Source organism: Marmota flaviventris, chromosome 8, assembly GCF_047511675.1.
Source record: "Marmota flaviventris isolate mMarFla1 chromosome 8, mMarFla1.hap1, whole genome shotgun sequence".
In the NCBI taxonomy this organism is placed as follows: domain Eukaryota; kingdom Metazoa; phylum Chordata; class Mammalia; order Rodentia; family Sciuridae; genus Marmota; species Marmota flaviventris.
In genome coordinates this window covers 14,375,867-14,447,388 of record NC_092505.1, presented here as the reverse complement: position 1 = coordinate 14,447,388, position 71,522 = coordinate 14,375,867, and the positions used below count along the sequence as shown (strand labels likewise).

Sequence of the window (71,522 nt, the reverse complement as noted above, 5' to 3'; positions counted from 1 at the left end):
GTACCATTATTTGACCCATCAGTGAATATATTTGGAGCATTCATGATAGGGTTTTTTTTTTTGTCATTTTTGGAAAAACTACAGGATGAGAAGACCAAAAAGACAACAAAGGATTAGATGGTAAGTGATTATCAAATGAAACATTAGATTTACACATGATTATTGCCCAAGTATTTAACTCATTAGCTAACTCATCAATTTGATCCATAGTATATGGAGTAATAATTTTATTGGGAGAAATCCCCAACACTCCCTTTGCTGCTCTTATTCCTTTGAGTATTAATTGTCCTACAGCCTCAGGATACCGAGTAAGAATAGTGTTAGGAGAATAAGATAAATGTATCCACAATAGTGGACCTTCTTGCCAATATACTCCTGTAGGAATATTTTTTGTTGGTAGTACAATAAATAATAAAGGCAAACTTATATCAATTCTATCCAAATGCATATTTTCCATATATGTTTCAATGATTTTTAATGCCTTTCTTGCTTCAGGCGTTAACATGCGGGGTGAATTTGGATCTGATGGACATTTTAGGATATCAAATAAAGGTCCCAACTCTCCTGTTGGTATGCCTAGATAAGGCCTTATCCAATTTATGTCTCCCAATAACTTTTGAAAGTTGTTAAGTGATTTGAGTTGATCTACTCGTATTTGAATTTTTGGTGGACGGACCGTGGTTGAGGATAATAGAACTCCTAAATAATTAATTGGAAGATTTAATTGTACTTTATCTATTGTTATCTCTAGATTATAATTTTTTAATAAATTTGTAAGTGTGGCATAACATTCTAGCAATGTGTTTTTATCTTTATGTGCCAATAATACATCATCCATATAGTGAAATATTTGTAGTTCAGGATTTTGATTTCTAAGTGGCTGGATTGCTTTGTTAACATAAATTTGACACATAGTTGGACTATTAGCCATCTCTTGAGGGAGTACTTTCCATTCATATCTCTGATCAGGACCTTCATGATTCAGTGCAGGGATAGTAAATGCAAAACGTAGACTATCCTCAGGATGAATTGGAATTGAAAAAAAACAATCTTTAATATCTATAGCTAAAACATACCAGGTTTTTGGCAAAGCAGACAATTGGGGAATCCCTGATTGAGCAGGTCCCATAATAACCATCTCATTATTAATGGCTCTTAAATCTTGCAATAATCTCCATTTATCAGATTTCTTTTTAAAGACAAAAATGGGAGTATTATGGGGAGATATGGAAGGTTGTATATGTCCCTCCGCTAATTGTTGTTTGACCAGGTCATGGGCTACTTGTATCTTTTCTTTAGTCAGGGGCCACTGAGGAACCCACACTGGTCTTTTTGATTTCCAAGTAATTTTGATTGTCTCAGTGGCCCTTTCTGAAAACCCAATCCATGTCTATTTATTTCTTGATCTATTTGAATTGGTGCTGTTATACCTCGGTCTTGTTCTCTTAATCTTTTTTCTTTCCTAAAGCCTTGTCTAGCCCTAGTAGTGGGTGCGTTAGGATTGATGTTATTCGTTAAAGTCAAATCTAATTGATCTAGGACATCTCGTCCCCATAAATTTATAGGAAGATGATCTAGTATATATGGCTGTATAGTTCCTTCACATCCTTCAGGATCCTTCCAATCTAATACCATTGCACTTCTATGGGGATTAGTTGCCACTCCTAGGCCTCGAAGCGTTTGAGTGGCTTGTTGTAATGGCCAATGTTTTGGCCATTCTTGACGAGATATGATGCTAAGGTCAGCACCTGTGTCCAGTAGCCCATTAAATTCATGTCCTTGAATATTTAGTTTTAGCATTGGGCGAGATTCTAAATTTAAAAACAGCATATCCCAATCTACACCTGTGGAGCCTAATCCCCTGGAACCTCTTTCTACAGTTCGACTGGAAAATTTATCATGCAGGCTGGGTATTATTAATAATTGTGCTATTCTATCTCCTGGTGAAATTACTGATATACCTGTTGGAGAACTAGCTATAATTTTTATTTCGCCTTCATAATCGGGATCAATTACCCCAGGACTTATCATAAGTTCTTTTAGTGTAGAAGAACTGCGTCCCAATAATAATCCTACTGTTCCTTGGGGAAGAGGTCCTTTTACTCCTGTGGGAATGATTTGAATTCCCATCTCTGGAGTTAGTACTGCTCTGGCGGAGGCGCAGATGTCCAACCCTGCGCTCCCTCTAGTTTGTCTGATGAGGGACTTAATGGATAATGTGTCCTGGGCACTACCCTGATGGTGTTGCTGGGTTCCTCCATTGCCCCGTATATTTGTGGTTGTGGGCCCCGGAGCATTGGGCCCCCCCTGTCCGTTTTTTGGCAATGGAGCCTGATGCCTTTCTCCACAATATCGTGGGTAAACACTTGGTCCTTGTCCATTTTTTGATAACGGAATACCCTCTATGGTGGTTTGAGAATGGCATTCATTAGCCCAATGTCTCCCTCTATGGCATCATGGGCAAATACCCGGTATTCTATTCCTTTGATACCTAGCTTTGTTAAACCCTCCTCCTATGGGGCAACTCCTTTTAAAATGTCCTGTTTGTTCACAATTGTAGCATGTTTTTGGCCTGGCATCTAAAGCCTATTGTACTGCAGCTGCCAAGACTTGCCCTTGTTCATTAATGTCTCTACATAATTTAATATATGTGTTTAAATCTTCATGTCTCCATGGTCTAATGACCTCTCTACAGTAACGATTTGCTTGGTCATAAGCCAGTTGTTTTATGAATGGCATTACTTGTTCTGTATCTCCAAAAATTCTGGAAGCTGTTTGAATAAGCCTATCTACAAATTCAGTGTAAGGTTTATTAGTTCCTTGTATTACCTTAGATAATTGTCCTTGTAAATCTCCATGCCCCTGTAAAGTTTTCCATGCCCTAACCGCATCTACAGCAATTTGTGCGTATACGCCAGGATCATATTCAATTTGTTGCCGTTGACCCTCATAAGGTCCTTTTCCTAACAACATATCTAGATTTCTTTGAGGGTAACCGGCTGCTGCATTTCGCCTAGCTGTCTCCATGCAAAATTCCTCATTGGCAACCTTCCATAACAAATTTTGTCCTCCATTTAGCACAGATTTACACTTGTTAGCCCAATCTGCTGGCGTCATGTCCAAGTTGGTAATGGATTCGACCATGCTTATGGTGAAGGGTGCTTGAGGACCATAGGTTGTTACAGCCTCCTTTAATTGCTTCACTGTTTTGAAATCTAAAGCATGGTGAATTCGTTGCCCTCCTGCCTGCTCAAGTACAGGGCATGCTAATCTTTGAGGTCCTGCATCAGGATTCCGTCTATCAACTACGGAGGTTGAAGGCCACTCAACTGTAGATGGAAATGTTGGTTGAATTACGCCCTCTGGTGATAGAATGGAGTTAGTAGCAACCTCCTGTTGTAGCTCCCCCCCTGATGGTTGTTTGTCCTTTAAGCTTTCTTCCTTTAAATTTTCCTCTGTCTGACTAGCTCGAGAGACCTTCTCTTTTGCTTGACCTAACATGTTTTCTACCATAGTCTGGACCTCTAACAATTTACTTAACAGTCTTTCAGTTTGTTTTTTACTAATTTCTAATCTACTATAAAGGTAACGCAACCCAATAAGATAACATAAAACAAAACCGAAACAGAATGAAACAAAAACGGAACAAAAAATCGTTGTATCAATTTTCTCTTTCTCAGGGCCGAACAACTTCAAACCTTGAGCCAACCATTTTTCCCAGTTTGCCTGAGAAGGTTCTAGGGATAGGCAGCTTGAAACAAAAACAAAATAAATCAAAACAAGAACACATTGTTTTTTGAAATGGTCACCCATTCTCTCGCCTTCCCTCAGGGACAAGCAATTTTGCTTACCTCCAAGCTTCAGGCGTCCCCTGCACGGGCCACCAATTGCCGCAGTCTGGCTGGGCACAAAATCATGAGCCACTCAAGCAGGAAAAAACTTTATTTTTGAAACTGCCACCAATGCCCGTATGCTCCCGGGGGGGGGGGGGGAAAAACTGCTGACCGACACACGCGGAGTTCTCCTGGACCCCAACAGGAAGTCCTTCCTCCGGAATTCCCTCCTACCGCACTTCCCCAACCAATGGGAACTCTCCAGGAGTCCCTTAGCAGGCTGAGGTGGACAGAAGGGGTCTAATATCCATAAGAATGCAGATCTTAACATAATCATATCATCTCAATGGCTTGCTGGAGTCACCATTCAACAAAAAATGCCATGCATCATACTACTTGGCTATGGCTCTTAGCAAATAGTGGGATTGCTGGAGCATATGATAGTTCTGTGTTTAGTGTTTTGAGGATGCCATATCATTCTTGGGTAGAGTTAAGATTCCTGGAGAGAGTTAAGATTACTTATAATACCTAATCCAATGTAAATGTTATATAAATAGTTGCCATACTGCATCTTTTATGGAATAATGACCCAAAAAGCTTGTACATGTTTAGTTGCAGATACAATCATATTGTAAATATTTTTGTTGTGTTAAAATAGTTGAATGCATAGATTTGAAGGCTGATTTAGTCAGGTTTGTGTTATGATCACAAAACCCTGAGGTAATCACTTTTAAAGAGATCAAGTCTATTTAGTTCACAGTTCATAGTAGGTTCCAGTTCAAGACTGAGAAGCCTCATTTGCTTTGGGCCTCTGGTGGGGGTCTTGGATGATAATGTCAGGAAGTACCTGTTGGAGCAAACTCCACTTATATTCAGAGCCAGAAAGCAGATAGAGAATGAGAGACTGAGGGGTTGGGGATATAGCTCAGCTGGTGGAACGCTTGTTTTGCATGCACAAGGCCCTGGGTTCAATCCCCAGCAACACACACACACACACGGGGGGGGGGGGGGGGAAGGAGAGAATGAGAAACTGAGGTCCCAAAATCCCCTTTGAGCAAACACCCCCAAATGACCTAAGGCCCACCCACTAGACTCTGCCTCTCGAGGTTCCATACCCATTGTAAGAGGACCAACCTGGGAATCAGGCCTTCACATGTCTACCTTTGGGGATGCTCATCAAAACTATAGCAGAAGTCACTAGTTTGTAATTATGTTAATATTTTGAGGTATAAAGGAAAGGAAATACAAATATAAAATCAAAGAGGTTTAAAAATTAACGTATACATTTTAAGTGGAAGTTTCAGCATGAACTCATTGTATACGTGGACACATATTGATCTTTAAAAATAGTACTTCCAAAATCTGTTTTTTGAATTGACCTAGAAATAATGAAAAACACAGTGGTAATGAGCACCCACAATACACAGATTGTTCTCTAAATACCATTTTAAAATAAGAGATCATTTAGTGAAACACTGTCTCTTATAAGAAAAATAAAGATGCTGGGTTGTAGATCAATTGTAGAACCATCCCAGCACCACCAAACAAACAAACAAACCAAAACCATGGTAAAGATAAATGAGAGTCCCTTAAAAGAATTTTGTATAAGGATAGAAAGCATTTAACGGATATTAGCTGTTAGTATTATGTCAGTTCAAATCAAAATACCCATAACTTTAATGTAAAACAAAGTCTTAATGAGCTTTGAAAAGATGATTTAAAAGTTTATCTGCAAGAATAAAAATAAGGGAGGGGGCTGTGGTTGTGGTTTACTGGTAGAGCATTTGCCTAGCACATGTGAGGCATTGGGTTCAATCCCTGGCTCCACATAAAAAATAAATGACTAAAAAAAGGGAGGATCAAATGAATATTTTTGTAAAAGACACTAAATTTGTCCAATTGGAAAACTCTATCTATATTTGAGGTTAATAAAACAGGTCTAAAATAAAAGATCTAAAGATAATTATTAAATACAAAGAACCTAAAAATTATAACAACATAGAAGGTACCTACAAGAAGAAGCCTACAAACATTTATTCTAACTTTGACTAAAGTGGCAAGGCTTGTGGTTAAAGGTCCCCCAAAAAAAAGAAAAAGAAAAAAAAAAGGTCACAATAGAGATAAAAGGTATGTACTTCCAACTGAATTCTCAGTAAATTTTGGTTTTTAGATACCACAAATCTATTCTGAAAAGTCATCTAAATAAATATGCATGAAAGAATAAGTAAAATACTTTGAATAGCAAGGGTAACAATGATTCATCCCACCAAGATTTAAAATGTGAAACAATGCCATAACTGTCCTAAAAGTTTGTCAAGGAATAAGGAATGAAATCATGTGACAAATCCAGAAATAAATCCATATCCAGCTTCTGAAAAAAGTGGTATCTTAAATCTCTGAAGAACTAGGATTATCCAGTAAACTTCACTGAAACAACGGTTTTCTTTTGAGAAAATAATTTAAATACCTATTTCATGTCACACTCTAAAATGACTATTAAAAGTGAAGCCACAGGGGCTGGGGATGTGGCTCAAGCGGTAGCGCGCTCACTTGGCATGCCCGTGGCCCGGGTTCAATCCTCAGCACCACATACAAAGAAAGATGTTGTGTCCGCCGAAAACTAAAAAATAAATATTAAAATTCTCTCTCTCTCTCTCTCTCTAAAAAAAAAAAAGTGAAGCCACAAATGCTGTGCAGAGATACATGTAATAAAAGTATACACAGATATTTATGGGAATGTTACACATTTATGGTAGGGGTTAGGACCACCAAGAAACAGGATTGCAAACAACAAAAGTACACAAATGGACTTCAACTACAATGTGAAGTTTCATTTTTTAAATGGATGGTAAGAATGTTGTTACTCATTGTTTTGCTTCTTAATTTTTTTTTACCTTTTTGTGCAAGGTGAATATATCATAGTAAAGTAAATAGGATGAATGTTACATATCTATTTCACAATAAGATATTTAAAATATTTTTAAATATTTATTTTTTAGGTTTTTTTTTAGATGGACACAATATCTTTATTTTTTATTTTTATGTGGTGTTGAGGATAGAACCCAGTGCCCCGCGCATGCCAGGCAAGCACGCTACCTCTTGAGCCACATCCCCAGCCCCACGATAAGTTATTTTAAAACAAAAATTAAAGTATTATAAGATTGTATAGGTACTTATTCAAATTGTTCTGGGGCAGGGAATTTTTTCCCAGCCAACGCTTCAAAGGCAGAAAACCATAAATATATGTATTTTAACTCGCGATCCTCCTGTCTCAGACTCCCGAGCCACTCGGATTACAGGTGTGCTTACTATTTTAATATTAGTATTAAACTACTAATATTTTAAGGATACTTTTACAATAAAAATAAGGCATAAACAGACAATTCATGGCAAAAAGAAATGTAATTGACCATTATACATATGAAAAAATTAAAACCACTTTAAAAGTTAAATGAAGACAACATAGGGACAATATGTACTTTTTCATCTGTTATATTAGCAAAATAACAACCCAATTTGATAATAATCTGGGAAAAAGAAAATTTCAGAAGCATTTTAATTTTAATTTCTCAAATTTTCACAAGGGGAACCTGGAGATTAAAATACAGACTTCACTGTGAATTTCCACTTCTACAAATGCAATCTGGAGAGACAATAATGAATGCTCACAGTTACTTTGCTGATGGGAAAAAAAAAAACAACCAAAACCCTGGAAAATGTTATGACTTCATAATCAAAACAGTGAACTGCTCAAACCAACTGCAAAACACTCAGACAAGTATTTTAACATGTTGTTGAAAAATATTTAATGTCATGAAACGTTTATAATTTGTTTAATCATAGAAGGCAAAACAAGGCAGCATGTACAGTATTTGAAAAAGAAAACATACGTGTATGCAAAAGGGTTATACACACACACACACACACACACACACACCTATATATATAGATAGATGATAGATTTATAGATGTATAGATAGAGAAAGATAGTTTTGGAAGTGGCAGGAGTAGGTTTACAAAATCCGAAAAGTCCCACCGGGGAAAAACTGAACCTCTATTTCAGAAATGCTATGGGTAAACTCGGGGATTTCGTAGACCTTGAAGGTGTCACCCGGGTCCCAAGGCACATCATTCCTCAAATTCTCTCTGTTGCAGTAACGTGTAGGAAATTTCCCAAGAACGTGGAACCCGGATCGAGGCTTCTTTTTCCAAAAGATAGTAAGCACCAACAAGCAAACAGCCAGCCATCTCAGTACCAGAGCAGCACCTGGGTGGCTGCGCGATGCCAGTACCCAGGGCGAAAGGATAAGTCTGCCCCTTAGGACTCAGCTTAGGTCACGAGCCGCAGCGCCTGCGGCAGGTGACGCAACTTCTCCAGAAGTCCCCGCGCTCAGGTGACTGGCAGCCCACCAGCTAGTGCTTCAGGGACACGCCTCACAGGATGGCCGCACGCGTGAAGGGTCGGTCTAGCGCATCCTCCCAGAGCGCTGAAGCTGCGCCTGGGCGCGCGGTGGTGGCCGGTAGGGGCTCAGAGACAGCTGCTGTGAGCTACCGCCCCAGAATACAAGGAGCCCGAAGGACCTGGCTCTTCGCTCGCCAGGCCCCGCCGCTCACGTTTTAGAGATAATGAAGAACATTAAAGCCTACAACCTTTCCCCGAATTTAGTGACATCAGATTGGCGTATCATCCCTAAAGCAAAGGGGGACAGATTATCATGTCCCTGAACGCTTCCTTTCTGTTTCCCCAAACCTAGCCCAGCTAAGGGAAATGGGAGCAGATCGAACTGGGAAGTCCAGCTAGATATTATCTTTAAGGACCCTTGTGCACTTTGGGAACTAGTAAAGGTTAGTGTTATTAGTAGAAAGCTACTCTCTTGCAGGTACGCCAGGACAGTTGCTCTGTCCAGTGCTCCGCGTATAAACAAGAGAACGCTGTTGATGTCACTGCTTCTGCAGCATAAGATAAAAAACCGCTATCTGAAAGGAGACTGGCTTGGAGCTGAAAGCACTGTGGAAAGGATGCCTGTCAGGGTTCCAGCCCTTGGCCAATGGACCGACCAAACACCATGAGGGGGAGGAGGGTGCTGTTTGGCTATGCACCTTGAGGGCTAGAGGTGCTACTGGTTCAGCACGTCGCCACTATACTTTTCTTGGAGCAATCACATATACACACGGAAGTTTTCTCCAGTAAATCATGTCTTCCATGCTATCTCCAGGCATCTGCTGTGGCTTTTCCTGCAATCTACCCACACTGCCCTGGCACAATTGGGCTGTGGACTTGTCAGCTGCCTTGCAGTTTTTATGGAATTTCCTCAATGATTTTTGTTGGGTTTCCCTGATAAACATCTTTATTTTAAAAAAAAGTTGCATAATAGTTGAGTGTGTAATAGTTTTTAAGTGCTGAAAAGCTGTAGTCCGGAACAGAAGCAAATGTGCTTAAAATTATGCAGTTGGAATCAGTGTGGCTTTGTTTCTCAATTAATTTAGATTTGTGGAACTAATCTTAGATTTCTGTTTTTGTTTCAGAGGACATAAGAGCTATTGCCTTTAACATTTAATTTCAGATTCTTATAGCTTTTATTTATTTATTTATTTATTTTTTTAAAGAGAGAATTTTTTAATATTTATTTTTTAGCTTTCGGGGGACACAACATCTCTGTTTGTATGTGGTGCTGAAGATTGAACCCGGGCCGCACACGTGCCACACACGCTACCGCTTGAGCCACATCCCCAGCCCTCTTATAGCTTTTATTGTGTCTCTTACAATGTATAAGATAGGCAGGATCACCTAACTTGCTTTTTTTTTTCTTTTGATGATTGCAATACTTTTTTTCTATTTTCAAAGGAATTTGTTATTCATGAGATTGCAAAATCTGTACTTCTCTTGTTGTTTATATCATAATATCTAAATTTGACAGGCGGTCTGTATTGGGGAAGAGAATTTACAAATCTTTTTCTTGTAGTCTATGTTTTTGTTACTTTCTTTAAAAATATTTTTAGTTATAGATGAACATAATACCTTTATTTATTTTTTATGTGGTGCTGAGGATTGAACTCCTTGCCTCACACATGCTAAGCAAGTGCTCTGCCACTGAGCCACAATCCCAGCCTGTTTTTATTACTTTTGATGTTTATTTGTACATAACATTGTATTTTTAAAGATAATATGCAGTGACTAATTCTGTTAAAAGTAATACATACATAATTTGGTCCCTTTGGTGGTCTCTAGGGATATCAAATTTTATCCAAATTTGGTAGTGGCTAGAAGAGTCAAAACTCTAGACACACAGATGGTTGGTATGGCTGTAAGAAATGGTATTTCTAGGGTGAATGACAGGGTTATCAGGAGGTGTGCAGCAAGGAGACAATAAGGAGGTACAGAAGAGTACAGAAGACATGAAAATGGGCACTATTTTTTTTTTTTTTTTTGGTGTGGGGGTACTAGGTATTGAACTCAGGGGCACTTACCCACTGAACCATATCCCTAGCCCTATTTTGTATTTATTTAGAGACAGGGTCTTACTGAGTTGCTCAGCGCCTCAATTTTGCTGAAGCTGGCTTTGAACTCACAATCCTCCTGTCTCAGCCTCCCAAGCTACTGGGATTACAGGTTGCACTACCGCGCCCAGCAGCACTGTGTTTTAATGCCATTCTGATTCCCATCTGTGTTTAGCCATCTTTACATTTAAGATATGTCCACATTGCCTTGATCTCTTATTCCTTCTAACTTTTACATATTAACATATTATATATATATTTTATCTACTGATTCACTCAGTGATGGACACATGTACTGCCTCCAACAAAGGTAAACAATGCTTTATATCTTACTCCAACCCTAACCAAGTCTGACTCTTCAAGGAATATTCAACATATGGTTACCAATTAGCAATTAACAAGTATTTAATAAATACTTCTGCAACTGATTTACAGAGGACTCAAACATCAGGCAGTGTGTTTATTTGACTCTAGGTCAATTTGCCAAAAATTAATTTCCAGAAAGTCACTTCTAGAATAAAAATATTTGTCAAAACTCAAATTGCCAAAATTCTCTAAATTACCAATTTGATACGATCCGTTGAAAAGTACAAGCTCTATTTACACCTCAGCCTTCTGTGAGGCAAGCCCAGGAGCAGGGGCAGACCATAAGTATACTAAACTGAAGACGAACTGCAAAACAACTAAGAAAAACTTCACAATCAGTATGTCAAGTGGTAGGGGTAGACACTGATCTAAAGCTTTGAAGAAATCAAAATCTATTCGCAAACTAGCTTTCAGCTGCTAGTAACAAGAAACAAAATCAATAGAAATTTAAATAAAACTGGTTTTATTTCATAATAAGATATCTACAGATAGTCAGAGGATGGTACTGGATCAGCAGACCGACATGATGAGCACTGGTATCTCTTTGGTTCCCATGATCTTTCCTTTCTCATTTGAAAGGACCATTCCAGCTTCTTCCATAACTTCAGTATTTGTTTCAAAAATAGGGAAAAAGATGGCTTAGCCACTTTTATCACTTCTATTTGAGAAGCAAATCTTTCCCAGAAATCCTGCAAATGTGTCCCAAAGCTACCTGTAGCTGCAACAGAGGCTGCGAAGGTGAGCAGTTAAGCTTTCCCAACTTCTTTATTGATAGCAGATAAAGGAAAAGGGGATGTTGGGAATGGCTGACAAGTTGGGCTACCAACTTGTAATAACTTGTCATTATATAAGTAATTTCTTTTTCAAAATCAGTAGTTTTTATGTCAAGAAATTTCTGTTGATAATTTAAAGATTAAAAATTGAAATGCAGTTCTTTAAATCATGACATTTTCATCAACTACACTTCCTTTTCTTGCTTTATTTTTACCCTAACATGCAAGTGCTCCAACAGAAAGCTACACCCCCAGCCCCTTTTTAGTTTTTAGCTTGGAACTTGTGATCCTCCTGCCTCAGCTTCCTTAGTCACTGGGAATATAGATGTGTGCCACTGCACTCAACTTAAAACTACTTCATCTCTCAAAAAAGAGTGGGAAAAAACAAAAAGTCAACAGTGACAAAATACAAAATACTCTTCTCCTTAGTTACTGTCCTTCTACACCAAAAAACATCTGGAAAACATCCCCACATCCTTTGGCATTTAAGAACTGATACAGCTGACCAAAATCCATGTGGTTTCCTCTGGCTCCATTAACACTGAATACTTTTTCTTCAAAAATGGAAAATCTCCTTTGTCTTTCCATTTCATCATTTGTACCATCAAAAGGAATGTCTTCTCTATGGCGAATTAAGATTCTCTTCCAGTTTAATTTTCTGAGTCTGAAAAGAAATTTTCAAAGTGGAAATTTTCAAAATTGTGTTGAATATTCTATAGCATTAAAAACAGAAGTTATAAAACAGTTTAGCAAATGTCCTATCTTATAAGCAAAGATATCTTTTTTTTTTCTTACTTAAGTTTACTTTTATCTCATTGGTGTTTATTTTAATCAGCTATGATTCTGGTTCTGATCCTAACCAAAACCTCATTTACTGCTGTTATTGACGTGATATATAAACTATGTGAAAGCAAACCTTGACCAGAATTCTTCACAGGCACTTTGTGGACCTTCCACACAAACAACACCAGGTTTTCCAGGCATACTAAATCCAGACAGGGAAAGCTCCTTGGCCCACTCTAGAATATTCTTTCTTTTGCATTTGTTATAGATGTGATGGCTGTAGATCCAAAGTCTTGTAAGAATGGGATCAACTGGCTGGACTGTACTTTCTGTGGTGGGGAAAGATGGGACATCTTTGCTGACATAGCCTGAGGCGTGTTCTCTAACCCATTCAGTGGCATTCAATATACAGACATCTCCTTGACAATTCTCCTGTAGGTATGCAGTCAGATCTGTGTTCAGCTGGGTCTGCTGGGATCTACTTAATAATACTGATCTGATGGAAAAGAAGGGGGAAAAATTAAATCAATTTTCTTGGAAGAGAAAACTCAAGAACTGCTTTTATTCTGATGACTTTTGACTTCTAAAATTAGTGTAACATACCTGACAGTAATTTCAGGCAGAACTTCAGGGTACTTAAAGGGAAGAATGCAGGCCAGAGAAAATATCTCCTGAGAAGAGCAAGAAGAAAGACAAAGGAAAAGAGGGAAAAGAATGCCGTAAGTGTTACTGTAAGTCTTGGCATGTTCTAATTCTTACCAAAACAAAGTTGAATTACCATTGATTTCTCAGATATGTCTAGGTTCATATTGATGGTATAGTAAACTTTTGAAGATCGCTCCTCCATAGTCTTCTTTTCAATACAATCTTTCAGTTCTGCTAAAGCCAGTTGGTCATTCACTATGAGCTCATTCTCCCCAGGAAACATACTGGCCAGCAGGTCTAACTCAGAGAGCTGGGCCTCTGCTTGCTCTATCTCAATCATTTTTGGACATCTGTAAGTTTCTAAGGAGGTAAGAATAAGAGAGACAATTTACATAAACAATCTTGAGAGAACTCAATAGATTAACATGGGTACTTACCAAAAGGTACTTGATTTTTCATAAAATATGAAATTTAATCAATCTTTCCCCTCCTTATTCTACTTTCAGATGTACTATGCTCAAGACCAAAAATGTGGGGGCAATCCAGTGAGAGACATACTATTCTAATAATAACTAAATTCCTTTGTTCTTCTTATTATCTATATAGTACATCTGATATTTTCAGCTACCACAATGACCAACTTCATTGAAGTAAACAAATTACAGTCAAAAAGCTATACCAATTATATATCCAGAAGAGAGGAAACCTAGGATGAATAAATGAGTAAGAGAATTTAGTTATGTGTATGGTTAACTTCTTTTTAGAAAATAAAGAAGAGCAAGTAATGGCTAATCATCCCACAGCTCAAGTAATCCCTGTTAACATTTTTAAAGTTAGGATAGAAGGTTCAGCAACTTAGCAGTGAGACCCTGTCTCAGAGTAAAAAAATCAAAAGCATGCCTGGCACAGTGGTACATGCCTATAATCTTAGTGGCTTGAGAGGCTGAGGCAGGAGGATCATGAGTTCAAAGCCATCCTCAGCAATGTTGAGGCGCTAACCAACTCAGTAAGACATTGTCTCTAAATAAAATATAAAATAGGGTTGGAGATGTGGCTCAGTGGGTAAGTGCCCCTGAGTTCAATCCCAGGTATCTCTCCCCAACCAAAAAAACAAAAACACAACAAAAAACCAGGGTTGGGATGTAGCTCAGTGGTAAAGTGCTCCTGGGTTAAACCCCCAGTATCTCCACCAACACAAAGTACAAAGTACAAATTCAAATGACAGAAGAAAATTAAAACACGAAGATAAAGCCTTCTGCAGGTGGCCTCTATCTTTCCCTAAGTCTACACCAAAGCAGAGTTTTGATGTTTCATATCAGAAAACTAAAGATGTTAATTAAATCATTGCATAGAATAAGAAAAATAATCAGAAATGACTCAAATGTTCAACAATAGGACACTAATTTAATAAATATACATGCAAACAAGAAAATATTATGAGGTCATTAAAAATGTCTATTGTCATTGATGTTCATGACATACGGTTACCTGAAAAAAAGTAGCTAGAACAATGTGTGTACATATATCTATATCTATATATATCCCACAGTATTCACATATATATTTTATATATATTATTATAGTCACATATTGTGTGTGTGTGTGTGTGTGTGTATACACACACACACACACATATATATTTTTTTCCTTTCATTGCTAGGGATCCAACCCAGGGCCTCATGCTATATTATTATTTCATAATTGTATATGCATGGAAAAGAGTTAGAAATGAATTCACCAATTAGTGTTGGTTGAAAGGGGTTGAAGGAAGAAGGAAATTTTGTCATTAGCATGTACTATCTCTAAATTGAGCAGAGAAAAAGAATGATTACTCTTTTGAAAAAACACCTCATTGCTACACAGGAAAACTTGGCTTACCTTCTTTAAAAGATTTTATTTTGTGAAATCAAACATCATTATTTAAATCAGTGGTGTCTTCACATCATTCTTGTTCATCTTTGGTAAAAGTTTATCAAGCAGCTATTATATGTAAAGCTTTGACCTTCATGTCTTCCTGGCATTACTTAGTTTGAAGATCAGGATACACATCTAATAGGATACAAAAGTAACAACAAAAAGGTTGCATTAAATGACACAGGTATTATCATAGGAATAACATGAGCACATAATCAATGAAATGGGCCAAAAAAAGGGTAAGATTTGAGGAAGAAGGCAGGATCTGAGCTGAACCTTCATGAAAGTGTAAGACACAGATAGGTGAAGAAGGCATATGGAGGAGAGCTTCTGGAAGTAAGTAATCAAGTAATCCCTGTTAACATTTTTAAAGTTAGGATCATAGGTTCAAGGCTAGTCTTTGAGGTGGGAAAGCAGCACAGCTAAGTGATGAAGGTTGTAGCCTCCCCAAGCACAAGTAAAACAGTACAGTTATCTTGGTACTCATGGGGGGTTGGTTCCAGGATGCCCTGCAGATACTATACTCTATACTCCAGGGATTCTTTTTTTTTTTAAATTTATATTTATTTACTTAACAAAAAAATTACCTAAAAATTCCCAATTTTGTTCACTAAGCTTTTGATATTTTATATAACTATTTTTGTTTTCCTTTTAAATATCTATTTACTTTTCATTTATTCCTGTTTATCAATAATTCCTTTGTCTAATAGCTTCACTCAGATATATTCAAAAGCCACTAATTATAATGTAGGCATTGATGTTTAAATATTACATTCCAGGGATTCTCAAGTATTGCAGCAGTCTGGCTGGGCACCAAATCACGAGCCACTCAAGCAGGAACAAACTTTATTTCTGAACTCCCACAGCATTCCACGCACACACTCCCCAGGAACTCTCCCTAACGCCACCCACGTGGCTCCTCCAGGAACACACCACACACCAAGCGGACCCACTCTCGCAACCGCAACCGGCGAGAACTCAAAGGGAACTCCAAAGTAGCGGGCGCCCGAGGCAGCAAGAGCCATCCTATTATCGGACAGTAAAGGTCTAATATACAATTGAATACACAACCTGTTTCAATCCAACATCATCTTAATGGCTGCCTCTCAACCATACTTCTGGTAAAATGCCAGGGACAATTCCGACTCTCAGCAAAGTATAAAATGGTATGGCACTTCCATATAACCTACACAATCCTCCTATATGCTCTAAATCATCTCTAGATCATTTATAACACTCCATACAATGCAAAGGCCGTGTGAATAGCTGTTGTTTAGGGAATAATGACAAAAAAGTCTAAAAGAATCTGTTCATACAGGCATAACTTTTTTTCCTGGATATTTTTAATCTATAATTGGTTTCAATCTATAACTGGTTGCATGGACATGGAACCCACAGATATGGAGGGATGACTGTACACACCTGAACTTATGCCTTCCTCACAATCCCAACTACCAAGATCTAATTCAGGGGCTCATTGTTATGATTATTTTCTTTTTGCTTGTCCTCTAAATCCATTCTTAGTCCTTATCTCTGCCCTGAACTCTACGCAGCTGACCTCCATAGCCTGAAAGCATCTTATCCCTCTGCCTTTTGTGGTTGGGTTCAGTCTATGTGCTCACAGGACATGGGAGAATGGGAAGAGAAAGAGGCCAGGGTATTTTTTCATTCTTCCTTCTTTGCTTTGGTAGGATTCTGACCATGGTTGAAGCTCTTGAAGACCACAGTTTCTTCAGGCATTCCTTTTGTCCCTGGCTCCAGCAGGCTTTTGCACTTGGGGAGTGTAATTGTTCCTTTGAACTTGGCCACACCTTTGGAAAAGGCCCCTTTATTAAAGAGTCTCTTCAAAGTGTCTATTTCCGGGGAGAATCTTGCACGTTGCCTCTAATGTCTATCAACTCACACTGCACACTGTTATTACGATGATGATGATCATATGCAGTTTCTAGGCAGGGCTCCAAGGAAGCAGGCAAGAAAGCATGGACTTTTAGGAAGAGATTCACATAGTGGTTGGCTGGGCACCAATAATGAGAACAAGGGGTGGGGCAGCTTAGAGGCCATGGAAGGCCAGCTGAACACTCTTAAAAAGTTACCTTGTGCAGTGAACTTATCCACTGTTCATGATAAGACTGTTTTATAGATCTGGTAGCACAAAATGCTAGCTCACTGAAAATGGATCCAATTCACAAAGGCTGCCTTGGATAAAGTATTATCAAGTTCTTTAGGAACATGTCTTTCTCTTTGTTCAAGTCTACTTTATTTCATCCAATATAGTTATATTCCTTTTTGAAAAATACTTTCTAGTTGTAGATGGCCACATATATTTATTTATTTATTTGTATGTGGTGCTGAGGATCAAACTCAGTGCCTCACGTGTGTGAGGCAGGAACTCTACCACTGAGCTACAGCCTCAACCCCTAGTTTTATTCTTCAATACCAGGAAATGGTATTTTTTCAATGATTTAGCTAACTTATTATATAGTACTTCTGAAGAGTAAAAAAAGTTCTACTTAAAAAAAATAAAATTATAGGTATGTCCTGCCAAAAACCCATTAAGCATTATGGGAATGACTAAAAGTGAAAGGTGGCAGGGTGCTGCATTCATTAGAGTTAACTCGACATAAATCAAGAAAATACGACGCACTCTTGAACACATTGGACTGTCTCCACAGATTAGAGTATAAATCAATGTCAACACCATATAATTCCCAATCCCAGTGAATCTTCAACTGATTTCCTTAAGACACTGATTACTACAGTGTCAATGCCATGCTGGGGGTGGGGGGAGAGGAATCACAGAAGGCATTTGGTGCTAGGAGAAGCTCTTGAGATAGAGTGAACAAAACAAAGTTCAACAGGGTGTTTTAGGGTGACCTTGGGTACTGATTAGCCTGTACACATTTTATATGTGCTTTTTCAGAATCCTTATTGGTAGATTCCAACAGTGCAATGACTTTTTAAGAGGTCAATTTAGTATGCTGTCTACCCCAAACCTATCTTACTTTAGGACATTCTTTTCCTGGCTAATTGATTTAGCTCTTTTTACCACAGAAGAGCAGAAGATGCCACCTAGTCATCCAGACTTCTGTAGTTTAAATATTATCATGATTACTCACCACCTTTGAGTCTTTTTCAAATAACCATTAGAGGCTGGGTACAGTAGCACATGCAACTGTAATCCCAGCAACTCAGAGGCTGAGGCAGGAGGATTGCAAGTTCTAGGCCAACTTCTGCACCTAGCAAGACCCTGTCTTAAAATAAAAAATAAAAAGGGCTGGAGATGTAGCCCAGTGTACAGTGCCCCTGGGTTCAATTCCTAGTATAAAAATAAATAGAACAATTGTTAGCCATACATGTGTTCTTCCATCCTTCAATCACAATGCTTTCTTTAGTAACCAAACTTCATATAATTTTATATCCTACTATTTTCACTTAACATAGTTTAAGCATTTGCTATTATTTAAAATTTTCTCATAACTATTTAAAATTCCCAGATTTATTGTAATTCCATAAACATCTTCTCTAGTCTTTTTTGAAGTTGAATAATGCTAGAAAACAATTCACTTGGTAATTATTAGAGAAAATGAATTTACCTTTTTTTTAATCTTTATTTCATTTTTATGTGGTTCTGAGGATCCAATCTAGTGCCTCACATGTGCTAGGCGAGCACTCTACCCGAGCCACAACCCCAGCCCCGAATTTACCTTTTTTAAAAAAAAAAATTGTGATAGTTTATAGTACAGACTCTTTTTTGGGAGGTGGGTACCAGAGATTGAACTCAGGGGCACTCAGCCACTAAGCCACATCCCAAGCCCTATTTTGAATTTTATTTAGAGACAGAGTCTCACTGAGTTGCGTAGTGCCTTGCTTTTTGCTGAGGCTGGGTTTGAACTCTCAATCCTCCTGTCTTAGCTTCCCGAGCAGCTGGGATTACAGGTGTAAGCCACCACAACTGGCTAAAGTATGGACTCTTTATCAGATTTCAGTTGTACAAGGTACAACTCCCAGCTTTGCCACTAACTGTGTGACTTTGGGCAAGTCGTTTGATGTACCTGAGTCTCAGTTTCCCCATCTCCAAAACAGGAATGATAATGGTGCTGTGAAGATTAAGCAAGTGTGTGAAAAGTGCTTAAAGGAATGACTCGTAACAGAGTAGAGTTATATGACTTCTTGCTATAATGATTATCTGTCATTCTTTCAACAAATGTTTCTCAAGTAGTTTTTATGTGTCAAACATTGTCATTGGCACTATAACAACGAATAAAAGGAACAAACATCTCAATTGTCATAGAGATTAAATCTAGTGAGAGACCATGACATGAAAAAACAAATATGTATGCCCAAGGGATAACTGTTATAAAGATTGAAAATGACAACAAGGACACAGAACAACAGGGAGACAAAAGTGTTTGTACACAGGGTTGTCAGGAAAAGTGATGGCAGGCAAGACAAAGGAATTGAAAAAGAAAGCCATGCACCTACCAACGAGAAGGAGCATATTCAAAAGTTAGAAGGCAGGAGGGTGCTAGACTAGCTTGCTAAAGTAGAGTGAACTGGGACCAGAGGGAAAGAAGAGGAGGTTAGTGGAGATAAACTGGGAAGTTTATGTTGGGACTTACAGGGCCATCCAGGACTTTGGATTTTATCCTGGCCATCCAGGACTTTGGATTTTATCCTCCCTGGTACAGAAGACCACCAGAGGGGCTTAACTTATGAAGAGGCTCACACGCGCTACAAGGTAGGAAGAGGTAAGCAGGAAGAGCAGATAAGCTCTGCAATAACCTGGGGAGAGATGATGGTGGTTTGAATTAGGGGAGGTGCTCAGGGAGGTGAGCAATGTACAGGGCATTGCGAGAGCGCCAACAGGATTTACTGATGAATTACATGAGCTACATAAAAATGACTCTGTGATTTAAGCTAATGGATGGTAAGATTTTCTGTTTACTTGGATGGGGAAGATTATGGAAACTGAAGCTTGGTTTTCAACAAATCAAGTAATAAGTCTATTAAGATTCCTTTAAATAGAGATGTCCAACAGGCAGGTAGATATATGATTTTGGAGTTTATTAGAGATTTAGCTGAGGTGTAATTTTGGAAGTCAAGGCTAATTTTTTAAAAAATCTTTTTTTTTTTTGGTACTGAGGATTTAACTCTGGGGTGCTCAATCCTCTGGTGACCTAAATCCTCAGCCCTTTTTATTTTTTTAAAGACAGGGGCTCGCTAAATTGCAGAGACTGGCTTCGAACTTGCAACCCTCCTGCCTCAGCCTCCTGAGTCGCTGGAATTACAGGAGTGCACCAACCACATCCAGCTACCTACACTTATTTCAAGCTATGTATTTGTTTAAAGTCAGCCAGGAGGGAGTGAAGTTTGGAGAGGATCTCATGAGTTTGGGGAAGACAAATTGAAATTAGCAAAGAAGCACACAACCACCCGTGGGTCAAGCAGGGGACTAAGGTCACAGGTTAAGACACTTATTTGACAACTTATTTTCTTTGACGAGAAAACCCCCCAAAGAACTCTCTTACCCAAGATTTCAGTAATTGCTGTTAAAATGTATAACGAAACACGAGCCTCCGGAGTGGAACCAGCTCTCCTAGCAGCTTAGCTTTTCAAAGCATAGACAGGGCTCTGATTGATCTAGTCGCGACGTTTCCCAGTAACTGCGCATCAGGCAGACGCCGTCGCTCCTGATTGGGTCTTCTGAGAGGCTATAGGCGGGACTAGGAAACGGCGATGTGGGTTTGGACCAATGAGTGGACTCGCAGAGCGAGGGAAGGCGGTCTTATCACGTACTAAGTTCCAGGAAGTTGGTGTGACCTCTCCGCTGGGAAGACTCTCAGTCCCCTTTACCAGTGCTCCTGCCGGGACACTCACCTAGAACCGTGGCTCCATCGCTGCTGTAAGCCCGGATTTCCTGGCTTACATATCCCCTCGGGAGACAAAGTTCCAGGGCTGGGCGACTGAAGCTTCAGCCGGTCCTGCGGGGCGGCCTGGGAAAAATGGGACAGCGCTCTCCGGACTAACGCCAACGCGCGCGAGGCTTCCAGTCCCGGAAGTCATAACTGTCCTGACCTTTTGGTCCGGAATGCGGCCGCGCGTTTTCTCCTCTGCACTTGGAACTGCATAGTTCTTTGACCCCGCAGGTGCTTCTGTGTCGCAGTTTTCAGTCTTGTATTTCTCCTCATTTAACCTCATTGTCATTTCCCAGTTGCTGTCACTGTCGGAGTGACCCGGGCAGCATTTAGTAGGGCCAGGATTGGTCCTTTAAAGTAAAGCTCCTCAAACGCGAACAACGTCAGGTCGGGATTAGGTAGGTGATATTGGGAAAGGAATCCCAGATTGTGCGTTTCTAATCTATTCCCTTGACCCTGAACCAGAGTAGCAAGACAATAGGGAGATTGGAGAGGGGATAGATGTTGGCGTGGCAACCTTAAGTGTTCTTGTCCAGTAATCAAGGTAGGAGGAACCATATCCATCCACAGATTTGTCCCTGTTAATGGAAGGACCGTTTGAAGGAGACTCCCAACACGAGAATAGTTAGAAACGTTTTTGTCTTCCCTGTCCAACTACGTGCACTACACTTTTATGATGTTTTATAATTTTATGAATGAAGATTTGAAAACATTCAATTTAGATATAACTGCTAACTTTTAACAACTTTTTAAAAAAATATGATAATACACAGGTATTCATAATTATATCTTTTTTTACTTGGTGTTTTGATTGGGCATTTTTCATGCCATTATATAATCTACTTCTAACTTTTATTATGAAAAATTTTAAGCATAAACAAAGAGAATTTTACAGTGAAAATTTTGCAGTGCAATTCTCAAGAAAGGATTCCCCTTGTTCACTTAGCAATTCTGAAGACATTTTGGGTTATCACAGCTGGAAAGATGCTACTGGAATCTCCTATGTAAAGACAATGAAAGTTAATCAACTTCTTGCCATTCAGATGATATTCTTTTAAAGCAAAGATAAGGTTGATAAGGTTGCCAGGCGCAGTGGCACACACCTGTAATCCCAGCTGCTGGGGAGGCTGAGATAGGAGGATCCTGAGTTCAAAGCCAGCCTCAGCATACTTATGTAACTCAACTCCTACTAAGATATAGCACATTACTACCACTTCAGAAAAGTTCCTTCAAGCTTTTTCCTAGTCAGTTCATGCTCAACTTCCCGCAAAGGCAACCACTGTTGTGATGTTTTGTCCCAGTCTCGATGGGCAAAAGGTGCTAAGTCAAGGAGAAATAAAGAATGTCCACATGGCTCTGCCATTTTCAATGCTTTTTTCACTCAAATCATTCAATACAATTTCACTCTATAGATTCTTAGTCAAGAAAAATGACAATCCTTAATGCTAGGCACTGCAATAGACAAAATCAATTCATAGCAAACAATTCTAGATAAATTCACAGCGAACAATTCTAGATTAATTAATTCTAAGCACTGAAAACACACTTAATCATGACAGGCTTATGACAGACATTCCCTCTGCGTGCTAAGTTCAAGTGTTAGATCAAAAGTCTCAAGCCTTAGGTTTTAAGTCCAGCAGATGCACACTCACTCAGACAGTGTTGATCAGGTCAGGAACCAAGACAGGCTTCTCCTTAGGTGAAGCTGACCGCCAGTTGAGGAGATGGCCCTAAGAAGAAGTTGAGGCTCTCACCAGGGTCAAGATGTGGCTGTAGAGTTTGAGAGCAGTGAGGAAGATGCAGAGGATCAGCAAACGATGAGAAGTGTGGGATGTCAGTGCAAGTCCTCATCAGACTCTCAGCGTAATGGCATCAGTTTTGGCTGGCTGAATTCATTTGCTCTTTTATACTAAATTTTGAGGCTTTTGACCCCCGCCCCCTTTCAGTCCTTAACAGCTGCCACTGGATTTCTCAATGACATTTACTGTGGGGTTGAAACAGCTGGTCTGGTGGTCCCCACCCTAATCTTTTCGCCTTTCCCTCTTATTGGGCACCTTTTCCTCTAAGAGGTGGAGGACAGCCTGCCTGAGGCTTCACTCTGAGCTAATCAGGGTGGTGAGAAATGACTTGTTTGTGCCTGAGGGCTACACAGGACCGTTCCAGTAGGCATGCCTGGTGAGACTGCAGGTTTCAAACAGGAGTTCTTAAAATGGAGTGGCTTAGGATCAAGCCCAAGGCCACGCTCATATTCCCCTACCATAATTAGTTTTGTCTGGTCTAGAACTTAAGCTAGTTCAATCATACAGTAGGTAATTTTGTGTATAATTTAAGTATCATAAAGATACATCCATGTTCTTGTGTGTACAGGTAGTTTCTTTTGGTTGTGGTTGTTTAGTTTTACAGGTACAAACACATGGGTTTTCCAGAAACCTCCGAGATGCAAGTGGTCCAGTTGAAACAGAGCTTCTGACTTTCCTCAGGCTGGAGAATGGAAACTAATCAACTACCTTCATGCCCAGACCTGTGACTCGGCCCAGAAACCCACAACCTGCGCTGTGCAACACGTTGATCCAACGGCATAAATTTCGTTTTTACCGTTCAGAAGGCTCCGAATCACAGACCACCACCAGTTACCCACGCTTTCAGAAAGATTTAATTTACTTCATAGATAACCCACCCAGGAAAGACTTCATTCGCAACATCTCCGCACTACTGTGCGCCAGCTTCCGGCGTGGATTAAACAGAGGCGCGTGTCAATCAGCGTCTGCGCTGCAGACCCTGGGCCGAGTGGCTTCCCATAATGCCGCGTCCCGGAAGTTCCGGCTTTCTAAGGGGCACGGTGGATTCGGCTCTGTTGCTCTCTATTCGTCACCGGGAGGAAGACGGAGCCGGCCGCCTAGCCCAAAGGCCCATTAGGGGATGCAGTTATGGGCGCTGTCACCGTGGGTAAGTTCTGCTTTCACCGACTTGCGATCACCACTCTTCTGAGCTCCTGCGCTCGTAGAGCACGAATTTTTCTGCCCCAACCGTGTTCTCCCTGGAAGGGCCCCTTCTAAGCGTGTTACTCTAACCTTTCCGGTGCCACGTTCTCATTGGCTTGATGTCCTGTCAGTCCCAGGAGCTGGCCAATGAATTCTCGGTGTTGGCGTCCTTCTCGACCCCGGACCCCAAGATTCCCGGTGGGTGCGGAACAGTTGGAAAGGGTGGGATGGGAAGGGAAGGAGGCGTGGCGGCCTCTGGGAATGTAGGTGGGCGGCTGACTAGCTACCGGGAGCGCCCGATGAGTGGGGTTGGGTTTGTAGCTGCGTCCTTGTGCTTAGTAAGAATAGGATCTGTCTCCAAACCAGATGCGTATTCCCAGGGCAGGACTAGTTTAGGCAAAACTTGAAAGCCACGTTTAAGAAAGATCTGCTGACAGGGGTTTCCACACACATTTGTAATGGAAGCGAGTAGGCAGGGGAAGACTGGGAGGGCAGAAGAAGGGAATTGGATCAATAAGATGTGGTAGAGCTAGTGCTGATTTAAAATTTTCATGCGGTTCTGTAAAGAGTAAGTTGACTAAGATGCTAACTCTTATCCTGAGACTCAACTGAAAACATCTAGTAGCTTTATTGTTGTTTTATAGCTGATGATACAGTACTTTTCATGTCTCTTTAGTTGCCTTTGTAGTTGTCAAAACTTTACTGGACCTCTTTAGTGACCTCCTATGTTCTTTACCTGCAGCAATTAGGATTCGCCTTTCAAGTGTTCCTTTGGAGTGTGAGCTACTGCAACCAGATTTACTAGTGCTGTCTTCACTACTGCAGACTTCTGACTTCTTCGTTCTTCTTCCTTTTCTTTTTCACCAGAACTTGTTCGCTCCATTCTTTTGTACCTACCTTTTGCACATTGTAACCATCCTTTATGCCTCAGGTACTCTTGTTTTTCCATTTTAACAAAAAGAAGTATTTTACGAGGAACTGCTGTATACTAGCACTGGTGGTAGATGCTACAGGCAACTCAGAAATAATGCCTAGAACCGTTTTTTCCTACAATTTCTTATTGCTGAGAGAAAAATGACATGTTCAGGTTAAAGATTTAAGAAACAGCCCATGATAAGTATCTGATAAAGGGACAAGATGAATAGTGCACACTAAAATAGTGGGGAAGTTTAGTGGAGAGGTTTATTTAAAGTGGAAGTGTTGACTAAGACTTTATTGAAAAGGAAAGCTTGGAGATTTTGGATGGATGGAGAAAACTCAGAAATCAAAGGCACAGAGGTCGGGACAAGGTATTTGGAGTAGAGGCTATTGAAGAGTTGGATTTGATTGGAAGGGAAAGAATGGTGATCTTAGAACCCAAACATCTGTGTTTTAGTTACATTTCTGTAACCCTGTGTTCTTTCACTATTTTGTTTCTGAGTTTCTTCCTTTAGTGAAACCCATTTAAAGGGTTGTGAAATCATATGTAAAAATATTTATGAAGTACTTTGAGACTTGGAAGATCAAAGGCACCATGTAATTATTACTTCAAGTAGTTTTTTATTTTATTTTTTTTTGGTGAAAGAGTAATGAGAGTCAGTATTGCCAAAGCATTTGGGCCAAACTATGAAGGACTGTGATGGTAAAGTTGAGGAATATGGACTTGGAAATTATTAAAGGCTTTCAGTGAAGAGAGTGATGTGATTAAAAATGGCATTATTGGAAAACGAATCTGGTACTGGAATGCAGCACAGATTAGAGGGAGTTGGATTGGAGGCCAGAACTTGGGTACTATTTTTTTCTAAGATCTACAATTAAATGTTTATCTTTAAGGTAAGGAAAAGTACATAAAATATTCCTCCTTTGTATGATCTTCGTATACTTTTGTGTTCCTTTGTTCATTTATTTATTTTCTAAGCATTTTAAGTTATACTTGGAAAAGATAATTATCAATTGTACTTTCAGTTTTTATATAAATCTCTTTGAATTACCTCCAGTTACACTAAGGCACCAAAAGCCAAAAAGGGGAATATTTCTAAGACACTAAGACAGAGCACCTGCTTTGCATGTATTAGACTCTGGGTTTTCACGCGCGCACACACACACACACACACACACACACACAGAGTAACAGTGTTTTCTCTAGGCCCTAATTTGCCCTAATCTCCACTTACACAATCAGAATTTTAATGAACATTTCACGTACAATACCTTATAATCATTTAAGGATTTGTCACTAACACATTATTCTAATGCACAAAAAATGGCTTTTCAAAATTATTAATAGTTTTAATGTTAGATATGTATTTTTTCAGCATTTTTCCTGTTTTCTAATTTTGAATTGTTGATTAAAATAGTGAAGATTTGATGTACAGTCATATTTGTATTCCAAAGTGATTTTGGCAATACTATAGTAATGTAAATAGTTGATAATGAAGTTGTAATCAATTTTTTGTTAGCTGATACTATTGGAAATTCTGGTGAAGAAAAATGCCATCACTTTTTATATGTAGGTTTGAAATTATTTTGTAAAATTTCTAACTATTTAGGAAGTTGCTTTCAGAATTATTTTTTAAGGAAATTTTTATATTTTTGCTGTACCAAGGATTGAACCGAGGACCTCCTGCATGCTAGGCAAGTGTTCTACCACTGAGCTCCATCCCAAACCCTTTTTATTTCTGAGTTATGGTCTCACTTAGCAGGCTGCCCTTGAACTTGTAATCCTCTTGTCTAAGCCTCCTGAGTGGTTGGGATTACAGGTGTGCACTATCATGCCCAGCTCAGAGTTTTTAATTGATGTGGTAAGGAGTTTGATTTCTCTTAGTGTCAAGTGTTGAGACTTTTCAAGATCTGTGTATGAAGACTGAGGCTCTCCCCTGATATTTAGATTTATTGAAAGCCTCTTACCTTTCTTTGCTAAGAATCATTTTCCCAAGGTATGAAGACAGGGAAGTACTATCCCATGTACCTCAAGTTCTTATTAAAAATTAGATGATTAAAAAAAAGCAATTAAAAAAATTAGATGATATATGTCAATAGTCTTTGTAAATTATAAAATGTGATAGACATGCAAGAAATTATATATGGCTTAGCTGTACTTCCTTTTCCTAGAGCAATATAAAACATTTTTTTTCTTGGTCAATCTAACTGTATCTTGTTTTCTAGATTGTTATTTTGTGTCAGTAAATAATCCGTAAAGTGCCAGCATGGGAAAGAAACGGACAAAGGGAAAAACTGTTCCAACTGATGATTCCTCTGAATCTTCAGGTATATTGCACTAATTGAATCTTTAACATTTATATTCCTAAAAGGATATTTGTTTTCCTAAAAGGATTTTAACATATAAAAATAGGATCAAATGTATATTATTGTTATGTAATCTGCATTTTAATGTTTACATTTGTATGTAATTTACTAGTCTTCTATGGCATTTTAGTAGTGTATAATTCCATTGATGTAAAGGGTCACAAGTGCGTATTTCATTAACTTAGCTAATTCTCTACTGTTACAGACTTAGGTAAATTTTCACTTTTTAGTGTTAAGAATGGGATAATAATGAACATCTTTGTTGTTAAATATCTGTGCACATCCAATTATTTTCTTAAGTAGAACTGTTTTGAATCAAAGGGTATAATGATTTTCAAGGCTCTTTTGATTGGGTTGCTAAATTGCTATTCAGAAATGTTTTACTAATTTATAGGCCCCCTAGCAGCATAATCAAGTGCCCATTTACTTGAACCTTCACCAGTGTTGGTTATGATTATTTGTATTTGCTGATTTGATAGTTCAAAAGGGTAGCTTTTTTTTTTTTTTTTAATTTGACTATTGGGATTCAGCAGTTGTCTTGCATGATCTCATTTGTTTTTACTTTTCTCTTGGTGCACATTCATTGAGCATAAAGCCAGTTGTGCTACTTAAGTAATTTCTAAAACTTCAGTGTTCCTGAAACAATGAAAACCCTTTAGAATGGCTTGTAAAGCCCTTTATTCACTTGACCCCAATATAGTTTTTAGTTTCAGGGTCCAGTTGCTTATTTTTGTACCTTCTGAGACCCTGCCATTCAGGGAGACAGCATGAACATTTGCAGGTTTTTATTCATAGGATTGTTCTCAGATTGCCCTTTACTCCCTGAGGTCATAGTTTGAAGTGTGAACTGTGAAGTCAGAAACTTTCTTCCAAGTTCTGGCATAGCCTGTCAGTAGTTATATGACCTTGGATTCTAAATATTAGTTTTTCATTTGTCATTGGAAATACTAATGTGCTCTTTCTGGGTGATTGTGAGGATTAAGGAAGTATTATATGTAAAACACTTAGCATATATTATTAACACAGCTTATAGGATGTGTTAATCAATATTGGAGATTTTTTTTATTACTATTAATATAGTCCAGGAATGTATATGTTATCTCCCTTGTGAAAAATTTGGAGTCTTTAGCTGCCTCCTCTTGTGATGCTATAGGATGTTTTAGAAATTCTTACAGATTAATTTATTTAGCTTCTGCTCCTACCAGAGTGTGAGCTATTCAAAAGAGAAGAGGTGTGGCTTGCTTGCTTTTAGGTTGCCTAGTATCTAGTGTAGTGCCTGGCCTGAAGTAGGTGTAGTGTTGACTGAATGAGGGACTTTCTCTCCAACTTCTTTAATATAAAGAAAACAAATATTTAAAGGACCTTCCTTTAAAAAAAATAGATAAATTGAAGTGAATTTTTAGGGATGGTAGTGATTATATTTAGAACTTTAAAAATGAAAATTTCAAATTTGAATAAGATCTCTTTCTTGGATGCTTGGGGGTAGAACACTTGTCTAGGCACGAGACCCTAAGTTCGCTTCCCAGCATGACCACCAAAAAGAAAAAAGGAAAAAAAAAGAAAAAGTCATGTAATTATCATAATAGCCAAATATCAAGCAAGATTTTAGGGTATTTGATTGTTTATAGGGTTAATTCAGTGTTGAAGTTTGAATGAAAAATTAAGTTTTGACATTAATAAAAATCTATTTTTGGCCTCATTTTTTAATTATTTGTTTTAATAGAACCTATATGTAGACACATTAGAAAAGGATTGGAACAAGGTAATTTGAAAAAGGCTTTAGTCAATGTGGAATGGAATATTTGTCAAGACTGTAAGACAGACAACAAAGTAAAAGATAAATCTGAAGAAGAAACAGAAGAAAATCCTTCAGTTTGGCTATGTCTTAAATGTGGCCATCAGGTAATGCTTAGATTTTATCAATTTGGGATTTTAGAAAACTCTTCAAACTTGTTTTAGAAGGTATCATCTAAAAGTACTGTTGTGGCTAACTAGGATAGATGCATACTCTCAGGGAAATGATTTTGAGAGTAAGATTTGTATGTTGGCAGTTTACTGGTTAGTATTCTCAAGTATCACACTATTAAAAGAGTTAGGAAGCAGGAATAAGCAGAGGGAAAAGTTAAATTAAACTGTTGCAACAGGTCCTCAGCTGATTATATAGTGAACTCTGGCCTTTGAGCAATATCCTAAATTAAGGCAAGGAGCCTTTATACCCATACAGAGACCTTTATTACTGGTGGCTTGTCCCTAGAGAGTATCATGGGCAGGTTCACTCCCTTTTGTTAAGGATAATCCTTGGGTTAGATGGACTTTGCTGTGAGTTCTCATCAGGCCACATTCCAGGCAGCTGGGGGGAATGAATACTTTGGTCTTGAAGGTGTGTATGTGACTGCCTGGTGCATGACTGTCTGTTACACCTGCTCACATCTGTTGTCGTGGTACTAAACATCTGGCTACCAGTCAGTCCTTAGTGATGGCAGGTTATGTGTATAGGAATTTGGACTACTAGGCAGACTTGTCAGGAAGGTAAAGATGGGGCAGAGAGCCAATTTGCTTTTCCATATTTTATAAGTTGAAAATTTCATTGAAATATTTACTGATTCACATATAATCATAAGAAATAATAGATATTATTAAGCATTTTGCCAATTTCTCCCACAGATAAATTTTATAAAACTACTGTGATTTTAGCTGATAGCTGATATGTAAACAGGAGATTGTGGGAATTAACATTGGAAAAATAGGTTGGGGTCAGAGGGTTATCAGTTATGAATAGGTTATGAATGGAGCTTTGTTTTAGGAACATTGAACTGAAAAAATTAAGTATGTTATGAGGGATACTAAAGTGAAGAGAATATTTGGGAGACTCTTAAGGGTCTAAACCAGATATGACGATTTGTGTTAGTGTGGTTTATTTGCAACAGGAAAGACAAATTAGAGAGGAAGAGTACTTTTAATGCATGGTTTTCTAGATACCATTTTCCGTAAATGTCCTAAGTTGCTTATGGACATTTAATTTTTAACAAAATTCAGATTTCTAGAGCTTAACATTTTATTTTCAAAATTGTAAAAATGATATAAGTTCTTGAGACACTTCTGTATTCATGATCAATTATGAATTCTTCTCTTTTCATGAATTTTTGTAACTTTGAGGTTTATGATTTTGTTTCTCTAGGGCTGTGGCAGAAATTCTCAGGAACAGCATGCTTTGAAGCACTATATGATACCAAGATCAGAGCCACACTGTCTGGTTCTCAGTTTGGACAACTGGAGTGTGTGGTGAGTGTTAGTTCCTATGCCTAGTATGTGAAATACTGGAAAATGAAATTGTTTGAAGATGTTTAAGGAGCATGAAAGGTAAACTTCTTGCAGTATTTACCATCACAGAAGGCTAGAGAAGGTGATGTGATGTTATGAGACGCTTTTGCTACTTTTGTATACACATAAAATTGCAGCATATAGAAAATATAGAGATCTTTGTTCTTTTGATTTCTTGCTCATGAGATTATAAAATATACGGTGGGTTGTCTTTAGTTTAAAGGTTACAGTGCTAAGAACAAATTTCAGATAAATGAGAATAAAGTAAAAGTTTGACCATGAGTTGTATGAAAATAAATGTCAGACTGGCATGTATTTTTCTGTGTTTTTACATCATTAAAACAGATTTTTACTTAAAACTATTTTCACAACAGTGTTCAGTGAGCATCATTTGTCAGTTGTAAAATTTATTTTGTTGGTGTAGGTCTGTAGTTTAAATTATGTGTATAAATTAAATTATGTGGGGCTAGGGTTGTGGTTCAGTTGTAGAGTGCTCACCTAACACGTGTAAGGCACTGGATTCTATCTTCCGCACCACATAAAAATAACTAAAATAGGGCTGGGATTGTGGCTCAGTGATAGATCAACTTGCCTCGCAAATGTGAGGCACTGGGTTTGATCCCAGCACCAAATTAAATAAATAAATAAATAGATAAATATCGTGTCCATCTACAATCAAAACTATAAATAAACACATAAATACATAAATAAAACAAAGGCATTGTGTCCAACTACAACTAAACAATATTAAAAAAATAAATAATGTGTATTTACATTATGTGTAGAAATGACTTGACTTTAATATGATAACCAGTCCAGTAAAATGTCTGGAGTTTTTAACAGTATGTATATGTAGCATAGTTTTAGCTAACTATTAAAAGAAATCTTATTAATAGTTAGCTAGAACTATGCTACATATATAATATGCATAGTTTTCATTGGGCACAATGGCACAGGTCTGTAATCCCAACAGTTTGGGAGACCGAGGCAAGAGGATTACGAGCTCAAGACCAGCCTCAGAATTTAGTGAAACCCTGTCTCAAAATAGGGCTGGAGGTGTGGCATAGTGGTAGAGCACCCTAAGTTCAATTCTCAGCGCCACACAGACACATGCATGGTCTTTATAGTCTTCAGGAAAAGATTTTGTGCATTTATGTGTATGTAGTACTAGAGAGCAAACCGTGGGTACTCTATCACTGACCTCCATTCTCAGCCACTTTTTCTTAAATTTTATTTTGAGATAGGGTCTCACTAGATGCCCTTGAACTTGGGGATCCTCTTGCGTCTGCCTCCCAAGTCCCTTGTGCCACCAAACCCAGCTTAGAAAACAGAATTTTTGTTTTCAGTTGTTTTAATAGAATAATTTGACATTACATATTTTGGGTTTCAGGAATTGTCATCTGGCTCTCCTTTTTTTGCTTGTCAATTTATCATTTTTCTTCTGTGATCTTTTTGGACACAGGTGTTACCTCTGTGATAATGAAGTCCAGTATAGTAGTTCAAACCGATTGGGCCAAGTGGTTGATTATGTTAGAAAACAAGCTGGTACTATAACTCCCAAGCCAGGTAAAATAATTTGTTTCTTAATAGATACTATAATGTTGATTTATATATCTGCTGATATTTAGACTTATTTATTATGCTACCTGGTATTACATGCAGCTGAATAATGGTTAGTTGTGATTGACTTTAAAACTCTGAAACTATTTTTGATATAGAATGTAAAATGTTGAAAAGTTATGCCATTATGAGGTATTAGAATGAGAAGCATTATAGTGTTGTGAGAAATGAGTAGTTATATGTGATGACAGTCTGGATGGAGACTTTGACTGTGGGGTTACTATTGATCTGTATTTAGGTGGTATACTTTTAACAAAGTTATAGTGGGTCCTGAAATAAAATAAAGACTTGTAACTCCTTCTAATGGTCATATACTTCTCAGTTCTTCATGATAATTAAATTAAATGATTTGATATACAGCATTTACTTTAGGCTTATGTTTTTGATAGTTGTGGTCACAAATTTTTTTGTCAGATCTAGACAAGGATAGAGAATTGTTTTTGAAAATTGATTTTTGGCCCCCGGAATTGTTTGATTTTAAGCATTAACTAATAAATCTAGGTAAATTACCCTAAAAAGAAGAATGAATAAACAAATTTCAGAAGAGATATAAGCATTTGTTTGATAAATGAAACCAAACAATATACATTTTCATATAAACTTTTTCCTTTTTATTACATAAGAATTCTCTACAAATGAACATTTCTTACCTGTGAAATTACAATAAAAAACAAACAAGTAAAGAATGTAGACATAAAATTTTAAAATTGGTGACAATGGCATTAGGTAAAAGTCACCAATTCTAATGCTCTGTTTCAAGTATAACTTTGAATGTGATGGATATTACATATTTTGCCTTATTTTTTTGCTTCTTTTTTTTTTTTTTTTAAAGCAGACAGGGATAATGGAAACATTGAACTTGAAAACAAAAAATTAGAAAAAGAGAGTAAAAATGAACAAGAAAGAGAAAAGAAGGAAAACATGACTAAAGAAAATCCACCCATGAATTCTTCCCAAATAACCGTGAAAGGACTCAGTAATTTGGGAAATACATGTTTCTTCAATGCAGTTATGCAGGTGACAGTGTCATACCCCCCCACCCTGCCCTTTTGAAATATAGGGTCTGTTACTTATAGTATCAACTTTTTCCCCATGAAATTTATTTCTATGCATTCAACATAACTCAAGTAATTGTTTATTGCATGTGAGTAAACCATAGTAGTGAGCACTGGGAGTGATGGGGTTTTAAAGCAATCATGGCTTCTGCCTATTGGAGCTTGCATTTGGTCAGGGAAGCCCAGGATAATTTCTACAAAAACAAAAATGTAATTAAAAGTGGTGGTGAGAAAATTGTGATGGTAGTGTAGGATAGGTACTTCTAACCAGGTGATGAAGGAGAATGTCCCTCTGAAGTGATGAAGAAGCTCAGAATTGGGTTTTAGCCAGAGTCGGGGAAAGAACAGGTCATGACTTTTTATTTCAGTATTGGTTTTGAGTTCATGTTTTGGTAGAATGCACACTTAAGAAATTTTGAATGAATTAATTTGCCTTTATGTAATTTCCCTTTTCCATCCTTCATTCTAGAATTTGTCACAAACACCAGTGCTTAGAGAGTTACTGAAAGAAGTGAAAATGTCTGGAACAATTGTAAAAATTGAACCACCTGATTTAGCACTAACAGTATGTACTTTAAAAAAACTTTTATATAAATTTCCTCTGTGAATATCTATATTCTGAACTGTTTTCAAAGAAAACAGTTTTCTACATTACTTCTTTGTTTTTGCTTTTTTAAAATTTTGTACTTTTTGTTTTTTTTCCATGGTACTGGGAATTGAACCTAGGGCCTTGCACATGCTGCCACTGAGCAACATCCCCAGCCCTTTTGTTTTTATTTTATACTACTAAATTAAACATGAACAGGCTAATGGAATTTATGAGGAGCCTTTACATTTGTTTGCTTTGTGAGCTAGTGCTCTGCTTCACTTTTGGCAATGTTGATATTTGTGAAACTCTAGGCCTGCATTTTTGTTCTTAATGTCTTTTTTTATCCCTACCCCCTCTTGGTACTAGGACTCAAACCCAGAGCCTCACACATGCTAGACAGATTTTTTTCCACTGAACTATACCTCCAGCCCTTGTTTTTAACATCTTTTAAAGTGACTTGTAGCCAAATGAATTCATTTTTATTATTTACATTTTGCTTTAACTTTTTCAGTTCCTTGGTAGTAACTTCCTGATAGTCTAAAACTAAAATAGAGCTGAATTCTTCATAAGATAGTCTTTTACCATAGAGTTTATTTTATCTTTGTGTGTGTGTGGGGTGTGTGTGTGTGTGTGTGTGTGTGTGTGTTAGTTAGTGGGGATTGAACCTCGGAGCACTCTATCATTGAGTGAAATCCCCATCCCTTTTATTTTTCATTTTGAGTCAGGGTCTCCTTAAGTTGCCTAGGTTGGCCTCAAACTTGCAGTCTTTCTGCCTTAGTTTTCTGAGTCTTTCGAATTACAGGCATGCACCACTGTACCTGGCATGTTTCTGTATCTTTTTATATAATTTTCAAACTTAAATAGGGCAGCTCTATCAGGAACATTGGTAATATATGTTAACTAGTTACATTTGGGTAAAGTAAGTGATTCCAAAATTTGACTGAAAAATGTAATTTTTATTTCCATATTTAGGAACCCTTAGAAGTAAACCTTGAGCCTCCAGGTCCTCTAACTTTAGCCATGAGCCAGTTTCTTAATGAGATGCAAGAGACCAAAAAGGGAATTGTGACACCTAAAGAACTCTTTGCTCAGGTCTGTAAAAAGTGAGTATCCACTTGATTGTGCCTTTAATGCATCAGTAAAATGCTGAGAAATAATTTAAAAAGTTAATGGTGTTAGAGTCAACCCAGTAAATATATATACTAATTATAATTTATTTCATTTGTATTTAAAGAATTGTACTTAATGTGATAATTACATCTGCCAAGGGCATTATTAGACTAAACAGGAATTTTGAGAAAACTGGGACACCCTAATATTAAGATAGGATCCTAAGGTCTCTTAAAAATAGCTTCATGTTTTAATTGACTCATTGTTGCTTTTCTTTTTCTTTTTTCTTTTTCTGTAGAGCAGTGCGGTTTAAGGGCTACCAGCAGCAAGACAGCCAGGAGCTACTTCGCTATTTACTGGATGGGATGCGAGCAGAAGAACACCAAGTTAGCATATTATTACCACCATATTTTATAATCCCATCTCATGAGCTTGTCTGCTATTTGCTATTTAAATGTTATTAAGCAGTGGAAGCTAGTCATTGAAGCTATTGTACTTTTAAATTTTTTTTCTGTACTGGCCTTTTTCAACTAATGTTTTCTTCATTAGAATAGATCAAGAGAATTAGAAATGATTCTCCTTTTCATAATGCTTTAGTTTACCTGATTTGGTTTACAGCAACATTGTTCTTTAAGGGTCCTATTTTACTAGCCTCTACCAACTGATATTTTTCCCAACCAGTTCCCAGTTGCAGCATATCTTTCTTCTTTTTCCGAGTGTGATTTAGAGCAGTTTTTTGAATGTAAGAAGCATTTTCATTTTATAAAACTTAAGGAACATTTGTTGCATTTAGAAAATTTTGTCTGTTGCCAGGATGTAAAATAATGTATTTGGTGATGTGAATATAATTAATAAAATATCACAATGGTGATAGTAACCATAATAGCAACTAATACTAGAGCTACACTTAGTGGAGCACTGTTGTCTGTAGTTCTCACAACCAATCGGTGGAGTAGGTCCTCTTACTATTTTCTCATTCCATAATACTGAATCTAGTGTGTAGAGAAGTTTGGTACTTAGTTCAAGGTCTCAGCCTGTAATGGCAGAGCTGAACATCTAGTTCTGGAGTCAGTTCCTATAGCTCTCATGCAAACACTCTTTTTCGAGGATAAGACATTTCAATGTGTTTCCTAAGGAAGTGGGCATGCTTTGAAAAGCTTTGGTTTACATAGATTTAAGATCTTGAAATGATAAGATAGTACCTTTTTTCAGGTTATTTATTGTGTTAGAGTCATAATTCTTTTTAGCTCCTTGAATTAATTTTGAAAATGTGATTTTGGAAGTATTAATTTTTATTTCAGTAAATCTGGGGAGCTACCGATCCTTTCTTGATTACATATTTTCTAAGGAAATTAACTTTAAAATTTAATAGTATATATATATCCATTTTATTACTTTTAGAGAGTGAGTAAAGGAATACTTAAAGCATTTGGTAATTCTACTGAAAAATTGGATGAAGAACTAAAAAATAAAGTTAAAGGTAATGTCTAATTTTTTGAACTAAAACACTATAGTTGAATTCCTCTGTACCTTAGGACAAGATTGCCAGCACTTGTATTTCAAATCCTCAATTATTAACGTATAATTTCTCTACATCACTGTTGATTTTTAAAAATTATTTAGTACTCCATAGGTGAATATTTTAAAAAATTAACTTCTGGTTTATTCTGTATGCATTATTATAGTGAAATTTATAAAGATTGAACTAAGATGATGTCACAGTCTTGTTTTTAAAAACCTTAGAAATATAATTAACAGTAAATAATGAATCACACTAATATGAGTTGTCAGTAGCTGATTATTAATCATAGAGCCAACTTAGATTTTATTGTTGGGTGACATATAAAGATTTAGGACAGATAAAGATTTAGATCTTACTGTGGTGATGGAACTCTTCCACATTCTGTCCTGTGTAGATGCTGCTAGCCACGTGTGGCTCTGGAGCTCTTGAAATCTGAATGGTGAAACTGAAGAACTGAATTGATATTTAGTTTTAATTAAATTTAAATGGCCATAAGTGACTAAGGGGTACCGTATTATAAAGTTGTGGTTCCAATCAACTGTTGATAATTCTACCTTTTTGGTACCCTAGAGAGCCTGGCCAGTAGTAGAGAATTGTGGCTCCTGTGTCCATTTATTATAAAAGGATGTTTTTATATCAGTGGAAACTTATCATTTGAATAATACATATAAATTTTATATATTTGGAAAATGAGTGATTAGGTAATAAAATTATGTCACCTTACATTAAGCGTGTCAAGATTCTTTCTGGGAACTTAGAAAAATCAAAAGGAAGATTTCATCTGAAATATTTTCCTGAGTTTTTTATTTTTAATTATAAAAGTAGTTTTAGAGTTTACAAAGTAAGTTACATGCATTTTGTCTCCAAGTTTGGTACCAGTGTCTTTATTAGAAAATCAGTGAATGTTAGAGCTAGACATTCATCCTTCTCTGATCTGCTCATTTTACTATTGGAGGAGGTATTAGTATATAGAAAGTCTCACGACTTGCACTATTTGGTTCACACTGACTAAGAGATCATCGATAAGAACATTTCTTTTCTTAATTCATAAAAGGTGATTGTGTTCAGTTGTGTTATGTCTAGAGGCAGAGTATATGTAGCTGCTGACTTCTATAGTATAAAGATAAATAATGCTAATTATGAATGGAGAAAAATTATTGGATAAGAAATGAAAAATTTTAGAGTTAGGTAAGTAAATAGTTTTACCTTTTCTTATTCAAGTAATTACATAGAGTAATTATAAACTTTTTTCCTACAGATTATGAAAAGAAAAAATCAATACCAAGTTTTGTGGACCGTATCTTTGGTGGTGAACTGACTAGTACAATCATGTGTGATGAGTGCAGCACTGTAAGTGGATATAGTGTGGGCTGCATGTATTCATTAATGTTTCCTGAAAACAGTTTATTGTTCCCTTCAAAAAAGGAAATATCTAACTTCATAGAATATTCTTTGTTGAACTATCCAAATGTGTATGTTTTTTTGCTGGAAAATTTTAGCACTTCTAAAATTTGAAGTTGCTTTAATCTTTCAATTTATTTCCCCTAATCTGAAGTCCTCAAAATTGTGTATTTTTTTCATTTCAAATTTTCATAACCCTTTATTAAAACCTACTTCCTCTTCACCCAAATGGGGAGGATCTTAATATGTAATGTTTAATGTGAATTTCTTCCTTCCTTTTACATTTTCTTTTTTGTTTGGTTAAGGTTTCTTTGGTTCATGAATCTTTCCTTGATTTGTCTCTCCCAGTTTTAGATGATCAGGTAAGACTATGAAATTTATTTTGTTGAAGTAGATTTTTTTTTTGTTTCTGTTAGATTTTTTATGGGGAAAAAAACCTTGTCACCTTTTTCAAATTTATTATTACTAGTCCATGAAGAAGTTTTTCTTAAATTTACTTGCGATAGAATAAATTTTCAGATTTGAATCAAGAATGGGATATATTTTTCTTTTAAGAAAGAAAGGGTGATATGTATATAATTCTTCATAGGTAATTAACTTGATTGCTTTACCCATAGGGAAGTATTTTCCTCCCATTAAAATTATTATTTATTATTTAAGGCTAACCACAGATCCATTGCAGTCTTATGTACATAAATATTAAATAGATATTATTATCTCAATTTTAAGCCTTATTAGTTTGGCTTCCTTTAAGTGGTTGTAGGGAAAAGGACACATTTCATGAATGTGGGATAAATCGTTCAACTTCCTGTGAAGTAGGGATCCCTTGCCTCATTACTTAGTGGTTAAAATCACACCACACTTACTTTATTCTCTTTTTCTGTAAAACTATCATTTACATACAAGGAAAGAAAAGAATTAAAAGAAGTACCTGCAGTTTGATACATAAATCATTTATGAATAGAAAAGACATTTAGAAATGGACTCATTTACAATGTGATACAGCGTGTAGTTAGTAACATCCATTGTATTCCTTTCTATTACACTTAGATGTGAAGTTCCTTTTTTGCTGTTTTATTTGCTTTCTTTCTCAGTATGTGAAGATTGCTTTCTAGTAAGTGAGATGAATGCATTTTGTCCTAGGCATGTTTTCAAATATTGTGGAAGTAAAACTAGTATAAAATAGAAGTAAAAAAATTTTTGGTAATATGAATTTTCTTTCAACCACCAGGTGGATATAAAGTTTTGGTATTAACCAATATTTTCTCCGTATTTTAAGAGTGGTAAGAAAAGTATAAATGATAAAAATCTGAAAAAGACAATGGAGGATGAAGATAAAGACAGCGAGGAAGAAAAAGATAATGACAGTTACATAAAAGAGAGGCATGATATTCCTTCAGGAACAAGTAAGCACTTACAGAAAAAAGCAAAGAAGCAAGCCAAAAAGCAAGCCAAGGTGTGTAACTGGAAAAAGCATGCTTTTCTTATTTTACATTCTGAACTATTGAGTTGTCTGAATTTGACAATTATAGAATTAGCTCATTTAGTCTTATCTGCAGGGAAATTGCTTTGAGTGTATGTGAAGAAAAGTTGCGTTTCTTTTTTTAATCTGGCATCATGTGTGATAACTGTTTTTAATAAACTTAGTTCATTTTCAACTTAGTTTTTTTGAGTTGTTAACACTTGACATTTACAAATTTAAAAATATATAAAGATATACAGTAACTTAAGTCACCTACTATCATTTTATGACATAGATAACTACTGTATTTAGTTTTCCATGTACTCTTCTGGGATTTGTTTTGGAAAATATAAGGAAATACAAATATATTAGAAACTTTATTTTATTTTTTTTTTTACTAAAAACACTGTTCTGGTCCTGTTTTTTGTTTGCTTATATACCTACTTAGATTTTTGGATGCCATTTCATTTCAGGATAGAAAGTGTCTTCATTTTTTTTCCCTGCTGCATTATAGTTGTTTTATAGATGTACTATAATTCATTTAGCTGTTTCTCTGTTGATTTTGGTTGTTTTTAGTATTTGCTATTTTGGTCATTGCTGTAATGAATAACCCTGTACTTATATCACCTTTAGGGTAAATTTTGAGAAGAAGGATTACATTTGTAGTTTCAATAGATATTTTCTAGTTGTCTTCCACAAAGGTACCAATTTATATTCACACCACCACTTGTTTCTTCTGATCTTGATAGCAGGGTGATATCAATCTTTTCTTCTAGTCTAGTAGGTGGAAAATACTATCTCAATGCAATTTTATTTTGCATTTGTTTTAGTATAAATGAGGTTAAGCATATTTTCATGTTTCAGAGCCATTTTATTTATCTTTCCTTTTTTTGAATTATTCTTCCATTTTTTATTTGTTTGTTCCTCTATTTTTACTGTCACACGTTAGAGTGTTTGGTGTCATCTTGTGTTGTTCTTCATCTTTTTGGTATTATAGATTAGCCTCACAGAGACTATCCTTTGAATTACAGCCAAAAATGCCAACACCTTTGAGTCTTTAGGTACTCAGAAAACAGGAATTTTGATAAAATAGCTTTGCTTTTCCTCAAGAGGAAATAGGCTACAGAGGCAAAAAAAAAAAAAGAGAGAAAAGGATGATTTTTAGGGGGAAAATCCTTGATTGTCCTCTGTACATGTGTCCAGGTGACCTCTGTGCTTTTTTATTAACTTTGTCATCCATCCTTCTGTCCAGAGCAGTCCTGTACTTACGCGTCTTTTCAGTTTATTCTCTTTTTTTTTGAAGAGAGAGAGAGACAGAGAGAATTTTTTAATATTTATTTTTTAGTTTTCGGTGGACACAACATCTTTATTTTATTTTTATGTGGTGCTGAGGGAGCGAACCCAGCGCCCCGCGCATGCCAGGTGAACGCACTACTGCTTGAGCCACATCCCCAGCCCAGTTTATTCTTTATCTTAGTGAAACTTTGACCAAATAATCATAATCATAAGTTATATGGATACATCTTTTGTTGAGAATACAATAAAATCTACCACATTGTGTAATTCTTGGCTGCTTGGGTTTAATAGTTGAAGTACTCTGTCTAGATCACTTCTCTTAAAAAAAGGGTTTATGCCTGCCTTGCATATTTCTATTTCCCCAGTGCAACAATTTTTTGATTGTTTCTGATTTCATATTAAGACTTTTTCTTCATAATTTATTTGAACCCTGATAGCCAAGGAACTTTTATAATGAGATTCTGATAGTGAACTCCTCCTTATGAAATTATTTTTGATCAGTAAATAGCAAAATTTGATGTGGTACATGTGCTCTATTCCTGTGTCTCCATTTTTTTGTCCCCTTCCACCCCACCCCCGCCTTTGTAATGTTTTATATTCCTTTTACACAGAACCAACGAAGGCAACAAAAAATTCAAGGAAAAGTTCTTCATTTGAATGATATCTGTACCATTGACCATCCTGAAGACAATGAATGTGAGGCTGAAATGTCACTTCAGGAAGAAGTAGAAATTAAATCCAACCATATTTCACAAGAGGAAGTTACACATAAAGAATTTTGTGTTAATCAGAAAGATTTGAATGGACAAGAAAAAATGATAGAAAATATAACTGACAATCAAAAGTCCATAGAGGAAATAGATATTAAAAATATCGATATGGATAATGATCTGGAGGAATTGGCATCATCTCCCTCTGAATGTACTAGGAATTTAAATGATACCTTTCTGAAAGAAGGGAGTAATGGAGAGGTGGACATTTCCAGTGGTTTCAAAAACCTTAACTTAAATGCTGTTCTTCAACCTGATGAAATAGATATAGAGATTCTGAATGACAGTCATACTTCTGGGACAAAAGTATATGAGGTTGTAAATGAAGATCCAGAAACTGCTTTCTGTACTCTTGCAAATAGAGACACTTTGAACACTGATGAGTGTTCAGTTCAACATTGTTTATATCAGTTCACCCGTAATGAGAAACTTCGAGATGCAAATAAACTGCTTTGTGAAGTATGCACACGGAGGCAATATAATGGACCAAAGGCAAATACAAAAGGTATTTAGATTTTCTTACTGTAAATAAAATTAATATGAAGGGGTACATTTTGCACTGTAGAGATGGAGTAGTCTTCTGTTGTGATCTTATCAGGATTTGGATAGCATGAATAAGTGCCTTCTTGTAGGTAAATGTTTCAATGGAAGAATGAAAGAAGAATTTTATTGAGGTGACTAATATTCTGTGACATCACAGCAGCAGTAGGTTAAGTGGGACAGTGTACTGTCCATCACCTTTCTCAAAGGTAGATTATCTCACTGGAATGCAGTCACCACAGCTTCCTGACAGATAGTGTTTCCTTGCATCCATAGCTCCCTGTCAGCATTTGTGATCATCTTTTGTTTCCCTTGCATCCAGGAAGTCATGCTTGAACTTTTTAGCGTACTTATGGGATGTGTCTATTGCAAAGGACTAGAGTGACCATCCTTTTGTACAGTTTCCATCAAATAAGAAACAGACATTGACAGTTCCTCTTCTTTTCCTCCCTTTCCCTTTTTTATTTTTTTAAGTTGGGTAAGTGAGATAGGAAAGGGCTACAAATTCCTGAGGACTTTTACTAAAAGTGGTTGAAGTGTTTTAAAATCCTAGTTTTTAATTTATTGACATGTAGATATAAAAAGGAAACATATTGCTTTTGTGGGAAATTTTTTTTTCCATATAGAATTATTTGATTTGGAGAAGGCAGTGGCAAACTAAGGTCCATAGGCCAAATTTTAGCATCTACCTGTGTTTTTGTGGTATCTGAGCTAAAGCATAGTTTTTTTTTTTTTTTTAATTTGGCTTTTTTTTTTTTGTGGAGGGAAATGCATGAGGCACTTCTAGTCAACCAATTTGATGATGTTCCACTTAAAAAAGAATTTGTGAGAACAAGCATTTGCTGGGATTGAACCCAGGGTCTCATGTATGCTACGCAGGCCCCCCACCATTAAGCTATACCTGTAGCCCTCAAAAATGTTTTTTATAAGCGAATATTTGTAAATTTTTTGATGAAAGGGAACAGCCATTTCAAACCCTAACAAACCAAAATGTTATATGTCATCTAAAGTAATTTTGTTCTTCTCTTAATAGAGTGCACTCAAGACTTAATTTATTAAATTTTCATTTCATCCATAAAAATTTATGGGAAATTTGTTTTCTATATAAAATATCTAGAAAACATCCTTGGATATATTTGCCCCTTGATCCAAAAGCGTAAAATATTTAATATCTTTTCCTTTACAGTTTGCTGATCCTTGCTTTAGATATCTGATTTTATAGCAAACTGAATACTTCAGAAGTCAAAAATAATCTTTCATTTGCTAAAATTTCTCCTTTTCTCTAGGTGAAAGAAAACATGTTTATACCAATGCCAAAAAGCAGATGCTAATTTCTCTTGCTCCTCCTGTTCTCACTCTTCATTTAAAGAGATTTCAGCAGGTACCATTTGTTATCCCAGATTTGTTTTAAGTATATAATATTTACTGTGTTATTGTTTTAATACATTAATGTTTCTTTGGTTTTCTTTAATTCTGTCTTCAAAGAAATAAGTGTATGTGTGTGTGTGTGTGTATACACACACACACACACACACACACATATATGAGCAAGTGCTTGTCAGAGAGGAAGAGGCGGCATTTAGGTATAGTTCTTCCTCACTTTTCTTAGAACTCATGCTGCTCTTTTTATAGTACCTTATTTTAACCTTAATTCCAGACTTAAAAAAGGCAGTGTAATACTTAAATCTCACACTCAGGAATATTATAGTTATTTTTCTGTTTTGTGTATGACATTTTATTTTTACTGACCCTTGATAAAAAGATATTGATACTTTGGACTTGCATCATTTTGGTGAACCAGTCTTTTCTTGCAATAGCAGTGTGACTTTCAAATTCTGTTCTAAACTTCTAATCTGATTTTTCTGGGTGACTGAGGTAGAAACATTCAACCTGGAAGTTGTGATGATCCTGCCACAGCTTCCCTGGTTGCTAAGATTTCAGGCTTGCAGCCATTATGCCTGGCCCAGCTTTCTTAATGTTCTGGGGTGTGTGTGTGAGAATGAAAGAGAGAGATACATGCACTTAGCAAAGTGGATCAAAAACAAATCTCCAAGACTGAACCAGGACTAGATGCTCATGTTTGGATATTGGAGGCGGGTACTACTTAACATGTACACCTTTCTAGGGTAAGAATTGAATTTGTTTGTCCTTCTCTTTTAGGCTGGTTTTAACCTACGCAAAGTTAACAAACACATAAAGTTTCCGGAAATCTTAGATTTGGCTCCTTTTTGTACCCTTAAATGTAAGGTAGGTGAGAGTGGTCTTATTTTAAAGCAAATTCTTTAAAGAGAAATCAGATAAATATGGTCGAGTGTTCAGATTATTATACATAGAATAGATGTGAACTTAATCCAACATGTTAGTGATTCTCGGAAAGCCCTGCAAAGTAGACCACGCATCAACTAATATTTAAAGTAAAAGTTAGTAAGATGAGTCAAAATGACATGACTACTTCAGGCACAAAGAACAACAGGAACAAATGCATAACAGTGTAGAATAGTGTGCAGGGACTGGCAATGTTAGCAGTTCTAGACTAGCTTATAGAAGGTATAGGGAAGTAGGGAAATGAAGCCTGAGAGGTGAGATAGTTATGAAGAGTTTCATGATGAGGAACTTCTTAGTAATGCAAGGAGACCCTGAGGAGTTTAAAGCAATGGGGTGACGAGGTTTTATATATATATATATATATATATATATATATATATATATATATATATACACACAAAAAAAAAAAAAAACATAGGTTATGTGCTGACATATGAAGACTGGGTTTTAGGAGAGAAATTCTAGAGGTAGTAAGTTGGATTATTCATTTAGTAAGTAATGAGGCTTATAAAGTAGGGCAGGGGAAGGAGAAGGTGAATATTTCAGGATACAGCAACATTAACCACTGAGAATTGCTTGGTGCTGCAAGGTGAGACAGAGGCCTTTACCTGGATGCTGGTGTGGCACAGAAGCAGTTGACGGTGACTGCTGTAGCCTGTATGAACAGGCAGACAGAATGCTATAAATTGAGTTAGGAAATACAAGAACAACGGGTTAGAAAGTGGAGAAAGGACAATGAGTTCAGTTTTGGATACAGTGAGTATCAGATATCTTTGAAATATTCATGAGGTTAATGTCTAGGAAACATATCTGAAGCCCAAGGGCAGAGAGTTTAGGGCTGGAGATACAGGTTTGGAAATCATGTAGGCAGTGATTAGAAGTGAGATGGATTCTCTGATATGTGGATGCTAATTCACAGTAAGGAAAGGGGGAATAGAGATACTTTGGATTGGACAGTGGGACTGAAGGAAAGGGAGAGAGTATGGGGTTAGGAATGATAGTAGAATGAAATGGACACTATTACCCTATGTGTGTGTGTATGATTACACGACCTGTGTAACCCTACATCATGGACAACCAGAAGAATGGGAAGTTATATACTCCATTTATGTATAATGTGCCAAAATGCATTCTATTGTCATGTGTAACTAATTAGAACAAATTTAAAACATTAAAAAAAAAAAAAGTAGTAAGATGGGATCACTTGTGTACTATATAGAGCCTGAAGAAAAAGATCAGGTAGCCAAGGGCAGAGCTTCTGAACATCTGAGTGAACAGGACAAAGGTAGGAGAGGATACTTTCTGTGTGAATTTTAAAATGATGAGAATTTACTTTCCTCCCTCCCAATTAACATTCTTTAAGGTGTGATTTCAGAGTGGGTGAGTAAATTGTAATTATTATTATTATCACCACAAGGCTAGGTTACTTTAGCTGGTAAGTGGAAATACCTCTCATTACTTTTGAATACAAGGTCACCAGGAATCCATCTTTTGCCGAAAATACCATTGCCATGTGCTCAAGTTTCAAGGAAAGACTAAGTGTGAACTCAGTGTCAAGAATATCAGAGAAAGGGACTAAAAACTAACAACTAGACAGCATAGAGGTCATGCTATGAATTTTTAAGAATAGCATTGGAACTTCCGTGGGTTATGGAGATCAAGTATGTATATATTATTGGAAGCTTTATTGAAAAGAAAAAGTGGTGGACCATTGAAGATTATTTCTAAAAATCTCTAAGACTTAAGTAGGTTTGTAAGCCTAGAGGAAAATCTAGAAGTTGAAGATATCAGAGGAAGCTAGGAGGGCTGAGGGTTGGAGTTTGGTCTTTGAACGTAAGGGAGAGGATTGTTTCCTGAGAATGGACAACTTGGAGTTGGGTATGCTGTGTCTCAGTTTTTCTGAAGTGGGAGGTGAGGATAGTAAAAGAATAAAAGATTAGAGATAAGGAAGTGAATAGTTGGGACCATAGCTGTAGAGGGCATCCATGGAAGAATCAGGTAGCTCACACATGGTCAGAGTTCTCACACTTTAAATGTGCATAGGAAATCACCTGGGAATCCGACCTACAAAGTGATTTTGTACGGCTGGAGTGGAGAAATACCATCTCCAGATGGTATTTCTAATAAATTCTCAGGTGGTGCCCGCTTTTGCTGTTTCACACACATCTTGAATAGCAAAGTGTATACTGCAAATGGTGATGATGACAATGATGACAAAAGAAGTCTCACAGGCCAGAATAAGAGGAGGACTAGATGATCTTGTTAGATTAAATAGTACAGAATACCTGAGGTGAGAGTTGAATAGAATTATGGACTGAGACTAGATTAGTAAGATTCTGAAGTTGAACAGTTTTGAGTGATGACCAAAGCCCAGAATCTAGTTGTGATCATGATGAGTAGCTAAAATGGAATGGTAATGAAAATTCTGTGAGGGTTCCAGTGAACACAGAAATATCTGGAAAGCTGACAGGATTTAGAATGAAGTAAAAAGTTCTTTGGTGAATATGGAGGCATAAAGATGAATGTAGTGATTGTGATACTCTAAGGATTTTTGAGAGTAACCTGTAATTGGCCCTTGTCTTGAAGAATGCTTGTCCTTATTGATAGCCCTATAGCATGTGTTCTTTAAAGAAAAAGGAAAGTGAGTACTTCTTGAGAGTTTGTGCTTCTGTCCCTAGAGGGCATCTAAAAATGTGCGTTGGTTTTTGGTACACAAATGACATTGCTGTTTTGTTAAGGACTTGCAGCTCATGGCTTATGGTTTCTACAGGAGGGAAACAGCAATGCCAACTTTCTGGGGGGGGGTGGGTGGGAACGCACAACAACAAAGCAAACAAAAAAAATCCCAGAAGTATCTGTAGGCTAAGAAGAAGTAAGGGAGAAAATAATTAAGTTCAGACTCATGAATAATTTCTACACTCTGGAAGGATGACTAGTGTAAACTTACCTTGCCAATGACACCTGTACAAATGGAACTCGAACTAACTTTTGGATTCTGTTCATTTTTAAAGAATGTTGCAGAAGAAAACACAAGAGTACTATATTCATTATATGGAGTTGTTGAACACAGTGGTACTATGAGGTCGGGGCATTACACTGCCTATGCCAAGGCAAGAACTGCAAATAGTCATCTCTCTAATCTCATTCTTCATGGAGACATTCCACAAGGTAAGTTGTCCTGGAAAATGTAGGCATTAAGCAGATTATGGCAAAATCAGAAAATAATCAATTTGAATTTTCCCATTTAATTTTATATTTTCTTCTTGACAGATTTTGAAATGGAAACAACCAAAGGGCAGTGGTTTCACATCAGCGACACACATGTGCAAGCTGTGCCTACAGCTAAAGTTCTCAACTCACAAGCATACCTCTTATTCTATGAGAGAATATTGTAACAACAAAAAAGTGCTTTCTTTGGAAATGCATTTGTGGCTTTTTTTTTAATGGCTGTTATTAGTAACAATAAAAAATTAAAGACTACAAATCATGTTCACTTAATACTAAATACCTGACAGAAGAAATCATGTTTATTTAAGTATCAAAGGGAAAGCACTTAAAAATTCAGTGAATTTTTTTTTTTTTTTTTTGTATTGTCATTGTGGTTTTTTTTTTGCTTCATTTCTGAAAAGTAAATTTGAATTATTTAATTCCTCTGTGCTTAATGTTTGGGTGGTGGATCATGACCCATCAATAAACTGACTTCCTCCAAAACTTGTTTTATTACTTAGATTTTTAAGTTACCTTGACTGCACTAGATAACATTAAATATTTGCTGTTATCAAAGTATAACATAGGACAAACTTAGACTGTAGTTTACCAAATCCTCTTTTATGCCAGCATGTCAGAGAAAGTCTACAAATTGTCCTTCTAAAAAATTCCTTTTTTACCCAAGTTAGCCAATACCAGGTTAGTTACAACCAGGTTTAGAACATCAAGCCTGCCAGAACTTCTTGTATAGTTCAACATTTTAGAATTTTATGAATAAGAAAACTTTGCATCATTCCTAACTCTGATGAGTTTATGTAAAAACCAGTCAACCAAACTGTTTTCTAAAATAAATACCTTTGAGCTGGGTGCAGTGGTTTAGGCCTGTAATTCCAGCAACTCGAAGCTGAGGCAGGAGGACCACAAATTCAAGGCTAGCCTCAGCAACTTAGGGAGACCCTGTCTCAAAATATAAAAAGGGCTGGGGACGAGACTAAGTGGTAAAGCACCACTGGGTTCAATTCCCAGTACCAAAAAAAGCAAAAATCCTTTGAAATACCAAAAATAATATAATTCTGAACTATTAATCAAGGGCTTATGTCACCAATACACGTAATAGCACATATCCTATAAAAATAAATGAAATCTTTTTGTACATGGTCTTTGTTTTTTCAACATTCCTTACTAATCTTAGAGGACCTGCTTTAAGAAAATCCACTTGCTTACTATGGAATTGGCAGACTTTTCCCATCAAGGGCCTGATAGTTAAACTCTATGATTTTGGGGCTCATTTGGTCTGTCACAAGTACTCAACTCTGCCATTCCTTTGTGGGAAGTGGCATCTGATAACATGTGACCGCATAGGCGTGGCTGTACTGAAATTTAAAAAACCAGGCAGCAGGCCATGCAAGGGCAGTTGGTCACTACACACATTAAGTGACTTAAGTCCCACAGCTAATGTGATAACTCCATTAAGTTGAGTAACAAATATAATGGTAATGTTTGAAAATACTGTTTTATATTTCTTTTGAGAAAATAGGCAAATGATGAAAGGGTTTGAATATGTATTTCTCAGTTTATAAAAATACAAGAAACACATAAGTTCTAGATTATGATCTCCAATCTATTTTAATGCACCTGTGTCAATCAATTTCATTGTAGAATTGCTGGGGTTTACAAGATTGAAAAAAATTCAGTAGCTGGTCACCAGACAGGCTTTTACAGTAAAACACATTTATTTTATCATTCAGCCAAGGATACAAACACAAAACACTTCTTAATTTAAGGAGAATAAGAAAACCATTAGGCAATTCCTAGTGAACTACTTCAAATACAACCTTCACCTATAGTAAAAATTGGGCTATTCAGTCATTTTGGTCATCATCCCAGTCTTTCTTTCCACTTGGAGGCTTGGGCCCACCAGCTGGTTTTGCCATGATGATCTGTAAAACACAAAAGTGCTTATAAATTCAAACTTCACAAATTAAGAATATTTTTCTATTGGCCAATTATAAGATGGAGCAATCCTCTTAATATAAGCAATCAATTATCTATATTGCATATGAAACACCACAGCACAAAGTTTTCTAGCTTCCTTGTTAAAAATTATAGTGAACTTTCGGCAGTGAGAAAGCTTCCTGCTTTTGTGGGTAAAAACAGCAAAAAAAAAAAAAAAAACTCACACAGATTAGTAAAGGACATTCCAAAACAAGCACTTTGATAACTTAAGCAAATGTGAAAGTTTTTGCATGCATCCCTGGAATAAACCAGTCAGTGTGGCACCTGATTTGTTATTTATATATGAGGTTCGTCTTGCCAACCATCTTTATCCCAATCTCCTTGTGGTTTAGGAGCTTTAGGTCCACCTGCCAGTTTTGCCATTATAATCTGAAGTAGTTGATAGATAAAAGTTTAACAATGAAACTTTCTCCTACCAATGAGAACCAAACAGTAACAAGTGTTTGTTCATAAACAAATCCAAGCACCAGTTCGCTGGTAACCAAAAAAAAATAAGCCACAAGCCTTTCTTCAGCTTATCTAAAAAAAAATGTGCTAAACCAACATTTTACCCAAGTACAGTATAATGATTTCATATCTAAAGATTTTATTTAAAAACAAAAATGGTGGCAGTGGCTGTGGGCTCAAATAAGTTTGGGGGAAGCTAAAATAAACTATTAAGCTGAACTAATATTCACTGCTTTCCCAATTTATATGAAGAAATCATCCTGTACAACATCAAGGGGTTTGACTTCTATTTTAAGCAACATGAACATGAAACATCTTTACCAGAACTCCAGTAGATTTCACACCTGTTTTCAGAAGCCTCTATGAGAAGTCTAAACCTAAGGGAGCTGGGGATGTGGCTAAGTGTGGAGGGTGCTTGCCTACCAAGTGGCTCTTGGTTTGAACCCCAACAACATAAAAATAACAGTAGTTCCCAAAATTTTATTAGGCATCACCATTACATGAAGAACTTATTAAAGCTGCATGTTAGACCTCCTTCAGAGTTTCTGATTCAGTGGGTCTGGAGTAAGGTCTGAGAATTATTAGCAAGACCTTAGGTGATGTTGATGTTATCTATTTGGGTACTATACTTCCTTTGAACATAAGTTGAAAGAGGTATTTGAAAAAAGATCAATCCAGCTCCTATTACATCAACTACTGCTCATAATAAAGTCTCTTTCGAGAATATATACTGCATAAAATCAAGCACAACTGACTTTTAAAGATGGTAATTATTCTAATCCCAGCTTGGCTAACACAGTTGGATGGGTTCTTCATATATCTTTATGTGCAGAGTGCAAAAACCAAGGGCACATACCAATAACATCCCTACTATCAAAATTTAGGAAATTACTTTGTGATAAAAGTTTATAGTCTTACCTGGCATTCAGAAAAGTTCCTCAGTTAAGGAACTTCCACTATCAGGATTTCTTTTCACCACATATCTTAGTCTACTTAAGCTGTTCTTGTCCCCTTCTACTTTGGGTTCTCCTTTTAACACATCATTTCTAGAATAAACAATTCCTTAGGCTTCTCTCAACTTGACTGAAAAACCAATCATATTCTTTACTGAAAACTACCTGATAAGCAGATTCAGAATCCTCTTATTAACAAATCTGGCACAACAAAACAGTTTTTGCTTGGTACTGGGGACTGTTAGACAAGTGTTTTACTGCTGGGCTATATTCCTAGCCCTTCTACTTATTTCTAATAAGGTGAAAGTGGATAACCAGTTCCATTTTTGCTCATCCTCCAGTTATGAAAGAGTCCTTATTTAAATATATATATATTTTTTAAATTTTGTTATATAATAATTATTAACTGGTCCATACTGTGCTTAGAAATAAGTCTAGTTGTCTATTAATATTCACCTTGGATTTCTTCTAAGTTTAATTTCACATGATTTTTTACTTACTGTATATATTCTGTGTCCCTAACAAATACAACTTTATTCTATAAAGTATTTATAAATAGTTCATTGGTTAATAATTACTTTGAGAATTTTGTGGCAAATGGATTTAAGATTACTCTATTTTTCAGTATAATTTAAAACTACAGGAGAAGAAAAAATTTTTAAAATGGGGGATGGGATTTGAACATCTAAGGTATGAGGGGAAGGAAACACTCCTTTGAAAACAAAGAACTATGCTATATTCTAGTTCTGTGAAAACATACTGTTGAACCATATTGAAACTACCATTTTTAGATACCAAAGTTTCACTTTTGCTTACCTGATCCACTCTAAGTACAGTAACCGCAGCATTAGTAGCCAATTTTATAGCCCAATATTTTCCCAGATATGTATCTAGAATACCAGCTTCCAACATGTCCTTTACAGCAGGAACTTCAGCCTGTCAACACAAAACAGTTTCCATCCTTTCATTTTAAATTCTTTTCAGTGAAAGTGCTTATATTCAAAATCAAAAACCTGCATGTTTGACTCCTAAGTACCAGACAAGTAACCATGTGTAAATACTATTCCATACACACTATAAGAGTATCAATAAAAGGAAAACTAAAAATTTCTTCTATCAGATAAAATGAAAACTAATTTTTAAAAAATTTAAATTACAATTCTTAATACACCATTATACAATAATTTATCATATTTCTGATTATATATAAGGTATGTTGACACCAAATTCACATCTTCATACATGTATTTTGTATAATGATGAGGGTCTCCTTTCACCATCCATGCTATTTTCCTTCCCCTGAAAACTAATTTTTAAGAAAGCAAATTGTTCATAAATCAGTTCACTATTTCTGATTTTCCCCTTATATGTACTGCTTCTATTTTTAGGTTGTGCATTCACAAAGCAATTTAAGTTCATGTTTTTTAATCAAATACCTCAATGTCTAGTCCAACATTTTTATTTCCTTCTTGGTGAACTGCATAAAGTTTAGAGATAACTTCATTGGCCTTAACTCCAGAGTTCTCTGCCAGTGCCCGGGGAATAGCTTCAAAAGCCTCGGCAAACTTCTTAATAGCATACTGCTCAAGTCCAGGACATGTCTAAAACAAAATGTGTTTATTATTGCTTTTTATTCAAGCAATGGGAAGAAAGTTATACAGTAAAAGCCATACCTCTCCATATGATGTGATTTGTTTGGCTAATTCAATTTCTGTTGCTCCACCTCCAGGTACAAGACGTTTATCCTGTAAGTTGTCCAAAAAGCCAAACAAACAAAACAAAAACAAACATTAAAAAGGTAGTTTCACTAATCTTTTCAGATTCCAATACTCCATCAGACTAGTTTTCAACCATTGTTATTCAAAATCTACTTATAAACTTGGTAAAAATGAACGATCAGACAAATTTTCTTTCTGCAGTATCTAGTACATGAAAAAGGAAGACCAAAGTGAAGAAAGGGGACAGCCCTTTTTTATCTGCATTCTAGGCACTGACAACAATGCTTTAGCAACTGAAGTTAGTACATTAAAACAAAAAACCACAAACTATTTAACGGTGAAGAAATAGCCTTGCTTTGCTATTAAGTACTTCATATGATCATTTTGAGAAACTATCGTATTCTTCAGCAATTGAAAGGTAAATCGTTGGTAAAAATCCACCTGTCTCAGCCTCCACAGTAGCTGAGATTATAGGCAAGTACCACCATGCCTGGCTAAACCACTCATTTTGAAGAAGCACCAATTATGTTTTTAAGACATTAGAGATTACTAAAGAAGCTTCTTGTTAATACTGACCCTTGTGAGAACTTTGAAAGTATTGACACCATCATCTACTGCCCTTTCTACATCATCCATCAGATTGTCTGTAGAACCGCGAAGTACTATGGTAGAAATGGCACCATCTTCTTTTTCTGTCAATAAACATATTCAGGGATTAAGTAAAAGAAAACAAACAACTTACATTTGCACAAACATAGTTTGCCATTACTACATACCGTGCTTAAAAACAACCACCTGTGTGTCTCCAACTTCTGAGAGGTAAACATTGTCACAATGTCCCATTTCTTCAAGGACAGGTGGAGTCTGTAAAAAAGAGATTGTTATCATAAAATTCAAATAGATGCAACTATCTTTGATTGTTTCTCAAAATACGTACCAATCTAGGAAGAGCTGTAGCACCAACTGTTTTACACAGTCTTCTGAGATCCCATTTTGAGTTCAGCCTTAAAAAAAAAAAGACCTTAATACAACATTTAATTCCAACTATATAGTACTTAAAGATATAAAGAGACACCAAGTCTTGGATATGTGAGTTGTCATGTATAAACTAGCACGAAACTATTATTTACCTCTGAGTGTTTTGAGCACAATTAAATCCTACTCTCCTGCATATTTGGCTTACCCAGTTCTGCTGATATTTTTATTTATTTATTAGATATATATGACAGTAGAGTATTTTGACATATATAAATGGAGTATAACTTAATTCTAATTAGGATCCCATTCTTGTGATTGTACATGATGTGGAGTTTCACTGATTGTCTATTCATATATGAACAAGGGAAAATTATGTCCAATTCATTCTACTACCTTTCCTATTCCCATCAGCACTTTAGGAAATCAGAGGTTTATAGTTCTAAAACACCAGGGACCTGGTATGTATGTACACATAAAGCTTTTGCTTTGCTGTGTTCTACCGCACATATAAGGAAGAGTACAGTGATTCACTCTGCACGTTTGATTAGGTGTTAAGAATGGTAGTAGATGGGAATGGATAAGTTTTCTAGTGTTCTCTATAGATGTGTTCATGGACTACAAGGCACACTCCTTATTCCACACTCTGGCTGACAAAGTTCTAGGCTTGTGTATTGTCTCAAGCTATTCCTTTTACCCAGAATGCCTTTTCCGTTTCCTCTTCTACTTATTGATATCCCTCTAAATTCTTTTGCTATTTGATCTAATAATTTATCTGATCTTGTAAGTTATTTCCCTTTATTAACTACCTTCATAGAATTGCTGAACTTATTCACAGTGTTTCAACACCTAAAAATCATTTATAATTTGGTTAACAGAATCCAGCTCTTACCTCACCAACATGATATTGTATTTGTTTGCATAATGAAGAGCCATGTCTGCCACTTTGCCACCTGTTACTATGACATTGGCACCAGTATCAGCAATAGCCTTGACTTGTGCATCCATGAGATTTTCTTCTCCCTTACTAAAATTCATCAATTCTTCAGCAGTCTTTATCAATACTGTTCCCTGGCAAAACAAGTTAAGTATTCTCTTAAAACCACTTCACTACTTTGGTGTTCAAATGCATAGGATGAGATTTAACTTAAGAAATAACCTAAGAATTTGGGAGAAAACATGAAAATAAACATGCATGTACTATGAAGCAGAATACATGATATTAATAAACACTCAGCTTGTTCCTCTTCACTCCCAAAATAGATGTGTATGCTCCTCAATAGGTACTTCAGTGGAAAAATTGGAGAAATACTTTAATTTTAGCTATGCTGGGCAGGTGTCCTTTTTTGTCTTTTATGAAAATCAAACAGTTTAACAAAAACTAGAAAGGATATGATTCTCAAATTCTTCCTAAATTTTGTGATCATTCCTAAATGGACACTCCTCTCCCCTAATCCAGCTAAACCCTTCAAAAGCAATACTTTAAATTTCAAGCAGGGATGAGTCCAGCTAAATACAAACTTAAAAAGTTTACATATATTTTTAAAAACAATTAAAAATTTCAAATTATATTAGCACTTTTTTTTCAGATTTTACCAAATGTTGACATTTAAACTATTTTCAAAGAGCACACAGAGTGCTCACCTTATTTTACTTGCTGAAATGCCAACAGCTGTATGATAGACTATGAACCAACCTGGTGCCATCTAATGTTTCAAATTTAGAATTTTTAGTAACTGAATTTTATATCAAAGAATATAAAATCTGGCTTAAAAAATAAATGTGATCCTGCAATTTTCAGTAATTATGAGGTATTTATTAATTTAAAAGCAAATTCTATATCAAAACTTAAAATGGTAATATGAAAAGGTAACCCAAATTTTCACTTTAATTTCAAGAAGGTTTGAAGTTTACATACCTTAGTTTCTGTTATCATGCCATCAAAAGGGCAAGAGTATACTGCTATTTTTGCATCTTTTACAGATGTTACGTCACCTTCAGTTTCCTTCTTAAAAACCATACCATGCAATACTGAAGAAGAATAGATACCAGAGCCCTAAGAAATTGAATACCAAGATCATCATTAATGCCAAATTGTTGATTCTGTATGTTATCAAATACAGCCTTTTCTAAAATGAAGCAATACACCAAGACAGAGACCCAAGGCTATAAAAGGGGATGGTAGGCATAAAGCAGATCATTCTGCTCAAGGTGGGAATCACCACAGGAATGAGCCACTTATGAAGGGGAGGTTGTCCTTCAATGTACTAAGAACCAAAGGTAGAAAACTGCTCTAACCATTTATTCATCCATTCACCAAAGTATTTGTTGCCAATAAACCAGGAACAGCTATTAGTACTATAGATTGAATAGAGAACAAAAATCTGCTCTTCTTCTTAGTGGTGGTATTGGGAACTGAAGCCAGGAACTTTTGCTAAGTGCTCCAGCACTGAGTTATATCCTCAGCCTTTTTTATTATGAGAGTGTTGAGATATTTTCACTAAGTTATCCAGGTTTGTGTTGAACTTGTGATCCTCCTACCTCAGATTCCTGAGTAGCTGATATTACAGCAATGTGCGAGGCTAAAGATTATGCTCTAATAGTCTTGCAATTTAATGAGCAAGGTGCATCCCAGACAGAAAATACATAGCACATGTACAAATACACACAGAGCATACATACCACATAAGCTAAATTCAACCACATAATCAGTATGCCAATGTGCTAAACCATTTCTACTATAAAGTACATAAAAAAATTTTATCAAAAACATATTTCAATGTTATCTTTACATTGTGAATTTTATTAATGTAGAGCAAAAATCAGATTTCACCCCACTCAAAATTGTCCAAATTTACTGTTATAAATTTACAGCATATACAAAGAAGGCAAAGAAATTAGTATTTTGTTTTGTACACTATTCTTAATCCAAAAGAATGGCAAGGAAGATTGACAACAGGAAACAACACGTCAATACACTTAAACTTAATCGGTGATAACATTACAACCTATTAATACTAAATGTTGTAAAATAATGCCCCAAAAGATAATTAAGCACTAATTGTCTAAAACATGAGATTAAATATAAGTTTGGATCAATTTTTTTTTGTAAAAAAAAAAAAAAAAAAAAATTTTTAGAGAATGCCGATAAATTTTCTAAACTTACCAGAATTTTACAAACCCTGATGTTATCAACATTGAAATGGCCAGAATCAGGAAAAATGGACACTGTTAGGAAAATAAGACAAAAAGAAAAAAAATTTTTTTTTGAGATAACAGAAAACATTATAGTCATATTAGATATTTTAATTTTGAATCCTTTCATTTACTAGTACTTACCACATGCCTGAGCAATAAGCTTGGCTAGAAATGCTTCATTTCCATACTGTTTACTCATTATGGAGGTACGAAGTAGAGATGACACTTCATCAACATCTCTAAGGTTTTTTGCAGAACAACATACCAATTCAGGAAGAATTTCATGGGCTTTTCTGCAGGCTATTTCATAACCTTCTATGACCTAAAAAGTAAAGAACAAAAGTACTTCTTTCAAACACATAATTTTCACATGACTTAAAGTAATTCTTTTTTTGTAACCCCAAGAATATGGTATTTTTGATATAAAATGATTATACTTACAGACTAATATATGGCAGAGCCTACTAGTTATGAGAGAGAATAGGTTTTGGAGACAACCCAGATTTGAATTTCAACTCCTCCACTTACGAGGTATAAAATCTTGTGCAATATTTTTCTAACTAAGTCTCACTGTCCTCATTTAAAATAAAATGGGTTTAATTGGACTAACAGGATTCTTCTGATGATAAAATGGCACTGCATGTGAAGCACATGTACTGTATTTCCTGGCACAGAGTAAAGAGCTCAATAATGTTAGCTATTCCTTTAATAACGATCTTAAATTTAAACAGTAGTGTATATACAGACAAAAATTAAATAGGGATAAGTTATAAAATGAGCACTTGCCTCTGAAACTGACAGGCCAATCCTCAGAAGTTCTTCAGCTAATTCCAGAAGAGCTCCAGCAAATACCAGAACAAAGTTTGTGCCATCTCCAACCTCTTGCTCTTGCATATGGGAAGCCATTACAATCATTTTTGCAGCAGGATGCTGTACCTGGTATAAGAAGAAATATCGAGCGAAAATTTTTGATCCTTAGAGTAACATAAAATCATCAATTTCCATTTCTTAAATAGACTTTAATTTCCCTATATGCCAGGTAATTCCATTTGATCATTAAATGCTATAAAAAGTGTGGTCACAAGAAAATCCAAGTCCCTCTAGGTCTATCAACACAAATATGTAACTATAAATGAAAACAATTTCACAATACATCTTCTTTTGATGGGCATCATCCATTACATACAACTCATAAGGTTCAGCACATTATTATGTGCTAAATTAAAAAATAAAGCAACTCCAACCACTAGATCTAGACATTAAAATATCTTCAGAGGAACAAAACCAGACATCACTTGACTTGGTTAAGAACCTCAATATTAATTTCATTGTATGTTCCCGCCATAAGGGCTATCACTTCTGGTTTATAAAAAGAAAGGTAAAAATTTTCTTAAAAGGCTACAAAAAATTTACATAATTTTGTTCTTAGGAGTCAATTTTAGATATTTGTATAGAAACAAGTAATAACTATTGACAACCATAAAAAATATACTTAATATTGTGGTATTACCCTAATAATATCCTTATTATACTTTAATAACTTCTGAGAACATCACAGTGTATAAAAATCAACACTTACAATGGGTTCTTCCACAAATAATCTGTGGAGTTAAATATGTCCTTGAAAATACTGTTAAGATGTTGAATTATCTGCAGTTTCATTTAAAACACAAGATTGAGTTCTTTACAGGCTAACCATCAGGAAAATTTCCTGAAGTCGAACATATCCTTCAATTACAAGGCAGCTACAGAGAAATGGCTATATGCATTTAGGTGCCAGACTTTTCTTATAACCCTGCAAGAAGTATTTGTTCTATAGGCTATAACATTAAAACTGCTGCTGAATAAAGCAAAATTCCAATTTGTGTTTAGTGTCTGGATTACTTTTGTTTTTATTTTCATAAAGCCAAATTGTTTGACTAAAAATGTTTTGCTCATTAGCTGTTTCTATATTATAGAATAATTCATTTCATTGTCACTCTAAAATCAATTTGACATTATTAGCAAATGTACCTTATCATAATTAATTCCTCCAAACATTAATAACATAATAGATTTTTAAAATATGACTTTAAAACATTAAACCTAGAGCTGTTTATACACCTGCATAATAAAATTTCAAGTTGGAAAAAAGTAGCCCTTTATTATTCAATCTGAAGTAAGAAATTTCCTTCTATGATAAAATATATTTAATTTTTGATTTCATCAAAACATTTCTTGGTTGTTTCAAAAAGAAATAACTTACTTCTAACTCTCTTAAAATAGTGGCTGCATCATTTGTCACAAACAACTTCTCCATGTGGTTGATGACCATTTTGTTCATTCCTCAAAAATAATAGTTAAAAAAAGAAAAAAATCCATTATTACTCAAATATTTTCCCAAATACCCAGAAAAACATAGTCAAGAAACAAAATTTGTATTTACTTCTTAAAACAATGTTATAAAAAAATCTATATTCCATTCTATCTCAGAGCCCATGGGCCCATATTTTCCCCCCTAATTTCCTATAATATTTACCAAGTATGCCAAATCTTACACGGGACTTCCATGTTGTTTACAACATGTTTGGCATGCAAAAAGTGTTCCATAAATGTAAATTATGTTAACATGTATAAAAACCAAAATAATCTACTTATATTTATTTTAATTCTTATTTCACAGATCTGCATCTTTATTTCAACTGGTGAAGGCAAGAGTAGAAAAATCTTATGTCCCCTTTCCATTTTTTTTTTTTTAATTTTAATTTTGGTACTGGGAACTGAACCCAGGGGTGCTTAACCACTGAGCCACCTTCCTAGCCCTTTTTAAAATTTTGAGACAGAGTCTCCTCAAGTTGCCTAGGGACTTGCTAAGTTGCTGAGGCTGGCTCTGAACTTGCAATCTTCTTGTCTCAGCCTCCTGAGTTGGTGGGATTACAGGTGTGCACATAGCATAATGTCACTTTTTATAAAGTATTGGTTCAAGAGCCAGGCACAGGGGTACAGGCCTGTAACTCAGGAGGTTGAGGCAAGAAGATCACAAGTTCAAGGGCAGCCTGGGCAACTAAGGGAGATACTGTCTCAAAAAAGGGAGGGGGGTGTGGGAAGTGGAAGTGCTGTAATTTTTACATCCTTTCAATATGTTAAAAGTAACATTTTGATCGCTATTTTTCTGGAGCTCTAAGTTGCTGATTAAAAATCAGAAATATGCCAGGTGCAGTGGCTTACGTCTGTAACCCTAGTGGCTTGGGAGGCTGAGACAGGAGAATCTCGAGTTCAAAGCCAGGCTCAGCAATGGAGAGGTGGGGAGCTAAGCAACTCAGTGAGACCCTGTCTCTAAATAAAATAAAAAACAGGACTGGGGATGTGGCTCAGCAGTACGGAGTGCCCCTGAGTTCAATTCCTGGTACCAATAAATAAATGAATAAATAAACAAATAAGAATGTACTGGTATTACTGAATAATGAAATAAACTTTCAAAGCAATACTGTAAATATAATCCTCAGAACAAGTTTGAAAGAAAAATAAAAAGGATTCCATTACTCTATTTTTAAAACATGAATTTGGAAATTACCATTTGGTCCATATGCTGTACGTGTAGTTTGCGCAAGTTCCTTGCAAGCTTGTATGTTTCTAAACACAGCCTCTTCTAATCCTGAAAAATGCTGTAAAATAAAATAAGACAATAAACAAGAATTTCCCAGCACAAGATATCTTTGCTTTTCTTTTAATAAAAATCAAGTATTGTGTAAGTATTCCATACTTGGTGTTCAGAGTCTGAACACCACCTCCCATAAAACCAACCATGATCACCAATCTCAGCTTTCTGGCTAATTTACAAGACCTTGGGCAATTTTTTCACTTGCAAATCTGGGCAATAATAATAGTATCCACCTCACAGGATTGTTGAGTTAATCATTCAAGATTTACACATGTAAAAGGTGTAGCTTGATATTTATAAAATTCTCCACACAATTTCCTCATTAGTTGAAATGAATAAAGCAGTATGCTTTTTAGGGACTACAGAGATCTACTTACACATGAAAACATAGGCTTTTAATTTTTTTTGTGTAGTGAAGAGGACAGGAGGAAAATTAAGTCCAATTAGAGAAAGGAGATAAACTATTTCAAGTAAATTATCTTTTCAGAGTTATCAATACCAAATTCAAAGCTAAGATTTCAGCCTGACATTTCTAGAGCAATCAAAACTATTTTCAAAAAGAAAACCCAACACATACATCATACCCTGACATCTATTTGGTATACAAATTACCTCCAAAGTACATCCTATAACCAAGAACCTAGCTCCTTCCACCTTCCATAAAACCTTATATTCAACCACACTAATCTATTTCTTCAATGAAGCACATAAACGTGGGAGATAAAAAAAAAAAAAAAAAGAACACCACTATTTGACAACTTGGACAATCCAAAAGACAATATTTTCAGTGTGCAGTTAAGATACATTTTTTAAAAACTATGCTCCTGAAATCACATTCAAGATCATAAAACTAAGTAGTATTTGGAGCAAAGTGTCATTTATCCTGTGGGCTACACAGGTAAATAAGGCACTCGGAACTCAGAGATACCACATTTTGCTCCAATTTCCTCAATTTAAAAAAGAGATGAGGAAAACAGGACGCTGAGAGGCACGTTTTATGTCAACTTGGCTACAATGAGCTGGGACCAGAATCCATTTGGACTGTCCTACTAACCACACAATTTCTCACTCGGAAAGAGACAACCAAGAACTGGCTGGCTCTTGTTCCTATGCCCTCAGGTCTGGATCGCCTGCTCCTTCTCCCTCCCCAGCCTGTAATCCATGAATTGTGTGCTAATCGGCCTCACAGTTCCCAAAGCAACTTCATCTCCTCAACTTCACTCTTACAAATCCCTTTGAGGAGGAGAGTCTAATGAGTCCCGCTGTACTGGAGGGGAAAACGCAGGAGCAGCAGGACGCTCGCCCAGCTAGACTGTGTGGGTCGTCAATACTGCTGCCTCAGATCTCGACAGCAGAGAGAGAATAAAAAAGACTCGGGGTTTGGCGGCCGAGTCTCTCGAGTACTCCTCCCTTTCTGGAATCTTCTCCCCCGGTCGCTGTGCTAGAGGTAGCATGCCCGGCCCGTTACTAGGCCCTTCTCCTTCTCTACAGCCACCGCAACCCCATGCGGGCTCTCCCACCTCACCCTCTCGTTCCACCCCTTACTTTCGCTCCCTCCTTGAGCATCTGGGCAAAGCCCGGGGCCTTGGGGACGTGGAGCGCCATGGCCAGCCTGCACAGAGCCGTTCACGCGCTCGATCGGAAGAAGGGGAGGAAGCGGGAGGCACGCACAGCCTTCTGGGGACGCTGCGTGCTACCGCCTCCCGTCCCTCCTTTCTCCCCAGCCGACCGCCTGTCTTGAAGCCTCGCGAGAACTAGAGTAGCTCCAGCAGCCAGAGCCGACCTGACGATCCTCGATCAGGTCGAACGATCCTGCCGAGAGCCTTGAGCGCGGTCGGGCTTTTGGGCTGACGCATGCGCATGGAGATCCAGGGCAGATTCGCAGCGTGTTTGCGGTTTCTGACCAGTAAACCACACTTCCCAAACTTGTAATTTTCCAGACCCTGACATCAGCGTGTCAGGACGGTGTGCCCTTAGTCCTGAAATGGTGCCCCTGTCTTCATCCCCCCCAAAACTATCGATGGGTGTCAGTTCTGTGCTGGGAACTGAAGGAGGCACTGGGAATGTGAAGGTGCCAATCAAAATCACTAATAAGGTGTGCTGCCTGTCGAGTGCTCACAGATGCCAGGTTCCGTGTGCTTTGCTTTACCTGCAGTATCTTTGTTAATGATCCAGCTTACAAATTAAAAATATTATCATCTCCATTTTATAGAAGAGAAACGGAAACTCACAAATAGTAAATATCATACTGAAGACCACAGAGCAGATGATTTCTACCTAGATCACCCGGATTGCAACGTGCACATTCGTAACCATTATCTATGCTCCTCTTTTTTACTTCCTGGAAATATAAACCCTTTTACTGTCCCAAAACCTTTTCCAAAGCTGACTGCTGTGTCTTTCTACATCAACACACAGCTGATTTCAAAGAAAATAGTTTCCCAGTGGAAGCAATCCATTCTTCCTGTAGAAAACAAAAACGTTTTCGGTGGGTTTCTTGACTTGGATGTGTATAAATTAAACTGGAACACACTTAGTGCGCCTTAAAAAATAATCGCATGTGTCAAGTGTATCATGAGTTACATTTTTTTTCTAATAAGCATTTAAAATATATAATTATGAAAAGAATGTTTCCTTGTCCGTCAAATACATTGGGAAACGTTGCCAGAGATCAGCAGATCTCAGAAGTGTGGTCTAAAGACTTCGAGGTTCTTCAAGACCTTTTCAGGATCCATTAGTACAAAAATATTTTCATCCTAACAGTGAGGTACTTTCTCTCTTATTCTTCTGGTACGGAATTTTCTAGAGTCCCACGTGATGTGTGATACTACAACAATTTGAAAGAGAAACCAGTTGTCCTATATTAAGCCACATATAAAAGATTTGCAGAAATGTAAAACAATGCCACTCTTCTCATTTTCTTTTGTTTTGGAAAATAGTTCTATTTAATAAACACATGTGTGAATATGTGATTTTATTGTAATTTTAAAAAAGAATGCTTAAAGGCACCAGATTAATTCCTAATTCAGCAACGATTGATAGCTATAACCCACAAAAACAAAAGGTTTTTGAGAATCTCAACATTTTTAAGAGGCTAGAGGAATTCTGAGACTGCCAAGTGTGAGAACTACTTTAAATAGATCAGCCAGAAACAATAGAATAATTCAAGATTATATCATGGATTAGCTAAAAAGTAAATAAAAACACATTTCTCTAACTCAAAATATTACTTACAAACATAACTGACACAAAATAATACTGAAAGGGGCTAAATGATATCTAATAAAATCTGATTAATTAAAAAAATCACTATGAGAAATCAAACCTTTAGAAAATTTATAACCAGATTCTTGAAAATTAAACTTGAGGGCAAAACAATTGATGAAACACATTTTCTTTGAAAGTTTACAATAAAAATTTATCTTACATTAACGTTATTAACAGGAAATGGGGAAAATTGAAATCGAGGTAAATATGTATGGTAATTTATCAAGGAATTAAAATTATTTAATTTCAAGAAGCATGTTTTTTGAATGAAAACTTGTTAATTTTGGGTTTAACTATATTAACTATACTAAAAAACTTGTTAATTTTAGGTTGAACTATATTAATAACTACAGAATCAAAACATCGAGGGCAACATATCCACTAGATTCAAATAGTGGGTCAAATATTCCTCACTTGAAAAGAAAATAGAAAAAAGAAAATGCAAATCTTTATTGTGGTTTTAGGATCTAGCTTCTGGCCTCTGCTTATTTCATCCGCATCTTCTTCTTCTTCTTGGCCTTTCTGCAGGTCTTCTGGTCACAATTGTTCAGCTTGTCCCTTCTGCCCTGGAGTCTTCAGTCCTGCTGTTCTCTTTAGCTACAATGTTCTTCCTCTCCCTTTGGCTTAGTTGGTTCTAAGCAAACACTTTCCTTAGAAAATTTTTGATGACTCCCAGACATGCCCTGCTTGTCATTGTGATGGGTTCTGTGCTTCTCCTTCAGAGCATTTACCTCACTTGTAATGACAAACATTATTTATAATGTTTCTCAACCATAGGTAGATTGTATCACCAGTACTAACAACTAGATATTGAATGGAATATGGTCTCAATAAATGGTTGTCAAATGAGCTAATGGACAAACAAATGGGTGTCCAGAGGAAAAGACCAAAGAATTAGAAGGCTAATGTTTGTGTCCCCCCCAAATTCCAAATGTTAGAATAATAATCCCCTCTATAGTCTTTAAGAAGGTGATTACTGGGATTAGTGGCTTTATGAGAGAGAGAGAGACCAAGGAGTATGTTTGCCCTCCCACCATGTGAAGACACAGCTGGAAAGCATCATCTGTGAGTCTACACCTTAAACTTGGACTTTCCAGCCTTCAGAACTGTTAGAAATTAATTTCTGTTGTTTATAAGCTACCCAGTCTGTGTTGTTTTGATATAGCATCCCAAACAGACTAAGACACAATAGGGGTGGTCTCTATTCTTCCCATGTAGGCATGTGTGCAGACAAACCCAAGAACAAACAAGACAATCAAGATTTGTCTGGGAGTTTGTAAAAAGGTCAAAGAAATTCTAGGTTTCTGATATTTTCATCTAAGAGCCTGGAACCATCACGTTAGGTGCCGACTGAAAATATGGCTTTCAGCCCCTGAGAGACAGCTGACTCCTCCTAACACCCCATTTAGGAGCAGCTCCACCTGGGGCTTGGGGATGTCTAATCTGACTCAGCTCTAATAAGGACTGAGTTCATCATTTGTTTTCATCTTTCTTTTGTTTGCCTTAAAGTTTCTTTCTTTCTTTATGTTGCTCAGGCTGACTTGAACCCCTGAGCTCAAGTGATTCTCCTGTCTCAATCTCCCAAGCAACGAGACTACAGGTGTCTGCTACTGTACCTGACTATTTGCCTTAAAATTTTAATCTCTAGTATTGTAATGTTTTTGCATTATCTACATGGTTTAATTTTTTTTGGCTTTCATATTTATTTTTATCAACTCCAAAAAATCTTCAGCTGTTTGGCTTTTCTTGTTCTCCTTTTGTATTATTTATTTCACTTTACTAGATTATCTTGTTTTCCATTAAACTTTAATTCATTCTCTTTGGCTTTTGATTTTATGACTTGTTTTATGTTGACTTGTTATTTTACTTCAGTTTCTTTTTTTAAAATGCTCTTAATGTTCCTTTATAAATTTACATTTTTTTTCTGTTTTAATCACATTTCTCTGAGTTTAATGGGGGCCCAATAATTTATATCCCTGTTCCTTTTCCCAGTTTGGAAACAATCAAGAAAATAGAGGTGGGAGTCAGGCATCTAGAACTCAGAGTATCCTAGGACTATTGAGAATATGGCTTAATGTGAAAACACAGACTTATTTATGTCACTGCTGGCACTGAATTGGAGTGGAGAAGCAGAAAAAAGAATGATATTCTTTTTGATGGATTATCTTTGGCTCCATTTCAGTAATGTACCAACTATTTCCAATGATGAGGAAAAGGAGTAAATAAGGAAGCCACCAACAAACACATGAAAAAAATGTTCAATTTGGTTAGCAGTTAGGAACTTACACATAAAAACTACACTGAGAGTTCATCTCACACCAGTCAGAATGGCAGCCTTCACGAGTACAAACAAGAATAAATATTGGAGAGGATGTGAAGAAAAGGGAACATCTTTACATGGTTGATGTAATTGCATATTAGTACAACCACTATGGAAATCAGTATGGAGATTCCTGAAAAGACTAGGAATGGAACCCCATGTGATCCAGCTATGCCATTCTAAAGTATTAATCCTAAAGAATTAAAGTTATCATACTGCTGCATCACATGCATACCCATGTTTATAGTAGCACTGTTCACAGTAGCCAAACTATGGAATCAGCCTAGGTGTGTCCATCCATGGATGAATAGATAAATATGGTACACATACACAATGGAGTTTTATGCAACCATAAAGAAAAATGAAATTATGTCATTTTCAGGAAAATGGATAGAACTTGAAAACATTATGTGAAGTGAAATAAGCCAAATTCAGGAGGTCAAGAGTTGTACATTTTCTCTTATATATGGAAACCAGAGAGAAAAAAAAAGGAAAAGAAAAGTGGGTGGAATCTCATGAAAATCAAAGGGAGATTAGTAGAGTAGAGGAAAGGGACCAGGGGGAGGAGGGAGTAAGGGAGAGAAAGGGGAAACATTGGGGAATGATACTGGCCAAGTTCTATCCTTATGTTGTGTGCATGTGTGAATATGTAACGGCAGATCCCACCATTACATACAACCATAATATGCCAATAAAAAATGTGGGGAAAAACGAGGCTAAGGCAGTTGGGAGGAACAATACTAAGTGCTCTGCTCCCAATATAATTGTTATTTTTACATCTTAATCTGCCTGTAAACCTCCCCCTCCTTACCTTATCTCTATGGGGTGGGCTGAAGTTCAGAGGACGCTGGGCTTCGGACAAGCATGTCCATCTTACAGTTTCTGTCCAGCACCACATGAGACAAGGCAAGGCCAAGGTCAAGTCCTGATTGTTGGTTAAAGATATAATAATATAGATATAATAAGATAGATAGTGAAGATTAACCAAAGATGGCAGCTTGTTGAGGTCAAGGTCTAACCCATCATAAAGAATGATTCTGTAACCAAAGGGATCAGGAAGTTGTAATGCATGTTACAGGGTTGCTGAGGATCTAACTCTAGACTGCAGCTAAGGGGTTTTGTGTTCTGCTATTATGGTGTGAAGGGGTTGTGTAAGAAGACCCATACTGCATCAGTAAGGTTGAAGGTGATGAGCAATTGCCTCTTGACAGAGCCCCAGGGGAGATAGGGAGGTGAGAGGGAGATGGCCTCAGAAAAGTTCTTTGCAGACATCCCATTGTTAGGTAGTGGTTACTCTGAGCAGTGGATCAGAGGTTTCAGAAAATATTTAGGGTAGAATAAATCAGTTAATCAACAGCCTTGCCTTAATGGTGTCACAAGATCTGACAAGACAACTAGTTCAGGACCTCGGTTTTGTCTGAGCTCTATAATTTATTCCTTTTTACAATAGAAGGGAGATAGATAAACTCAGGAGGTATAAACCAAAAGGTTAAGGTGTGGTTACTCACAAGGGCTCTGTTACTAAAACATCCTAAGCAAGACCCTGAACAAACAACACAGACCAGAGATTCCCAGACCATCAAAGCAGGATGATTAAGACCAGAGCCCACTAATAATAAATCCTGTAAGACAAGTTCCAATTAGAACCTGTGATCTTTTTTTTTTTTTTTGTGCTGAGTAATATTCCATTGGGTATAAATGCCACTTTTTTTTTTATCCATTCATCCATTGAAGGGCATCTAGGTTGGCTCCACAGTCTAGCTATTGTGAATTGTGCTGCTATAATGTGGCTGTGTCCCTGTAGTATGCTGTTTTTAGGTCCTTTGGGTATAGACCGAGAAGAGGGATAGCTGGGTCAAATGGTGGTTCCATTCCCAGCTTTCCAAGGTGGGAGGGAAAGGGAGGGAGAAGGGGAATCGTATGGAAGATGGAAAGAGGCCCTCATCGTTATACAAAATACATGTATGAAGATGTGAGAAACAAAAAAAAAAAAAAAAGAGAGAGAATAGTGTTACCTTAGATTGGGTAGAGAAGTGCTGGGAGGGGAGAGGAGGGGATGGGGGGAAAGGAAGGATAGTAGAATGAAATAGACATTATTATTGCTCTGTGTATATATGTGACTGCATGACCAATGTGATTCTGCAACCTGTACACTCAGAAAAATGAGAAATTATATCCCATCGGATTCAAATGTATGATATGTCAAGGTCATTGTACTGTCATGTGTAATTAATTAAAACAAATAAAAAATAATAAAAAAAAAGAACCTGTGAGCTGGGCCAAGATGACTGAGAGTTGCCCTTATGCTGTTAGTTAATGTAGTCTGTCAATCCATAACCATGAGGGAGGTGATAGTTGGGTGGGACCGTAACAACTCCCCCTCCTACCCCAATAAAACCGAACTCACAAAGAAGTGAGTTGTTGCTCTCCTTTTTGAGTTCACCTGTCTTCTCCTTTGGGGGTGATTTTTTTCCTAATAGACTTTGTTATAGTTTGTGTCTTGCTTAAAATCTTCTCTTGCAAGAACACAAGAACTGTGAACACAACACAAATCTCCGTGAATACGTGAATCATCTTGTGTTCCAGGAAACAAAGCATTCTGCTAAGACTAAGATTAGTTTGGCACAAGGCTTTGTCTGCATGGCCTTTGCATTCACACAAAGACGTTCTGGCTCCATAGCAGAGACATTCCCTCCAGTCATAGTGATGACTTTTGGCCTCAGTGAGGCCCATCTTGCCATATCACTGCTTGGATGCTTACACTTCCTGTCCATTCCTCTGAAGTAACACTTCTCTTGCTTCATCCTGCAAACATCTTAAACATTTTCGGCACTCTCAGTTATTTCCTGACATCTCTAAAATGCTGACTCCCTAAAACATCATGGAGTCAATATATTGAGGATACAAAACTAAGTTTATTCTTTTAACTTATTTTATTTATTTATTTTTATGTGGTGCTGAGGATCGAGCCCAGTGCTTCGCACGTGCTAGGCAAGTGCTCTACTGCTGAGCCATAACCCCAGCCCAGTTTATTCTTTTTAAAAAAATATTTTTAAAGTTGTATATGGACATAGTGCCTTTATTTATTTTTTTATGTGGTGCTGAGGATCAAACCCAGTACCTCACATGTGCTAGGCAAGCGCTCTGTCACTGAGCTACAACTCCAGCCCCTAAGTTTATTCTTACTGCAGTCAGGATTAGCACCTTGACAGAATCTTAGGAGCATCTCAGTGGTGGCAGGCAGCAAAGTTGGGACATTTATGAATTTTTAAACTCTAGTTAAGACAGGTCTTTCAATAAAGGGGCTTGGGTAGGTTTGAATATGGAACATGATACAAAAATGATGGGTACTGTGAGGTAAGGATTTTGAGGATAGAGTTTTGAAGAGTTTTTGGTGTGTAAACCATCATTTGATGCTTTCTATTGCAGAGGTGGTAGATCTTTCAGGAAGTTTCTAGAGTTAATAATAAAATTATTTTCAGCTTTAATCTTCCTGGGCCAATGTTTTTGGAAATAAAGAAATTTCTGTCTTCATGTTGATAAAGGCATTGGAAGAGCAAAATCATGCTAATGAGGATGACAAGCTGTGTGGGTGTAGATGGTTTCAGTTGCCACACCAGATATTTTCTGTGGTGACAATGAAAGAGGATCTTTTCCAGGTGATTGAATCTCCTGTGAGCTCAGCGTCAGGGCTGGCATCTTGGTTTAGATAGCTTGTACATTTCCTTTGCTTCAAATGCTGGTGGTAGGGGGCATGTTTGGGTTCAGAAGAGAGAGCTGGCTGGTACATAGAGACAGATTCACCATTTGCTGATATCGATCCCTGTGCTGTGACCAATGTTTATTCTCTCTTGTTTCTTGTTATTTAGCTGAGGGTTGTTTCTCTTCCAACAAATAAGATTCCTCTTCTGGAATACAGCATATTTGGGACCCTAAGATAAGGTTCACACGCTATCTTATTTAAGAAACAAAGTTACTAAGTCTATTCTGGCTGTAGTAATCCTTTGGCTGCAGGAACCCTTAAATCCAAGGCTTTAGATTACTTTCCTAGTTATCGTAGGGGCACGGGAGACGAATCTTTCACAGGGATAAGGATGAGCTAGTTATGCTCAATTTTTACCCACAATTTGTAGGGAGCAGGGAGGTGATGCCTACTCGACTCTGTCTTCATCAACTCGGGGTGCCAAAACACAAGACCATAGGCTGAGTCGCTTAAACAAGAGCTTATTTTCTTATAGTTCTGGAGGCTGGGAAGTCCACGCCTTGTGCCCAACTAATCTTAGTCTTAGCAGATTGCTTTGTTTCCTGGAACACAAGATGATCAATATTCATGGAGATTTGTGTTGAGTTCACAGTTCTTGTGTTCTTGCAAGAGAAGATTTTGAGCAAGACACAAACTATAGCAAAGTCTATTAGGAAAAAGTCACCCCCAAAGGAGAAGACAGGTGGACGCAAAGAGGAGAGCACAACTCACTTCTTTGTGAGTTCAGTTTTATTGGGGTAGGAGGGGGAATTGTTACAGGTCCTACCCAACTATCACCTCCCTTATGCTATGGATGTCAAGGTGTCTGCCTGAGTTTTCTTTTGGCTTATAGGTGACCACCACCTTTCTGTGTGCTCACATGACCTCCTCTCTCTGAGTGTGTATGAGAACAGAAATAGAGCAATCTCTCTGGTGTTGGTTCTTACAAAGACACTGATCCCATGGTACCAGGATCCCACCCTTATGACTTCATTTAACCTTAATTGCCCATTTATAGCCCCACCTCCATGTATAATCACATTGGAGAAACACAATTCAAGCTATAACATAGAGTATTATGCTCAAATCTCATAGGAATTGTTGTTTTTGGTCCTGATTAATTTCTCTGATATATCTGATGAGATTTGCCCTGATGCATATATTGCTGATATCAGACTACCCACAAACTGCTTGGATGTTGGGCCATGTTTCTGGAATCTTAGGACTTTCCTTTATTCTATGGACTCACTCCATAAAAGAAAGAGCCATTTAAATACTCAGTTTATCAAAAACTGGTGAAGACCTTTCTGAACCGAGAGAGAGAGAGAGAGAGAGAGAGATTTTTGCCATTAGTTACTTCTATGGGGACCATAGGGAAAAGTTGGATGGTAAATTTCTCACCTACTTCATTTGCATATAGTTTGTTCACGCTGATGGATACCAAATGGGATAAACTTGGAGAAGTAATTTCCCCTCCATCCTGGGGGCAGTGGTATATGAGTTAGGCTCTTCAAGGTTTCGAGGACAGGTAAACTATATGCCGAGATCATAACTTTGGGTGGAGTTTATGAATAATTACAAAAACATTAAGAAAAAAAACTCTCCTAGAAGTCAGGTAACTTTCAAATATGCTACCATTGGTGAAGTGTCTTTGACTTACCATTCTTATACCTAGCTTGTCGCTACCTCAATGGCTTCTACTACAGTGACGTCTGCTTCTCTTCACTTTGAGAAATTGCTGACCTCCTGTTCTCTTCTCTGCTTCTTAGCTTCAGCTTGCTTGCTTTTCTCTGGGGCCTTTCAACTTCCCCACCCTCCACTCGCCTCTGTAGGTGGATCTCTGTATTGTGTGTTCCAATATCCAAGAGAGAGGATATGAATGATTCAGTCTCCAACAAAAAGCCCCAGGTTCTTCTGAATTCTTGTGTCCAACTACCTCAGGGGACACTACAAGCCTTCATGGATAATTTGGCTTAACCAAGAATTCCAGGTGTACTCACTGGTGACCAGGGGCTAGGTGACTGTAACCTTAGCG

The 71,522-nt window shown here is 36.7% G+C and overlaps 3 protein-coding genes across 10 annotated transcripts; 1 reads left to right on the top strand and 2 right to left on the bottom strand.

Annotated features, from left to right (window-relative positions):
* Positions 1-11,139: 11,139 nt before the first annotated feature.
* Positions 11,140-23,491, bottom strand: Rwdd2b (RWD domain containing 2B). 4 transcript variants are annotated; one of them, XM_071615105.1, is made up of 7 exons: positions 23,405-23,491; positions 22,380-22,497; positions 14,777-14,947; positions 13,032-13,258; positions 12,857-12,924; positions 12,387-12,749; positions 11,140-12,134 (listed from the first exon to the last, which is right to left on the bottom strand). In XM_071615105.1, the coding sequence occupies exons 4-7, from the start codon at positions 13,236-13,238 to the stop codon at positions 11,900-11,902; spliced, it is 873 nt and encodes a 290-aa protein (XP_071471206.1). In that variant the 5' UTR covers positions 13,239-13,258; positions 14,777-14,947; positions 22,380-22,497; positions 23,405-23,491; the 3' UTR covers positions 11,140-11,899. The 4 variants fall into 4 exon arrangements, with proteins under 4 accessions (XP_071471206.1, XP_071471208.1, XP_071471207.1 ...); XM_071615107.1 differs by lacking the exon at positions 22,380-22,497 and having other exon boundaries at positions 23,405-23,477; XM_071615106.1 differs by lacking the exons at positions 22,380-22,497; positions 23,405-23,491 and adding an exon at positions 20,690-20,940.
* A 73-nt stretch (positions 23,492-23,564) lies between these two features.
* Usp16 (ubiquitin specific peptidase 16) lies at positions 23,565-47,715 on the top strand. Of its 5 annotated transcripts, none has more exons than XM_071615103.1 (19): positions 23,565-23,673; positions 25,273-25,520; positions 26,853-26,954; positions 28,717-28,895; positions 30,172-30,275; positions 31,777-31,880; positions 32,767-32,951; positions 33,459-33,554; positions 34,551-34,681; positions 34,987-35,074; positions 36,090-36,168; positions 37,469-37,560; positions 37,917-37,973; positions 38,891-39,067; positions 40,981-41,644; positions 42,966-43,060; positions 43,840-43,926; positions 47,016-47,172; positions 47,275-47,715. In XM_071615103.1, exons 3-19 carry the CDS (start codon positions 26,894-26,896, stop codon positions 47,397-47,399), a joined length of 2,481 nt encoding a protein of 826 aa, XP_071471204.1. In that variant the 5' UTR covers positions 23,565-23,673; positions 25,273-25,520; positions 26,853-26,893; the 3' UTR covers positions 47,400-47,715. The 5 variants fall into 5 exon arrangements, with proteins under 5 accessions (XP_071471204.1, XP_071471203.1, XP_071471205.1 ...); XM_071615102.1 differs by lacking the exon at positions 25,273-25,520 and adding an exon at positions 24,451-24,639 and having other exon boundaries at positions 23,567-23,673; XM_071615104.1 differs by lacking the exon at positions 25,273-25,520 and adding an exon at positions 23,840-23,906 and having other exon boundaries at positions 23,567-23,673.
* A 1,103-nt stretch (positions 47,716-48,818) lies between these two features.
* Cct8 (chaperonin containing TCP1 subunit 8) lies at positions 48,819-61,834 on the bottom strand. The gene is made up of 15 exons (XM_027929149.3): positions 61,704-61,834; positions 60,072-60,162; positions 58,764-58,843; positions 57,305-57,454; positions 56,660-56,840; positions 56,487-56,548; positions 55,239-55,376; positions 54,213-54,391; positions 53,283-53,349; positions 53,122-53,209; positions 52,922-53,037; positions 52,301-52,372; positions 52,064-52,228; positions 51,444-51,563; positions 48,819-49,151 (listed from the first exon to the last, which is right to left on the bottom strand). The coding sequence occupies exons 1-15, from the start codon at positions 61,761-61,763 to the stop codon at positions 49,074-49,076; spliced, it is 1,647 nt and encodes a 548-aa protein (XP_027784950.1). The 5' UTR covers positions 61,764-61,834; the 3' UTR covers positions 48,819-49,073.
* Positions 61,835-71,522: the final 9,688 nt, after the last annotated feature.

Bases quoted from the DNA above. Each gene is read 5' to 3' on its own strand.
- Rwdd2b (XM_071615105.1), bottom strand. From the start codon at position 13,238: ATGATTGAGATAGAGCAAGCAGAGGCCCAGCTCTCTGAGTTAGACCTG. The intron at 12,925-13,031 runs GTAATTCAACTT...TGCTCTTCTCAG, and splicing joins ACATATCTGAGAAATCAATG to GAGATATTTTCTCTGGCCTG. The intron at 12,750-12,856 runs GTATGTTACACT...CTTTTCCATCAG, and splicing joins CTGCCTGAAATTACTGTCAG to ATCAGTATTATTAAGTAGAT.
- Usp16 (XM_071615103.1), top strand. From the start codon at position 26,894: ATGGGAAAGAAACGGACAAAGGGAAAAACTGTTCCAACTGATGATTCC. The intron at 34,682-34,986 runs GTGAGTATCCAC...CTTTTTCTGTAG, and splicing joins TTTGCTCAGGTCTGTAAAAA to AGCAGTGCGGTTTAAGGGCT. The intron at 37,974-38,890 runs GTAAGACTATGA...CCGTATTTTAAG, and splicing joins TCCCAGTTTTAGATGATCAG to AGTGGTAAGAAAAGTATAAA.
- Cct8 (XM_027929149.3), bottom strand. From the start codon at position 61,763: ATGGCGCTCCACGTCCCCAAGGCCCCGGGCTTTGCCCAGATGCTCAAG. The intron at 60,163-61,703 runs GTAAGGGGTGGA...TTTATTTTACAG, and splicing joins TGCTCAAGGAGGGAGCGAAA to CATTTTTCAGGATTAGAAGA. The intron at 53,038-53,121 runs GTATGTAGTAAT...GTTTATTGACAG, and splicing joins GGTGGTTGTTTTTAAGCACG to AAAAAGAAGATGGTGCCATT.